This window comes from Drosophila teissieri, chromosome 3L (genome assembly GCF_016746235.2).
Source record: "Drosophila teissieri strain GT53w chromosome 3L, Prin_Dtei_1.1, whole genome shotgun sequence".
In the NCBI taxonomy this organism is placed as follows: Eukaryota; Metazoa; Arthropoda; class Insecta; order Diptera; family Drosophilidae; genus Drosophila; species Drosophila teissieri.
Genome location: NC_053031.1, coordinates 19,400,296 through 19,456,234, shown reverse-complemented (window position 1 = coordinate 19,456,234; position 55,939 = coordinate 19,400,296). Strand labels below are relative to the sequence as shown.

The 55,939-nt window shown below is 40.3% G+C and overlaps 1 protein-coding gene and 1 long non-coding RNA gene across 3 annotated transcripts; one reads left to right on the top strand and one right to left on the bottom strand.

Annotated features, from left to right (window-relative positions):
* Window positions 1–2,413: 2,413 nt before the first annotated feature.
* On the bottom strand, window positions 2,414–3,099 carry LOC122616826. The gene is made up of 3 exons (XM_043792396.1): window positions 3,025–3,099; window positions 2,653–2,970; window positions 2,414–2,590 (listed from the first exon to the last, which is right to left on the bottom strand). Exons 1-3 carry the CDS (start codon window positions 3,097–3,099, stop codon window positions 2,414–2,416), a joined length of 570 nt encoding a protein of 189 aa, XP_043648331.1.
* A 1,149-nt stretch (window positions 3,100–4,248) lies between these two features.
* On the top strand, window positions 4,249–54,958 carry LOC122616135. 2 transcript variants are annotated; one of them, XR_006325895.1, is made up of 6 exons: window positions 4,249–4,561; window positions 6,919–7,161; window positions 28,417–28,461; window positions 39,365–39,412; window positions 53,156–53,203; window positions 54,243–54,958. It is a non-coding gene; the product is annotated as an uncharacterized LOC122616135 (long non-coding RNA). The 2 variants fall into 2 exon arrangements; XR_006325894.1 differs by having other exon boundaries at window positions 54,238–54,958.
* The last annotated feature ends 981 nt before the right edge of the window (window positions 54,959–55,939 follow it).

Sequence of the window (55,939 nt, the reverse complement as noted above, 5' to 3'; positions counted from 1 at the left end):
CGCCTCATAAAATTGGCGAATTGAGTGCCGCCCCCGTTGCGAATCAGACAGATATAGTGAACTCGTACCCCGGGCCGATCCATAGCTCTCAAACTAATTGCCCAGCACGCGTGCCATAATTTCTGGACGGTGTTTTTTGGGCTCGCAGGTAAACAACTGCTCTCGTCGACCATCTCTTGTTGTGGCCATAAAGTATCGCTCGGAAAAACAGCGTTCTTGGGGCCCTGGCTCCTCGGAGACCTCTTAGACATTCAGTTTTTCCGAAAAACCCACCTCCCACCAGCCATAATAAAATTTCTAATTGCAACGAAAACACATTTCGAATTTCAATGCACTGCAGGTGTCCGAAAACAAGCCACCACACCAAGTGTGTATCAATGGAATTAATTGTTATGAAAATATTGTGTTGGTGCCGATTGATCAATTGCGTGGGCGGGAAAAGTGGGAGGTCGGTCTGCATAGCGTAAATAATTTTTGGGGGTATGAGGCACCGATTTAGTTGGACTTATGCTGTGAGGAAAGAAAAATGTGTAGGGGAAGAACATTATATAATTATATAATAAATAATATCATTTTTTTTAGCTTGTTAGCATTATATTTTTATATGTAGTTTTCACGGGTTTCAAAATTAAGTGATAATTTGCTTCTGAATACTTATATAATAGTAATGATTTGCATTGGACAACATTTATAATTTCCCTTCTTATAGGTTTGGTTTTGGATATGAGTGTTTCGTGAACTCTCTGTACTTTTTGGCTTGTATTTTTTTTTTTTTGGCGATTTCCTTTATTATTCCCTTGCTTACAATAAATCATTTATTAGTTTTTGCTGCCTTAAATATAAGATACATTTCTTGTTTAACTTGTGGTTTTAATAACCTGGTATTTCAGTACATTTGCCCATTCAGTTATGCTAAGCTTCTTACATTCATGACTCCTTTAATTAATATATTGGTCTCTTATCACTGTTTATTAGTTTAATGGCTATTTATTTGAGCTACTTGTCTCTATTTTTCTATCTTTGCGTATCATTTTATGCTTTGACCTTTATCGGTTTATCTTTAATTGAATTTATTTTATATCAATACTGTGGGTAAACACCGCACTTTATATGAAGACTCCATTCCCCTTCAAATCCAAGCTCCCACAAACCTTGCGGGGTGCTAAACCCAAAATACTCCCCAACATTTGTCATTGCAACTGCAACAACACACAATACAATAGAAACATATATAGCAATAATTCGACCCATCAGGTAACTCCTCCATTTGGCCACTTCGGCTTCTGGCCTGACCGCATTCAGTTGGCGGAGACACCGGCCGGCAGTTCTTGGCCCTGCTGCTGCCATTACCAATACAGCCATACAGCTCCCGACCCCCTCCCCTCTCGAGAACTAACCCCCTTTGGGCTGTTAGCCAGGCTTTTGTTTTTGTGTACTTGAGAGAGCCACATTTTGTGTGAGAGGGTCATGCGCGCTGCCTGTTTCATATCCATTATCCTGAAAGCAGGCTCATGTTCCACAGACTTATTTCGATTTCAAACACCATCGATTGTTTAGCGAAATATTAGGTTATCGTAATTTTTGATATTTTCGTTAAGCTTGGGATTAACCATTTGTTTTACATTTATAACAATGTCTTTTTAGCAAATATTTAAAGATTAATATTAAAAATATGATTTAAGGAACTTAAATATTATTGTGGCACAATAAAACTAATCTGGCAACTAATCTTGCTGTTTGGATTTCAACTAAAGTTTGGGGTTCCCAATTATAAATTGTAAATCGCCAGGCACATTTGTGTTTACACAAAGTAATCGTTAGCATAGATGATATATAATATAATTATAAATTGTTCGAAAGATAAATACTAAAAATATAGCATTTTATTAAATAGTATGGAAACCAATTATTAAAAGCTCTAATTCAAAATATAAATGGAGTAATAATCATTCCGTTACTTTTAATTTTCTTTTAGTTTTTTACCTTTGCAGAGTGTATATGGATTTCCTTCAGAAGTTTCCAACGAATGAGAACAAAGTATATATAGTATAATCTTGTCCAGTATGAACAGCGAAGAGGATATAGCTATGTCCGTCTGTCCTTTTGTCCGTCCGTTCGTTTTCACGCTAACTAGTCTCTTAGTTTTAAAGGTTTTAGAGAAGCCTTTTGTCTATTGTAGGTAGTATATAAGTCGGAATAGGTTTCGAACACAATTTATGAGTTATGTTTAGCTTTAATTGGTTAAATGTTCTTTAAGTTGCAGTAGTTGGCGATGTTAACAAAGACTTACGATAATCTATTTTTTGTAAATAACTTATTCCTAATTTGAATTATCTATAGGACTTGCTAGACTTTCTGAGACTCGTTTTATTTTTCAATTTGATTTACAGGTTTGGTTAATAAAGTTAATCTGTTAGGCTTTATTATATTTTCGCTGAAGTCTGGTAGAAAAGCGACCCTCAATAAGAAACCGAAATGCTTTGCGATTCTTAATGTTTAGATGAACATCCGAAATGAAGTTCGTTTCTGGCATATAACTAGGTATAAATTTTGAATTAATCGTAAATTCCTTTACATAATACCGCGTATTCTAAAACACAATTTTCAAATAGGTATTAATGCATTTTATACAATTTGTACCAGTATACTTACCATTTTCAACGGACACTGCAGCGGAAAATTGGACATTTGGCGAAGTTGAGTAGTAACCATCTTAGGTATAAAATGGTTTTCCACACTAGACAGTATCTGACAATAGTCTACATTCATAGTAGTAAAGTTTGTCCCGTGTGACCCTCTTTTAAGTGTCAAAATGAAAACGCCCTTCAAGTTCTCAACATCTTGGGTCAATATGAACTCTGCATCTATGGAACCAGTGCGGTGGGAAGTTTGATTTAAATTGCAGCTTACGTTTCTCACTAGTTCTGGCATATAATTTCGGCATTCCATTTTCGTCAAAAAAACGTCTTTCTATACGTGTAGATAAGTTAATGTATTAAATGTAAATGTTTCTATACTACTGACCTCTCCACGAACACTGCCCAAGATTACAGCCCCCAGAATCAGATCAACCAAAGTTAAAAGCTTTTCGACGTTCATACTAGCGGGTAACTTATTGAAGACTAAAGACTAATCATGCTTACCATGCATGTATGCGTGTATATTGCTAAATAAATGGTGTTTTAATGTGGTCAATTAAGGTATTATCTAATTTGTAATCGCTTATTTTTGTTGATAGAACATCAATATTTGTAGTTTATTTGAATATTTCAAGTTGGAGATGCGCAAACTGGTAATCGTAAAAAAATGGATCTGCTTAATATCAGCTTTCTAGACTTTATATCTCTCGGACAGACACACGGACAGACGGAGATCAAATCAAGTTGGCGATTTTCATAAAAAAATGTATATTTTATAAAATAAAAAGATTATTTCAAGTTATAATATTTGGTGTACTTAACAAGAAAAGAAACCGATTTAAAATGAGTGCAACATTTGTAACCATTTAGTTTTTATTTTACTTACCTATAGATCACTATCCAGCGCGATTGTATTTCTCTCAAAGTGCAAAGCCATTTTATCGTATAACTAGTGGTTGACCATATTTAATAGAGTGTTTTTGAAGTAAAGAAGTCTATAAAACACTCTGATTATATGCTATTATTTCGTTACCTATCAATAATTCTATAAATGTGCTATTCCCTACTACTAGTTTTCCCATTAAATAAATGCATTATTGGATCTTTTTAGTTTTTTTTGAACAATTATTTGGTTAGATGGATAGAAACCAAAAGAAATATATACAAGGGGTGCTACATTTTTTGTTTTGTTTTTGATTGTCAAATGTTATTACCTAGTTTTGTATTTAAAATAAATGCTGCATGTAATTTACATTGCGTACATCTACTTTATCAAATATAGGTTTTTAAATTATATCTATTTTACATACATACATAACACTTATTATTATTTTATCGAAACACGTTTCAAAAGTAACGTTTGGTGCCAACCTTACGTTACGTTATTCCGGGCAGATGTTACGTTTCACGTAGCTGTTTCGTTTACCAACTCGTTTCGCGAGCTTTTTGGACCGGCGCATAAGTAATTCCATCTCTCTCTTTTCTTGTATTCCTCCCCCGCATTTCCCAGTCACTCTCGCTCTCTCTGCGAATTTTGCAAAACAAAACGGCCGGCCGTTTGGAAAAGTCGGAAGAAAGTCAGTTAGCAAGTGGAAATCACCGGAAAAACTACCCAGCGCGGCAGAAGGAAAATCGTTAAAATCGTAGAAGTTTACACCGCAGACGGGAAATAAAAAAAGCCAAAAAGCAGCGCAGTCGACGCTGACAGAGCCGAGCGCAGATAACAATAGTTAATAACAATAACAAAGCGGAATAAAAACAAAAGAGGGAAGCACATGAAAAAATATTAAGTAAAACCGAAACAAACAAAAAATCGCGCGTTTAATTAACGGACATTCGACGGGAGCAGCGCGGTCGACGCCGCTGTCGCAGTTGGCGTCGCAGTCACCGTCGCGCATTGGTGTGTGTTTGTGTGAGTGTGCGTGAGTATCTGTGTGAGCTAAAGATATAAAACTGCAATTGATTGCAATTTCGGCGGCATTTGCAAAATAGCAAGCCGGCGAAGAACACAAAACCGAGAAATCAATAAACAAATAAAATATATACAAACCAATAATAATATAAATAAAAAACTTATACAAAAACACAACAATTATAAAATCAGCACAACAAAAATACAGGCAAACGGTAAAGCTAACTCATTTGTGTATCTAAAATAATAAAAAAACAATCGGAAAATGAAAAGAGTACTTCTTGCATTTGTGTGAGCGCAGCTGTTGATGAAAGTGAAGGAAAATCATTCACATTTTCTACGGGAAAATGGGAAAAACAACAACAGCAACTCACTCACACAGCTGCAAAGGAAAAAGAGCACAGAGAGCTAAAACTCAGACGACGCCAAGTTCTTTTTTTCCGCTTTTCCGTTGTTTGCATTTTATTTTTGTTTTCTGTTGTGTTTTTCGCACACAGGGAGGAAAACTCAGCCACCTATAAGCTAACATTTTAAATATACTCAGCAAGTCTACATTGTTTAAGAATATAAACAATTTACAAAATCATATGTAAATAACGCACAAAACTTATGTTGACTGAGCTTTAAGTCCCTAAGTATTTTTATATAGCTTCTATTAAAATTCCTTGGATTATGAAAATTATTCTATAAACTTAGATTAGAGTATTTTATTCTTCTTTCGAGCTCTAATTATAATTTAAGAACATACGACTCTGATTAATTTTCACTTTCCATCGAAAGGATATATTGTTTTCATTTTCATAGTTTGTTATGTAGTTTGCTTGTAATTTTAAGAAATTGCTATGATGATAATTAAAGGCAAATATTTGTGGAATAATGTTAATAAGCAATGACATAGTTTAAAAAAGGTTGACCATGTCTGTGGTTATCTATTACCTAGATTGATCTATTTTTCTCTGTGTACATTTACGAGTCGAGTTTACAAGCCAGACAGCGCTGTTGCTTTTGCTGCTGTTTTTGTGAGAGTATCTCATAGCTAGCTGCAAAAAGTATCTAGATACTTTTGGCGAGTTTCCTACACTTTTATCCGGCTGTCTGTTTATTGAGACGCCTCGTCAAGTTTTTTGTCCCTTCAACACTGCATTCTTTAATTCCATACATTTTAAATAGAAGCTATTTCAACTGTTTCGAAATATTTATATATTTTCTTTGCACTCGCATGTTGGCCGGCAGTCAAAGTAACACTCAACTTCAACTTCTGTCTGCGCTCTCTAATTGAGTTAGTCTGGCGTTTGAATGGGAGCAGCAAGCAAACGCATCACTTCTGGCCGAAAGGGGCGGAATGGTATTAGCAAGAAGGGGGCGGGGCCGAGCTCCAGACTCAGCGGGTGGGAAATCCGGGGGGTGGCTCTTGCAGGCGGTCACAGCCTAACCCGTGTGTTAAATTATGCAAAACGCTATGGGAATGCCCGAGCAGTAAGTGCAGAAATGTTTACATACTCTTGCCTACGAAGAATATTATTCATTTTTGCACGTGGGTTAGGAATTTAAATATTATTTAATTTATGTTTCTCCTTGAATTTTTGAAAGTAAAGAGTAGATGTATTTGTTAGGAGCGTCAATAATTAATTTTTCCAACCCAATCTTTTTATATTATTTCCTCCTTACCTTCTTCTGATTGAAAATATTGAATATTTCACTGAAAATATCTCTCTTTCATTAATGCAAATGGCTTTTGAACTATTCCGTACACCCCCTGGTATCTCATTTATATCTTCGCAAAGCACATTCATAAAAAAGGAACCTACAATTCCGCTCCAAACAACTTTTTTATCATATCCCAGCTTACACGTACAAACACATATATTTTTGGGTATTTTAAAGGGTTAACACACGCTTTACGACTGCCAAACTTTTCCACGTTGGCTTTTTGTGCTGGTCCTTTTATTTTGTGAAAATGTTTGGCATTTTTTGTATTAAATTGTCAGTGAAACGAGCGTTGGACCGTTTCCGTGGGGCATGGCAACAATTCAAAACGTGAACTGCCACTAAAACATGCCAAAAATCTGCGCATTTAAAATATTTGCCCCAGAGCCCATTGAGATCCAGCCAAGCGATGGATGGGTATGGATGGGTAAAAGGGGAAAAGAGGAAAACGCAGGCATTTTCCTGCGATTTGATTTAGTTGTTGTTGGCGGGCTTACACCTTTTCACTCACACCTGTCGGCTGTGTTGTTCTATTTTATTTTTTTTGCAAACAACACGTCTGCGTTTTGGTTGCCCCTCTGCCTGTCCTTTGTTTTCCATCTAATAGCTGTTTTCGCCACTTGCACGTGATGAACAATTAATTGGCAATATCTTTTCTAGGTTCGTCAAATCAAGCGGATCACTGCAGCCAAATAATCAGCAATCTGATGTAGCAAAAGCCATTATAATATACGAAAATGCAACCATTCCGTTCCGCGCCGTGCTAATGCAAACGTATACGATCCGAAACCGATAAATATAGAAATACATAAACCAAAGTGAAATTGCAATTTTACAGGCCACTAAAAACCAAATACACCAGTTACATTGTCCAAGAGAGCATCAAAGGAACTATTTTTTAAGGTAAGTTATTAAAAATGTCAATTCTAAGGAATTTAATATACATTTTATCTTAGTAATAGAGACTAGTAAATAAATTGGTTTGCACAGTGTTAAGTCCTAATAATACTACAAATATTATTGCATTATGATTACATTCTACTGTAATGAATAATAGACATATTCGCAAAAGCACTAGAGAAATGTACATCCGAAGAGCCTGAAAGATTGCAAATCTTATGAACGATAATGTTTTTCCACCCACACAAAACCGTACTTTCTCCATCAAGTATTTCGAGCACAACTCTGCTTCACAGCTGGGTGTTGTTATTTTCATATGTTGATTGCCTATAGCTTTTCCTGGACTTCTGTTTATCGACTTCAATTTGCTCTCAAACACCGGACCCAAAACTCAATTGGAAATGCAGGAAAAGGCCGGAAAATGGACTCGCACAGAGAGAGCGCGAGGGAAAAGCCTAGACGAAGGGGCCTGGGAAGTCGGGAGAGCAGGCGGAACAGGGCATAATCCAGGAAACACCATTCAAGGGCAACTTTCACCAGCTTGCTGTATGGTCGAGGGGCGAATGGGGAGGGGCGCGAGGTCAAACCACCCGGTGGCAACTGCCCATCCATCGCTTAACGTCCTCGTCTGCCATTTTCATTTCGACCAGGGAAAACTCTGCCGCAGTGGTCGGCCGCATTGGCAGTTTTTGGGTCTCCACAGACATCGGACATACATCACAAGCCCAAGTTCAAATTTCCTACTTCCTCTTTTCCGCCTCACCCCCTCCCCGATCAGGACCTTCTCCGCTCCGCCGTCATCTTCGCCACTTGCTTTTTTATGAGTGGCAAAATTGTTGTTATTTTTTTTCCCAGTTTTCCCCCAAAAAAAAGGAAATCGGGGAAAACGGCTAGGAGGTGTACTGAGGAAAAAAGTATATCTTAAGCGAATAAGTGAGATAGTAACGTGAATATGTATTGTAAAAGCTCTATGTCCGTTACCATTTCATTAAAATGTTAAAACCGCTAAATGAATAACTTATAAAAAATACTGATCCAGATTGGTACATTTACTGCAGTTAACATATTTTATATTTTTTTATATTTAAATTATTTAGTGCATTATTGTCTCTATATCAAGCCAAACATTTGTCTACACTGAACAATGACTAACTGGTTTAAGTGGCACGATTTCTAAAAAATTAAGATATTTTAGGTTTATAGAAACCGTATATTCCCGTGTAAGCGAAAAAAAGAAGGAAATTCTTAAAAAATGCCTGCCAGCAGAAGCAGCAGGAGCAGCAGCAGGCGAAGGAGCAGAAGACGGAGGCAAGGGCATGGAGTGAAAACAGTTGCCGCCGTCGTCTGTCGCCTGACGTCCTTCGTCTGTCGCAGTCGCACCTTCCATTCCATTCCACCCACCAACCACCCCCAAACGGCAAAGGCGGCATCCAAGTCCGTCGACCCGGGTTTTCCCACATAACGATGCAGCACCAACGGCTGCCCGAGAGGCGGGCGGCATTTTCAACAATTTCCACATTTTATCTAACCACCCCCAAAGTGTCGACTGCAGAATATACGTATATATAAAAAAGGGAAAATCCTGCGGGGAGAGCGCGTTGGCACAGAGAGCGCGTGCAGAGAGCTAAGAGAGACTCACGGAATTGGGGAAAGCCGGGGGAAAAGTGGGGAAAATCAGACAAAGCGAGCGTAGACGCTGCAGACTTTGTTCTAGTGCTCCGTTGTTGTTATTTGCCATAACCTTGGCAAAGGGGTAAGCCGCCTTGTTGTTATTTTGAATTGAGCTCAGAACAGAGGCTTTTATTCGGCACTATTCTGAACGAGTTTTGAAAACCTGGGTTGTTTAAGGGAATTATTGGAATAGTGGAATGTTTGAAAAGAAATGAAAGTTTATTCGGGTATCCAAACTGCAGCCTTATCTCAAGAAACTTCCTAGGAAAACTGACAATACCTCTGAAGTAAATTAACTAATACCCTCTATTTTGCAAAAATACATAAACATTGTATTCATGAAAGTTTAGTTGAAGGAGCCCAAAAGAATCGAGCCATTTTCTATTTAACTGTTCGTGCAAGATCCTCAGCACTTTCTGATTAAAATTCTCACCTTAGCCCCACCTGCAGCCTTCGCAACTTTTCCGCCAAAGAACATTTCAACTTTTTCCTCAACTTTTGTTTGTTAGTTTTTCTTTCTCCTGTTGCCATATTTCCTATTCTCTTCACCTTTGCACCTAGACAAATCACACAAACCGACACGAGTCAAAAATAAAGAACAGAGGAAAAACAATTCCGAAACGTGTTTAACATTTTCATCTTCATTTCGCATTTTAAACAATTTTTCTTGTGCGGAACTTTGGTCTCCAAAGATTTTCTAACCCTTACAATGGGGCGAAAAGAGAGGCGAAAGAAGAGAAAATTGTTTTTCTTTTTGCTTTAATTTCGGCAATTTTTCTTGTGCCAGAAGAAAAATCGAGTTGTCGTTTGAGGGGTTCCGGCTTGCGTTGGGTTTTTCCGGCGAAAGCCCCCCGCGTTCAAAATTGGTGGTTGCTTTTGCCGCTTTCTTTCTGGGTTTTCCTCCTTGCCTTTATTTTTTTGGTTAACTGCTACTGCCTTTTGCCGTTGTACTCTCCACTTTTGTTGTATGTTTATGCGCTACGCGTTTTTCCTAAGATTGACTTTGACATTAGCCCCACAAAATACGCACACTCACACACACTCACTCACACACGCACACTCACACACACATTTAGCTTTCGACACGCTTCGCTGTTGTTGTTGCTCGGGTTGTCCTGTCCGCCATGTTGTTTTATTTCAGCACATTTACGTCATAATGGCATTTCCTTCCGCTACTTTTCCATTCCTTCGGCTTTCCATTTCAGCCCGAGCCTTTGACTTTCCTCGTGTTGCTGTAATTTTCATCGTGTCTGCTTTGGAAAATTTATCTTAGGCCCTCGGCTGCCTTAAATTTTCGCCTCATCTCGAGGTCCTTTCTCCGCTTTTATCGTCTGTTTGTTGTTGCTGTAATTGCCCTGCTTTATTGTTGCCATTCGCATTCTATTTTCCTGTTTTTTCTGCTCTGGTTTGCCTTGTATTCTTTGTTGTTTAGCTGTTTATTTAATTTGATTTGATTTTGATTTTTATTAGTTTTCATGCGTTGGTGACCTATTTCTTGCGTTACTTTATTTAAGGGACTTTAATCCGCGGCGGCGGCAACATTCCCCTTTGTCTGCCAAGAACTAGTCAAATATTTGAGACTGTCAAGGCTCTCACTCTTTCTGCTATTCAAACACCCTTAATTTTACTTCGAGGCACTGCGAAAAAATGCTTAAAAAAAAAATAGTGTTCTATAGTATTCTATGAGAATGAACAAATATTTAAATATTGAAAAAATAAGAAGACGGTCTAAAATTGAAATAGAAGGATGTTTTTTCCTATCGCTTAAATGAATTGTAACAACATATGGTGTTGGTTTTTAAAATAATTTTAACAAGCAAATCCAAGGTATACTTTTTTCCGCTTGCAGACATTTACAGGACATTTCAATATTTTAAAATGTAAACGCTAGACTCTTCGCTATTTTATTCCAGTGCACCTATAGTGTTGCAAGTTTCCCCTGGGCATCTCATCTATCCCTCGATCCACCGATCCACCTATCCATCCATCCAACCATCCAACCCCTGTGGCTCGCAGGCCGCAGCATTGACAGGGCATTGACAATGATTGATTACCTACCCGAAAGTGGAAACTGTTTTGGGGCTAACCAACATTAAGCGTTACCGCCCATCACACACACCACCCCCTCCACACGCACACAGAGTAACGCCCACCGATACACACACGCATTCGCATTGAACCTGCCACGCACAAAAAATTATTTCATTATCTTCGTCCGAAAGCTTTTCCCCGATTTTTCTCCGATTTTTCCCCACCCAAGTTAATTGTAATTACACCTAGATAGTCGCACGATTAGATTCAATTTGTGGGACCACGCGCTTATCTCCTCTTTGGGTTCTCTTCAGTGACTAAGGTAATCTGATTCGCTTTTGTGTGCACTACAATTTAGTTTTCAGGTGATTTTGTAATTTCAGTTGTACACTAAATTAGAGACAATTAAGGGGTCACAACGCGGCTTGCTCTGATAAGTCTCGAAAAAGTGCCACGAAAGTTGGGCAAGAGTGATATGGGTAGTCGAGATTTATGAAGAGGCACTCATTGAATTGTGCCATAGAACGCGCTTGGGTGACAGTTAGTTGAGATTTACGATTGTGACGATGGAAACTCGGGATCTGAAATGCGAGTTGACAGAGGTTCTGGGCAATAGCAATGGCTGGATCCCAGCGATAGTGTGGCAACCCTGGTCGGACGACAGAACTGTCGATATTTCAATTTATTGTCCCCAATTTATGGGTTAGCATACTCTTATAGGAAGAGAGAATACTAATGTTTATGAGCCCCACTTGCATACAGTGCTTTATTTGCTTCATTAAGTAGTTCAAAAAGTAAAGAAACATTCATTCTGCCACCGAATTTTCATTACAACATATAAACTAACCATTTATTTTCCAAACTTTCTCTCAAAACAAGAAATTTTCCCTAAATAATATTTGACGCCTGACATGTTGGATCCAAAATTACCCCCATCATATCATATTTAATTTTCGAATATCTTCCTGCCTTTGCTTAACTACCACCCCAATCCGGCCCCCAAAAGTGACTTACACAAATGCAAGTGCCCTGCGATTGTGGGACCTCCTTGAGCACCGTAATTATTTCACTCCGATCCGCTCATTATCAACCCCAAAAAGCGAGGGAAGATTCCTGTTATGCGTGGTCCTACATCTGACACCCATCTGGGAGCTAGGGAACCCTTGTCAACCCAACCCATGACGTGTGAACGCCATTCGTTCCCGCCGAAGCAGTTCGGTTGACAATCTTTATTAATCAATTAAGCGGATGTAGGAGTAAATGTGTCTTCGCGTTGGCTCCTTTCGCAGCTCGGATGCTGTAAGTAATTAAATTAAAATGCGAGCATGTGTTTTTTCGTTCGCCTTCGTCTTCCTCGGTCTCCTCGGTTTGGGTATCGGTATCGGTATCGGTTTTCCGTTTTCGGTTTTTGTCTTCCTGGAGACTGTCATGGGGCATCCTGGATCCAGCTGCAAGCCCTGGGGGATTTACCCGCAGACGGTTGACAAAAGCGCTGACAGTTTTGCCGGAGGAGGAGAATCGCCCGGGAACGGTTGACAACGGCATTTAATCAATCAATTTTGAACGGTAATCAAGCGGGCAGCTTAAACTAAAGTAGGGGATGGACACAGGAATCCGAAGGCAGCACCCAAGGTCCAGAGAGCCGCTCTGTCGCCTTTGATTGATTGGATTTCCCTGGCCCAATGGATCACCGTATTTGTGCACTTCTCGCCCAAGTTTAATTTGAAATTATAAATATGTAGAAGCCCCGGAGGAGTGCCAAAAATAGGGGAGTTGAGATGGGCAAAAACATCTGGCGATTGAGAAAGTAATTAAGTGATTAGTATTGCCTCGCTTTTAGTTTAATTAATTTTAGTAATTTTTTTCGGTTGATGGATGAGTGGATTTGCAATCAATGGGAAGCTTATCAAGCTGAAATGATGGATAAGATAATCTAAGGAAAACGCGTAGCTCAGATTTGGATTTAATCGTAAAATTAATTAACTTGAGTTATCTGATGTATAACACAACCCCATTTTAAAATCCTAAAATATTAATGGATGATAAGCCCTCCATATTTGCATGAAAAGTAAGACTTTATTTAGTGGGAAATTTTAACTTGATTTATATAACAATCTAAAATAAGCCCTCCCTATTTGTATTAAATCTCTTAAGCAGTTGTTAAACGGATCCGAGACTCTTACGCCAAGACATTTACGTAAAACAAATTAAATGAAAATTAAAATGCAAATTCCAAAACGGCTGCTCTATAACTTCTCAGTAATTCCCATTTGCATACGAAACCTTAACCACATGAAGCTAGAAACCACAACCAACGATGTTTTAATGAAACGAATTCATTTCGTTGGCACCTTTTCAGTCTCGGGGCAATAAAAATACCAAATAGATAATTAATAATGGGCCACAAATAATAGCAATAAAAATTAATAAGCATTAATGTGAGTTATGAAATGCCTGATGGCAGTGGCAGCAGAAGCAGCAGCCGTGGCAGTGGCAGTAGCAGTGGCTCCTAGAAAACCCAAAAACTTTGGCGCATAAATTTTGATAACCTTTCGCGGGCAACAAATCAGTGTAACTGCAGTTGGGTAATTATTATTTATTTTATACCCTATGTGCGGTTCTTGTGTTCAGGTGCCAAGAGGCAACGAGGAGGAACTTTTGGGCCAAGTATTTATTGCCGCTCGCTCGGTGCTGCCAACTATTTTGCTTATCTTTCTGGCTTGGCGAAAAGTTTTCATGGAAACAAAATAGACACAAATTTTTACAGCGTCGTTGTCGGCATTTTCCCTTTGATAGCTGGAAACTTGATTGGAATTTCGCTGCCAGACGCAAAACAACAACAAAAAGCCTCGAATAAAAACCAAATTGGCGCTTGGAGATCAAAAAGGTGCCGCTGGTGAGTGTTAGACGACAAATAGACATTCGAGGGCTGCCCTTATTATTTATGCAAATGGGGCTGGTGACTTGCATAAGACACAAAGTCAGCGTTTGATGGCTCTTTAAACTGTTTTGATCGCTCTTTATCATCTTCAACTCCGGCCATTTGAATATTCCGAAGACTTCTTTCTGTTATCCAAGAAGCGTGAAGCGAATTTTTCAAAATTGTGTGACGAATTCGCCTTTTTAGCCGATGTGCAACGGATGCTGGGTATTTGTTTTATTGCCCTCTATTTGTCTCAGCCTCTGATTGATATTCACAATTAATAACAGCAGCTGGCTTGAAGTTCCCAAAAAAGAAGTGCAATCGAGGGGAAAGCATAAAGTACTCCGCTGACATAAGGCAAGTGTTACAAATTACGATACCCTTCGCAAGGGTATACAATTGTGGGCAGTAATCGTAGCCATACAAAATGCTATTTGAATGGAAGGGGTAGTGTCGTAGGAAGCGGCTTAGAATGAGCCAAAGTTTCACTGGCAATGCATATTTATTTGCTTAATAATTGCTTAGAATCTTGGATTCTTAGAATTTATTAAGAAATTGTTGTATATATTTATGTATATTATGTATACATCTTTTTTTTATAAAACTGCTTTAAGTGACTGGTACTTCGCCTGACTTGAAAACGAATAAATCTTCGAGCATTTGAAAATTCAACGTATGCCTTTTTAACTGGAGGCTCATAGGAGCAGTTGAGTAGCCGGCTGGTCTGTCAGCAGCCGTAATACAATTTCCCTTTTGGCCGAATAGAAGGCACAGTTGGTAGCAGCACAATATGAAGTAGCAACGTTGACATCTCGTTGAACACCGAACTCGGCACAGAAGGACCTCACTAACACCATCACCTTGGGGCCCGGGGAAGTGCAGGCTTTTGGCAGCTCCAAAAAAGAAAAAAAAAATCTGCAAAGAGGAAAATTCGCAGAGGAATATGCAGTTGGAGCTCGGAGTTGGTTTATTCGCTCTGCGGGGCGACACTTGCTGCCAAATTATTGCAATATTCAGTCGGAGGTTGCCATGTTGCCCCATGTGTGTGTTTGGCCGGGCCACGCCCCCTTTCCATCGCCGCCCCTCAGTTTTGGCGGCACCATCATCAACGTTATTGCCACAGAATGTCGCGCCGCAGTTGTTGTTTCAGCACGGCTAGTGTGCGACTCCTTTGGTTGTTTGGTTGTGTGGCGGCTGTTGCTGCTGCTCGGTTGTTGTCGCACTTCATTTAAAACTTCATTACACGACGCCATCACCATCTCCGTTTTGTACCCCTTAAAATGGGAGTTTTGGTTAGCTTTAAAGGCGGAATACTTGATTGACAAAACTAATCTGTTTCACATATATTGCTTACAAAGTTGATAGTTTAAGCGAGATTATATACAAATTTGTAATCATTTTTATTGATAATTTTGGTAGTCAACAATTACCACATGATTTATAATTTGTTGCACTTAAAGATAGTCGCACTTTTGTCAATCGTTTTATTTAAATTCAGTTTGCGTCAAAATAAGTTTCTTGCCATACATCTCAAGCATTTTGAGTCCCTAATTTTGTACACTTCATGTCTTTCGTTATAATTAATTTAAATAAGTGAATACTGCGGGTGTCAGAAAATTCCTCCTCAAAGGGTATTTCTGTATCATGAACATCGCTTTTAGTAACTCATTCTGGCTATCTCATACCGTATAAGTGCATGTGTCCGAAGTGGGGAGTGTTCCAACAGCCGTTGCCAAGTGGCCAAGTGGCAAACTAGTTGAAATATAAAGCGTTTGTCTCCTTTCGTAACTGCCTGCATAATTGAAAAATTATTTTATGGAAATTCCACTTACACACACGCACACACACTTCGAGGGGGAACTTTAAAATTTAATAAACTTTTTACGCACCATTTATAACATTGCAGCAGCGGCAACAAAAACGTACGGAAAATCAACCGCGAAACATCAAAAGTCAATTTGTGTATATTTTAAAACTTTTAATGTACGCACAACAGCAGTTGAGGATGGTGGAGAAGGGCGGGGTCGAGAGGAAGGACATTGCACGACATAAATGTGGCAATTTTACGCTTTTGCTGCGTTAAATTTTAATAACGGGCAATTTTGGTAACGAACCAGAGATACGAACAACCATGAGTATCTTGGGTACACGGGGACATTGGTTTTTACATCCCATCTCAAGTGGAGCCGAAAAGGATATAAAAACATTTTTTGAAGCATAAACAATTGTGTACCAAGTTTGCTAGCTTTATACTTTAGCTCCTTATCTTTCAGAATAATTTGAATTTTTTATTTTAAAGGGTAATTAATTGTGTTGGCAGCGATTCTAGAAACCACGTACTTCTTACGTACATTAAATGAACTTGTTAATAAATAAATTAGTTCTATTTTAAATTTCCGTGGGTTCATCAAGTGTAGTTTGGTTTGTCTTCACTTTTTTACATAAAGATGAAAATCGCGAATATTATTTTCGCAAAAACGTTTTCACGAGTGCCAGTGCGTCAGTTTGTCGATCAGTGTGCGAAGTTTGGTGGCAGGCTAATAGTTGTGTGGTTCAGCGATGGTTTTTTGGCCAATTATGAAAATGACAGCCATGTCTGTCAGCCGATAGAAACTCCCACCCTGCGTTGCGGTTACTAATGTGATTAGCATAATAGGCAATAGAAGCGACAGCAGCCGCCCAAATTAGTTTGATTAACAGGCCCTTAAACGGGCTTCGGGGCCGTTTGGCTTTATTCAGGGCTTAAAAGCCTGGCGATTTTTGTTGAAAGTGGTATTTGCGGAAAATATGCATAAATTTCACTTCGGTCGAGTGCATGTGACGGGCACATTGCTTGGGGCTTTATTTATTTATTATGTTGTTAAGAATCAAAAAGCGTTGGGCAAACAACAACAAATGCAATTAAAATTTAAAGGCAAAATATGAAAACAGAGAATACCCGGGCTTGAGTTTTTGGAAAAGCACGATGAAGGGCGTTGGAAATGTATTTGCACATGTAAAATAAGCAAAATGAGTTTTCCATTTTTCAAGTGGCCTGTCACTTAGACACTTGAGCTTGGTCAACGACAACAAAATGCAAATTTAATAAAAACAATAACAATATGTAATTAAAGATATTTCAAAACTTGTTCACAAGTGCCAGAGACTGGGAGGGAAATAAAGTGCAGATTGTTGGAGCAAGCTAGTAAGCTCCCGACAAACAATCTTATTTTATTTCTTTGTGTAAAGTGCTGGTTACAGCAATTAAATTGAAGTGCTTTGAGTAATATATAAAATATTATCAAATTATTTACGCAAGCTGTACTATGCAAGTCTGCCTGGTCTGGTACATATAAACGAATATATTGGGAGTCCTAATAGAAGATTATTTTATTGATAATAATAAATAATGAAGAAAACTTAGATTCTTACCTTTTTTTGGCTTATAATATTTATATATGTATATTTAAAAGTAATTTCTTTAATCCAAAATGCTTTAACACTTAAAAGCCATATTATGGTCAATTGTTCTTTGAATGTATTTCATAGTTACTGTCTGCTACGAGGCAATATTTCTTCACTCCACGACAAATTTATCTCCGTGATACCCACTCCACCATTCCACCATCCATCCATCTCAGAAACATCGATGCGGGAGACACACTTACAACTGGAAGTGTTTCCTTGGGCAAGTGGCGTGACCAAACGCAGAGCAAGTGGGTCATCAGCGCCAAAATAGTGGGCCAGTCCATCTCATTTGTCACCAGATCGTTTGCCACTTGCCACAGTTTGCACATTTGATTGCAGGCCGGCGATGGATTTGGGCAATTTTTGCAACTTGTTTGCTTTTTAATAGACCCGACACGTTCTGGCCAAAGTTGGGTGTGCAGTTGGCCGACTGGTTTTTTCAGCTTTTTGTGGCGTTCGCACCTAAACCGAAATTGGGGAAAATAAAGTCATTTACTTTGTGGCCGGCTGGAAAATTTAATTGAATCGAGAGGATGGTGTGGGCACATTTCAACAGCTTTGGCTTAATTATAAGCCCCGAACACGGCGACACTCGACTCGAGATCCCCTTTCTGACCAGAAAATTTGATTGGACAATTCAGAAACTGAAAGAGTCAACACAAATTGTGCTCTTCTGTTATTGTTGCGTTATTATTTTTACGCATTATGTACACACACCTTTCGGGCCGTGCTTACATTACCATGAGGCGGGGACTTTGCTTTTAAGCCCCAGCTCTGCGTACCGCTCACGTTTTTGTTTTGGCCAGGTGGGATGGAGCCATTCGGATGGGGCGAGGAGGTGACCTCGTCGTTCTACAATTTCAATTTCAACGCCTTCTCAACAGCGGTCTGCAGTTACAATGGCCTGAGTCTGCTCGGAAGGGGGGAGCGGGGGAAATACGGTGGGGATTTCACCGATTCGAGGCAGATCAATTGACAGCGGCTCAACTTTGTCATGCCTCGTTCGAAACTCTCATTTGCGTGGGCAAAATATTGTCGATAATTTCTTAAGAGGCTTTTTTCTCTCGATTCCATGGCGGAACGCAGTATTATTAACTTGAAATGGAAACGCTCTTTGGGTGTTTAAGGCAACGGGGGTCTTGTTATTATTAACGCCATAAAAAGAGTTGTCAAAGTAGGCGACGGAAATTATTGGAGCTCTTTGGGAGTTTATGAGGGGAATCGAATGCTGGGCTATTGAATTAATTTTAGAAATTCAAGGTTATGGGAACAAATAATTGGATTGAATTAAATTGATTTTTATAGCTAGATTTAATTTATAATTTAATAGATTTATTGTTTGGGGGTACATTTGACTTATTAAACTAGAAAATATTCGGCCTCCAGCTGACCAAATGATTTTATGAAACTATAAATGTGTTGTGTGCCAACTCCTTTCTTTAATATCTAAATATTTATAGGCCCAAAATGGCATTGTAACACAATCTTTTGAATAAATGATCACATAAAGCAGCTCAACTAAAGCCGTAATTTAACTACGGATACACTTCATTGGACATTGAAATCCTGAACCCATTTTCATCACTTAACATCGCACTAGATCTGAAATCCCAGGGATTAAGGTGACTTTGTTTGATTCACCTGCTCGGAGTGACCTACTTCGGAACTACTGCATTAGCATCAAAGCTCAAGATAATCGCAAACTAAAGCTGACACAGGGCAACTAGGATATAATTTCACATCCATTTCAGGTTTCCTTTGACAAAATTCAGCTTTTCGGGGTGTCAAGTCCCTCCCCCTGGCCGTGAAGGTCATTGGGGGCCATCTTGGGCATATCAGTGCCTCAGAATCGTCAGCCATTAAAGGCGCAGTATCCATTATAATACACAATAGTGTCATTGCCCAAACATCTATGGGGAGATGGAGAGATGGGGGCTTAGTTACATAATGGCGCCCAACAAAAAAGAAGGAAAAAAAACAGAAATGGTCACAAAAAATGTGAAATATTTAAGGCAAAGTGTCACATAAAAATGACTTATCTGCTTGTATCAAGTGGCGGGTTGGGAGGAAAACCACTTCGCCACGCGCTGGAAAATTGTCAAGCGAGGAAATCTGTGGGTGGGGAAAAGCGAGGGGCGCTTGATGGTTGTTGGCTGGGGATTGGAATATTGCCCTCGAGCAGCAGAAGCGGCAGTCGAGAGCTTCACTGCGCTGGTCGTCATTTTATCTTTATGCCAAATCCAGTTGGGATTAATTGGTGGAGGCGAAAGGGAGGGCTCCTTAAAAGAGAAAGAGAGCGCTGTATAATGCGCGAAAGAGATGGCTACAAGACACCAGATTCGTGAGTGTTTGTAATTTAATAATGTGAGGCAGGCCCAAATAAGATTGGCAAGACTTCGCCAGCCTTGAATCGATATCATTGCCATTGCGGCAGTAACTTGTGGTTTATGTAGGGTAAAGAGGATACTCCAGAATATTTATATTTTATGTGCCAATCATTCGTTATATCTATAGGGATATATCCCTAACGAGCTATAAAAAAGTAACCACATCCAAATTTAAACTAATTGTATTTAGGATTTGTAAGTGTTTCTATTTCATAGGGTATCAAAGAGCTCTAGTCGAAACTAAGAGCATATTGCTTTATTGTTCGGGAAGTCACCCATGCACTGGGTCCATCATTCATTCATTCATTCAAGTGGTTCGCTCAATTTGCGCTGCTCTTGCTTAAATCGCATTAAATTGGGCGCCTGCCTCAATGCTGTGTCAGCATACAATTTGCAAGAACTGTGCATAGATGTATACGCCAGATACACTGTACATACATACACACATATATAGTATAGATAGATATATCAAATTGTACTTGTATCCGCCTCTAAATTGAGTTTTAGTGCATGTTTACCCACGCAAATTGCTCGACTGACTTTGCCATAAATCCAACTAAGTGCGAGTACGAGGGGAGTGCGGGGGTGGGGCTCGGTTTTTGTACAAAAGAAGTGTTGGGGTGGAAGGGGCGGGGGGAGCGGTATCAGCAGCTCATATGCAATTTGAATTTTTTATTTCGCTTTTTATATGCAAAATAAATTATAAGTATTATGTACTTGACAATTTATTGCTGACTAGCAGACTTCAGATAGTCCAATGATTGATAATGGATCTGGGGGTGAATATTTATAAAGGGGAATGTATGTATTCCTATATATATGTACATCTAAGTATGTATATATGTTTGATCTGGAGCAACGGCAGTGCGACACAGTTTCGCCTTCTTGATTAACATTTATTGGCGCGTTGAGAGCAAATCAATCTCGTCGTCGATGGCGTCAGCTTTGACTAAATGGCATAGTCAGTGAGAATGTAATTAGTTTACAGGGAATGCATTATTTTCAAGTCGAATTCGGTATTCACTGCAAAGAGAAGTAACTACATCAAACTTATACAAATGTGCATTTATTTTAAGTGTTGCATATTCCTTCATAGGCAACTTTTATAACATATATATTGCGGAGCAGAAACTTCAATACTTTTACCAACATTTGATTCATTTACTATGATGCAACCAAGTCCATCAACCATTTTAGAGTATTTTAGACTCTATAAAGCCGTTCAAGCGGCTCAAGTTGTCCCGACTTGACTAATTAAAGCTGCTCAAACAAATAGTATTTTCTTTACAAACTGCTGCCCCGCCCCTTTCAGCCCTTGGCCGCCCACTCGAGATCTAAGCAAATGCAGTCGCTTTGGCCTATAAAAGGCAATGGGCTAATTAAAAGAATTTGCCGACTTGTTCAGCGCACTCACCCAGAACTATCTCTCTCTTTCACTCCTACTTGTGTCTGTCTCTTTCTTGTGGCTGGAACCTAACTAAGTGTGTTGTGTACTGATGAATCCGTTAAAAGAGAAATGCAAACGGATTTCTATGTCAATTGAAGAAATGGGAGAAAAGACTCACTTACAAAAATTAAGTTTCGCAATTTGAGACCGTAAATATTTATAAAGGTTTTACTCCAAGCATACATGTAGTGCAGGTCAAAATATAATTACTATTTGGAAGTTTTGGCGCATCACATCAAACTAATTTTATTTAGTGTTAAAAACAATGCACCCTTTGAAATAACAATATAGAGTGACCTACTTCGTGAGCGTTTTAGCTATGTGCATGACTTTTTATCAGGAAAGGGCCGTCTCGTCAATGCACTTGACTTTTTTTCTTCATCCCAGGCAGAATGTGAAATCGTTTACGACTATTTTGCATACAAATTGCTTTAGTCAAGAAGTGGATAACAAATATTCCTAAGATTGGACCAGAGTCGTATCTGTGTGCGTAAAATGTGTAAATGCGTTTAATATGTCATTGCCAGCGACAGACTTGCATCTCCATCATAGTCAGCAACAGAAGCTCAACGACAGCGCACACACGGCGTATGCTTAACGTGGGGGTGAAATCAATAGGCTCTTGTGCGCCAAATTCAATTTGAGTAATTTGGGTGGTGAAAATTTAAGTTGGGCAATTGCGGGCCACACTTTCGCACCACCCGCTGGTCAGCTCATAAATTACACCCAAGTCTACCCCAAAATGGAGATTGACTAAGATAATACCACCCCGGAAAATCAAATCAAGACCCGGGCAGAAGGCAAAGCGACGTGACTAAAAAAGAACTCCCATAGAATTTGCATGTAAGAGTAAAATAAAATTTAATTACGCTTGTCGCCTGTCAGTCCTCATTAAACGAAAAGCGCTAGACAAGGATAAGGAAAGGAAAGGAAAAGCGGAAAAGCGAAAAGCAGAGTTGCCGGACGAATTACACGAATTCAATTAAGGATCCGAAGGTGAATGAGTATTTGAGGGGGTTCTTAGGTGCGGGGACTTGGATTTAGTAAGCACGAAAGTGGAGCTCTTCCAATGATTTCAAATGGGCCATTGTACATGGTGATGGTCAAATAAAAAGGGAAAAGTCTGGCAATGGAAGTGGCAGGCACAAGGGCGTGGAAATTAAAGAACATTTTCTTGAAAGTTTGGCAGAAGCATTGGAGGAATATTGGCTTGTACCACAAACTTTTTAATATAACTTAAATTAAATTTCATGTATTGTTTTGAATTGTGAAACACCTTCTTAAATGCTTAAATATTTTTTAATTTTTAATGTACGCTACTCCTAAATTTTTCGATATTCCATGAATGCCAATATTCAGTTAAATAATTTATTTCATATTTATTAATTTCATCAATTTGCGCTCGCACTCTGCTTTTAACATAACACGAAATCATAATATAAAATGTGCAAAATCCTTTTGCCAACCAGGACATTCTAAAATGCAATAAGTAAATTATCCGGACGAAGTGCCCATCTACTCGAATGGTCCCCCAACGATAAGCAAATTGATAAATTATAGGGGGCATAAAAACAGTTGGCCACAGCCTGATCATAAAATAAAATTGCAAATTAGTTGCATATCAACTGGCCATTAGCATTTCGTTTTGGCATTTTAATTGAAATTTAATATGCCTATGGTGGCATTTTCCGAGTTTCGGAATGATGGCACAAAACTTTTCAAACTGTCAACGGAAAATTCAGATGGGATACGAGAAAGCTCTGCTCAGCTCGGCTCCGCTGCTTTGCATATCAATCTGAAAATCAATTAGAACTTGCCCGGCCACAGAGCCCCAGTTGTGGCAACTTTTTTCATTAAAAATAAGCGCCCGGATTGGTGGGCCAAAAAGTCGAACCTGGCAGCAGGAAGTTTGCAAAAATGTATAATTACTGGCGTTTACGAAGCGCTCTTCTATCCACCTCCTTGCCAACTCCACGCCATGTTGAATATCTGTTTTTTAAAAGCAAAACCCGCTCACAGTTTACATTTCAAAAACAACGCACTCATCCAGAGCACGCATGCTTTTTACACTGCAAGAAATTCAGCTTAATTTCAGATTTTGCCCAATTGTACTTGTCTAGTAAACAACTAGTTTTAAAGCAGTGCATATTGAACAAATCTTTTGGAATCTTTCAATTTATAGCAGTCACTATTATACCATTTTCGTTGCTCTCCGTATTATTTTCCACTGTGCAACAGCTTTGGTTGGTTTATAGAAAAAATTTGCATAAAGTGCGCATAAATTATGCCGTGAAAAAGTTATAATACCATACTTACAGGGTGGGGAAGATGTCGAGGGGAGCGGAAGGAAGACGCGATGTGCGCCAGATATTTGCTGAACGAGTATATCCTACCCTCGGCCCATCCTTCGCCAGGTCTCTCAGGTGTGTCCGGGTGACACAAACTGAGCAACTTTTGAACACAGGGAAGCAGAGAGGAGGAGAGTTACTTGTGCCCTCCGATTTTGCTTACATTTAAGCAAAACACTCGAACACAAATACAAACTCCATGGCTGGCAAGCGGGCAACAAATTTGTTTAACAAAATTTTCATAAAATAATGCAAAAGTTTGCTGTTGCTATAATTCATTTGAAGGAGCCAACAGGACTCTGTCGCAGCTGTTGTCCCTCACTTGAAGTTTATTTCAAGGGAAAAAGGGGGCGAAAATACTTCCCCATTTTTAATTCAGGGGAAAGCCCGGGAAATGGAAATGCCTCTGGGCAATCGGGAAAACTAATGATCTACTCGGGGCGAACATAGTTGGTTCATTCGGAGGCAAAGTTCGGGATTAGTTTCGAACAAGGATTAAATATGCACATCATCTCAACACTACAGCTGTCACCAAACTTTATGGCTTGAATAATTGTTATGTGATCATAGTTTGAGTGACATGGAATCTTTCGCTGGAGCAATACATTGGCTATCTACAGAACTTTAGATATTAGTTTAATAAAGTCGGGGTAAAATGTAGAAAGGAGTTACTTACAGTGATTAGTTTTAGTCACTTAGAGCAATTAAACAAATTAGTGTTTTCGTTTCTTACATGAATCGTTTGTTTTAATTACTGGATTCTTACAATACTTTACTGTGTAATTTTCCATAGTTTTGCAACAACCCCTAGGCAACTTTAAACTCTTTAAATCACACCACCTTTTACATAGTTAATGGCCCTGACAGTGGCTTTGCATCCTCGCCATATCTATTCCGTATTCCGTGTAAAAAAGGATAGCTCCACGCTTACCATATCTCACCCGATGCCTCCCCCTTTGGGATTCGCACCAGCTGCACTTTAACTAAACTCTAATGCAAAATTCATGGCCAGGCAGAAAAATAGCCAGAGTGGCTGCAGAAGTGGGAGAATACGGAAGACTTCTGCATTTGGTATGCAACCATGGTGGAGCTGGGTCTAGTCCACAAAATGACCATCCAGACACTACTAGTGACCACAACAACAACTGAACTGAACGGAACTGAACCAAAACCATCGGGGGACATAAAAAGCCCAGCACGAACTGAACTCAAATTGGAGTGACTTCGTTGGAGGCTTATATGGCTAGCCATTTTGAGCCCTCTGATTGATCGTTTGCAAAAGCAACTCATAAAACAGTCTCTAAACTAATGGTGTCATAACTCTAAGCATATGGGAAACCAAGGTACATATATGGTAGTTGTGCTTTAATAATATTACACTTTATAAGTATTCAAGAAATGATATCAAGCTAACACTAATTCAAAAGTCTCGCACTAATCAACACATTAATTTGGTTTATATTAATAAGTTATTGGATCATCAATAAATACATTAATTCCAAATACATTTAGCAGTAAAAATATATAATATTTTAAATATCTCTTAAGTTTAAAGTGATTGATTTAAATTGATACATTTTAGTGAAAAGTATATAATTAATTCTCTGGCTTTTATGTTAAAACCATCTTTGAGAGATTAGCAAAATGAATCACTTAAAAATGCAGAGAGCTTTTGCGACAACCATGAAGCGTTCCCTAACAAATGATCCCATAACTCAAAACTTGAGAGAACCCATTTTCCTTGTCTTTTGCATCCCTGTTGTATAGAAGCTGTGGGCAGCAAAAAAAACTAACCGCAAATTAGCTTATTTGGCATTTTTACAGTCATTTCATTTAATTTACACAAACAAATTTGCGCCTGGCCAGACAAACGGCCAAAGAGGCAGGCACCCAAACAGCCGAACAGCCAAGCAACCAAACACACAAACATTCAAACAACCAAGTTGGCTAACAGACAATGGCAGCCAACGAAGCGCGCCGTCAGCCCCATAAAAGTAATGAAGCTGTTTAGGCGTCTCTAAGTAGTCGTCGGAAGTTGGAAACGATGGCTCCTCCATGTCTTGTGTCAGCGGGAAAATGCCCCCGTGCTTAGTTTTCCTCTTTATTTTTTCGGTTTTTGCGGGAAGGCGGTGGGAAGACCTCTTCCTTTTTCCGGCATTAGTTTCTGCCCTCTACTTTCATTCAAAATTCATGAAGTTGGCGCCGTTTTTATATGCACGCCCTCACTCTTTCGCAAAGAGGTTTCCTCGGCGGTGAAAAGCCATTCGCATATAACGCTGTATTGCCCGTGGAAATTGGCCTAAACTGAAATGCCGCCAATTGTGTTTGGCTCGAACGTCTCATTACGTCTCATTTTTTCCAACACCTTTACGGCTGATGATGTTTCATGGACTTTGCTGGATTTATTTCCCCCTCCCATTAAAGCCAATTAACGAACGTCTCCAAGTCGTCTTATTTTAATGGAAATCTCTTTGTTCCCTGTCCTGGAGCTTGAGCCTCCGAGAACTGGAGAACGTCGAACTATTTTGCATTCACTTATTGCCTGTCGCCATGGCATCGTCACCTGTCCAAGGAGTAAAGGATAAAAATACCCCTTTGCAGCTAGTTGGGAATGGTAAAGGAAAAAAGGCTACTATACGGTGGAAAAATTAAAAATATATACTATATGAGGTGATATTTTATAGAGTTCTTAAATTATTTATTTGTTTGTTAGTGAAGAAATAACACATTCAGTGGATTTAAAAAGAGAAAGGCCCTTTCGGTAGTATAATATTTATTGGAGAAGAAAATGTTTCGTAGTTTATGTAGGATTTTTAGTAAATTCGATTTGCTTTGTATTAATATTTATTTAAATAACAATACTGTATATATTTTAATAAGAAAAGTTGATTTTTTCTATCTCCAAACACATATATTCAAATGACATCTAGCTAAGTCGCGTCAGCTCTGCTAGGCCACAGACAAGTCCTACTGGATAAATGTCTTTCACTTGCCATATTTCACTGCAGCCAACTTCTTTTTAATGAAATCCACTTTCATATGTAATTTTGCCATCAGGAGAAGCTTTGCTGCTCTGCAATACCGCTTCCTCGCCAGACGGGCAGGAGGAGTCCTTGTCGAGGATGATTTTCCTGCTGGATGCCGTACCGCCCAAGACAAAAGCCGCTCGACGTCGTTGACGACGCTTTTCGCTTTGTGTCTGGCCATAATTTCCCCCAAGAGCTGGCTGAATAAAACGAGGGGAAAAGGACATGGGATGAAGAGGAGGAACAGGAGGAAAAGGAGAAAAGGACGAGAACCAGGAGCTAGAGCAAAGTTAAGCAAAACTTTGTTATTTGTTTTAAGTGGCAGGTTGTGAGACGCACGCTAGCTACTTGCAGACTGCCTCCGAGGGTTGTTCTCCACCGAACTCTCCTCCTAGTTCCCGGCCTGGTTCCATTCAACAGTTCATAAAGTTAATTTTACCACAGAAATTATGTTAAAACGATATATGGCGAGGCAAGGATTTTTGGCAAATGTCTCCTCTCCGCCATCTTCTTCGACTTTTCCTTCACTGGCTGGGAACTGCAGCAGAAGTTATTGGAAATGGCATTAGGGCGCGCAGGGTTAAGGAACTTTTCCGACAACTTTTCCAACCCCTAAGACAGCGTTGCGTATGCGTAATTAGTAGCCCTGCGCCCCCAGGTAGCGAGTTTTTTGCTTGCGGGTTATTTATGGATATTAAATAGGAATTCCGCCTTATTGAACTGTCAACCTTAAGCCAAACAAATTGCGCTCGAGCTCTGGAGAAAATCGGAAAACTATCTTTCAGAAGTTGTGATTTTCCGGGGCTAGAGAAATCAAAGCAGCAGCCATCGCGCAGTCAGAACTTTTGATTATAACAAATGTTTTGCGGCTCCTGAGAGGGTGGGCGATGATTGCTGGTGGCCAAAAACATATAAATACAAGTATGTCTGTGGGTGTGTTGGCCTTCGACAATGACAGCCGATAATAAATCTCTCTTGGCCAGTCTGTGTATGTGCGCTATGCGCCATTAGAAATGTCAAGGGACTCGGCCAACAATATAGCCAAATAAGATACCAAAAGCGAAGTCGGACCAAATAAATGTTATTCCTGTTTGGCACGAACAACTTTTGCTAGTTACTGTCGGCTTCAAATGGTCATTTCAATTTGAGGGGTTTGCGGAAAGATCTGCAGATAGAGTACGATTGCCAAAAGATGAGCAATGTATAGGTAGAGTAACCGAACAGACAGTTTCATTCACACATGAAAAGTAGAAAAGTATGGAAAATATATAACATTAGATTAATGATTTATGGTTTAAATACTACGTTTAAATTTAAATTAAAACATGTATTTTATTATTCTTTATGCGAAGTTTCAAATATAAGGTTTATTTTAGGTTAATCATCAATAGATATTTATTATTTCCAAATAAGTTGACATTAAGAATGGCAGAATATTTATGTTGATATATGTAGTTATAAGGCTAGCATGGCATTTGATATATTTTGCAGAAAAGACTTAGACAAGAATGCCAACTTAAAATGATTTGTAGACATTTATGCGGTGTTTCCTCCCATTCCCGATCAGTTACTCTTATTTATTTCGATAAAAACGGAGACCAAAGTAACAGGCTGTCACAGCCCATAACTGGACAAGGCTTTTGGCTGCCTCTTACCACTTTCGGGTCTGGTCTATGGAAAAGTTTTCCATTTCCTCTAGTCAATGACAGACTCTTTTCATTAGGCAAAAGTCACTCGACGCAAAGTTGGTGGAACTTTTCCCTTGTTATAGCTGGTTCTTGGGATCTGGCCAGGTCTTTGGACTTGGACTTGGCCCTTGGCTGGTTGGTCAGTGGTCGGAACGCAAGTGACATGGGCAGACATTCCACAAGTCTGCACAAGTATGACCATGTAATGGCATGTGTTTTGTCGACTTTCAGGAGTCACTTCATCTCGAACTTTGGACTAACAAACCGCTTCTTTTTTTCTCTCCTTTCAGACATTTGCTGGAAAGCCTTTAAGCCACCTAAAAACAGGAACAACGGTAAGTGTCAAAAATGGTTAGTACTTCTTAGGCAACAGAAGGGTGGTCGATTCCTCCTTTGTGAGTGAGTGACATTTGCCAGAGCGCCTAATTGTAGGCAATTAATTTCTGGCACATCAAAGCGGCGGAAGGAAGTTTAACTGGCAGGAAGAGCAAACAAGGAAGACAGCAAAGCTAATGCAGCTGGTGTCCACTTTTCGGGGGTTGGTTTGGATGGCGTGCTCCAATGTTTTCCAGCCCGAGTTACTGCGACTCTCCGGCTAACCGCACCTTTTTAACCCTTTACCTCAGCGGTTGAGGGCTAAAAGCAGAACGACATCGAACCGGAAACTTTATGCAGCTCTAATGTGATGGCCAAACAGAGAGTGCTTGGCCGAGAAGCAATTTTGCTGCCATTGCCCAAGCGTTAAGTAATAATGAAGAACGGAGCGTAGAAATAGCCATATTAGATAGCCACGGTGGCGTATACGCAATATATATGCCTTGCTCTTTCCAGTACGACGAAACGTACAGTTCCGGTAACAAAAATAGGGAAGAATTTGGTGAATTCCCGAAAATAGCTAGAGTTTGAATTATTTTTACATGAATAAAGTTTTTATTTCAAGTTTAAGTATTTAAGCTTTATATGCTTTAAATGATTGTTGTATTTGCATTGATGGTTTTGCTTATTAACTTTTTGTTTTAACATGAATTATTAGGACCTACTATTCATTTTTTTAAAAAGATTATGAGACATTGTTTTTGGTCGTATATTGTATGTGGTATAGCATTTTTTTTGAGGACTTATGGCGCAGGTCAAAGGGTGCGATGGGCAAATAAAATATTTATGAATTGCCTAACCAACGGACGAACCGAAAATGTTGGGGAGCGATTTAATTGCATTACCCGAGATATCTCCCAGTCGATAAGACCCAGGAATCAGCCCCCATCCTCCCCAAGTTGCACGTGGGTGTGTGCGTGTGTGAGCAAGGGGTGGTTGGGAAAATTGTGGACTGAAATTGGAATTGGTTCGGCTTTTTGGGTAATTGTGGCTAGAGGCCAAAAGGCATTACAAGTGTAGACCAGTATTCTCGCCGCTTTTTGGGGGCGTTTTTGAGGTTCGGGGCTTGTTTCGCCTGCAGACTCTGTTGCGGCGAGAATTTGCGAAATCAATCGTGTGGAAATTGTACAGAATGGCTTTCCGAACACTAAATCAAAGGGAGGCGAAGTCGAGCCATGTGGCAATGAGCTTGACAAAGGATGGCCAGGAAAAATTCAAAAAGAAAGTGTAGAGAAATTATGTGTGATACAGAATTGGGTGGAATTTGGTAATCAAACAAAGGAAGGTTTGGATAATATTTTAGCTAGAACAGAATACAAATTAATCAAAAACCAGAGAATTATTAACTAAGTGTAGTTAGCTCGAACTCCATAAGTTAAAGCAGAAAAAGTATTATATTTTACATTGAATCAACAGGGTTATTACACTACTAAAATAAATAAATCGAAGGCTGTTTTATAAGATTTCTAATTAAGTTAGGTTACTACATTAAAGTGACATAAATGTATTTTATGTCAGTGACCATTTTATTTTTATTTTGAAACTGGCTCTTTTATGCCCTTTAATTTATTTGCTACTCACTTTTGTTTGCTGCTTTCGTCATCAAATTCTATTTCAACACATTCACATGCAAATAGCAGTAGTCTCTTCATTTCCTTCCCCGAGTTTCCATTTTCCCTCCCTATTTTCTTTGTATCTCTAAGCGTTAATGTGCTCAATTGTTTGTTTGCCTCGTGCGGCAGTCGCTGGATTTTCCTAGCCCTCTTCGTTTTTCCACCCATCGCTTTATTGTCAACGCAGCGTTGTGAAAATTAATCAAAAAAACTTTTGCCAAACAACATTTTCAATTGACAATTTAAACTTTTATCTCGGAAGACATTTTACATAAAAGTTTTGTGTTAAAAATTTGCCCAACTAAAAATGAAAAATGCCGACTGGCTTCCCGGCCTCCGCTTTTCTTAAAGGAAAACTGGAAGGCTCGAGCCGAAGGAAAGGGGCCAAGTCACTTGAGTAGGCAGCTCACAGGCTATCAAAACTTTTGACGCTTAACTTGGTAGCACCAGGAATCCGAGTTCAGGAGGGGGCTCTTCGTCCTGGCATTGTTGTTTTCCTTCCCTGATGATAGCTGCGTAAGCAACGTACAATGCTCTGAAAAGTGTGCTTTGGAATAGGTAAATGTTTGGGGGCGGGTCTGAGGGAAAACCCCTTTGGGTTGGCTTCCCATCAGCTAGGGTTTAAAAACAAGGCGTTGAAAGCAGACCTGGATGTATGTACACCACTCTCAACTTTTTCTCTACTCAACTCGTACGCACTTTTAAATCGTTTATGCAGTGAAAATATTCCTATATTATGGGGAAATTCAGTTTTGTTTCATTATTTGTACTTTAGTTAAAGGCTTTGGAAGCGAGCCGCACTTACATAAATAAATTGTTCACAGAAAATAATTAAAGATTACATTTGTATTTAGATAGTCTTTGAAAATGCCTCAAGTGTTTAATAAATAATCGCTTTTACTCATTGCTTCTGCACAGCCCTTTTAAATAGTCTAACTAACCAAACAAAAGTGATTTCCCCTTCGGTCGCGTCTCTGCGTATTTATTTACATTTTACAAGGCCCGACGTAGAACACACACATAAATGAGCCCAAGCATCCTGCAGAGGAGTCCTGAAACATGACAACAAGGCGCAAAATTATGCACAGAGTTGCCATGTGGCATCTCCCCCCATTCGCTTCGGGGCAAAACTCCCAGAAGCGTTAGTGATGTCAGCGATGATGTTGCTGTTGCTCCAGCAGATGATGCTGCTGTTGCTGTTTCTGATGCTGCTGCTGATGTGTGTGCGACAGGCAGCAACAAGGTGGGATGTAACCAAGAACAGCCGCAGCCACAGCCACAAACGCACATCCAAGGACCTCCGAATGGGTGGGTGTCATATAGGAAAATTCAATATGGCGACGGGGTGCCGCTCCAACTTCCATTTGCCAACTCCTGACGGATGACTGCCCCGGCGACTCCGCCGCAGAGAAAGGCAAGAAAAACCAACAGCATCCGGAAAAGCAGCAATCAAGTGGAAGCTGGTTTGCGGTGTCATGTGCTTGGCTTATTTGATAAATGTCTGTCGGGACTCAGGACGAGGTAATACCTTTCCTCGGGTTACCTGGTCAATTTTATTCTACAAGAGGAAACAACGAATCAATCGGGAAAATCACACTTTTTATTTAGCAAAACCATTTAATAGAATTCAAGGAAAACAGTAAACCCTACGAAACTAATAAATCTTCTATATACATAATCGTATATAGCCAGTGAAACTAGATGAAAATTAGTTTTAAAAATGTTTGAATAAAATTGTAATTTAATGAGTCGGTATGTCGGTATTACCCTTCTAAGAATAACCCTATTAAGAAGAATTGGAGGCAATCTGGTCTTGAAGATGAATCCCCTTCTTGTCACCACTCACATTTTATTGCGACCATCATTCTGAGAACCCGTGCTGATGTCGATTTTGTTTGATTTAGCTGCGGGCGACACACAAACAAAATGCTTGCGAAACTTTTCAGCGGGTAAAACTTTGAACATAAATTGCTTATCGCATTCTCAATTCTTCTCAGAGCACATATATACCGCTTCACGAGAAGGTCTGAACAATAATTTTCATTTATGCTGATAGGGAACGGGGGCGAAACTTTGGCTAGCTGGTCTGTAATCCAATTTACCTAACAACAATTACCGAAAAAGGCGAGCGCAAATTATGTATTATAATTTATGTTAATTACTCAATTACATTTGAGCCCCCAGAAGTGCGAGAGGCAGCAGCGACTCCCCAATTATAAATTCCGAACACAAATGCGCCACATTAATAAATATGAAACGTCAATGGGGGCGAACGACACTATCGCCGGCGGCAGGGAAGGTGTGGGCGTGCCACAAAGATTACGCAAGAAATCAATATTCAAGTGGTCCGAAAAAGGGGTTGAAGTACCAGGAGGCATTAAGGGGGAAAACCGAGTGTTACGCACTCCAAAACTCTTGACTCCTGAGCAGGGTCCTTAAATTTAAATAAATTGCACACGTTCGACTTTTTCAGTTTGACTAACATTTTGCTCCTTGCCCAATCTCCCAATCTAAGAACTCCCCACCCCCTTTTTGGGGGTTGACATACGAGGCAGCAATTTTTCAAGGGCAACTTTACGAACTCCATAAGGTAAAACAATAGCAGTGAGCACTATAAGAAATAAGGAGTACCTACTTTAATATAGCTTTATAAATTAGTTTGAAACAGCTTTCTCTACATGAATGACATCCAATACTTTCACGCTGCTTGGGAATAAAAATTTCTTTATTTGTTTGATAAACAGAACATGCATTTTTACAATAGGCCGGGAATTTTAATCGAAGTGTACGAAGGAAGGCAGCTATGGGTGTGTTTCTGGGGAGTCCCCCCATTAAGCAATTTCCTCGTATGTTTTTTTATCCTGCTCCATTTTCATGCCATAGCCAGGCTGGGAAAGATTAATGAGGTTTTTTGACAGCGAAAAATTAGGCAAAATGTGATTTAAGGGTTGTTCGGGCCCTGAGCCCACCTTTCAGCCATTTTCCCCATTTCACGTTGCTGGTGTGGCCAGAGATAAGCCGGGAAAATGGGGGAGATGTGAGTGAGAAGGAGCGGAAAAGCTCTGGGCAATTTATTTTATTTGCCAAATAGTTATATGGAGCACGGCAGTCAGGCAACACTATTTGATGATATATTTTTATTACGAGGGAATTTATTAGATCGAGTTTGTTTCGCTCCCGAAGTTTCTCCATCGAAAAGGAAAAACAGATGTTGGCCGAGCTTTTTGTTTCACTTAAGTGGGATAGGCCCGATTTGTATGAACTATTCGGTTTAGGGGCACTTATAAAGCGCATTCTTAGAGAAAATTCATTTAAAATTATAGCCTTTCTTATAACAATGTACCCTGAAGAAATATCTTCACAACGAGAATATATAAAGGTATATACGTTTGAGTTTAATGCTACAGTATGCGACGTAATTCATCACTTAATTTGAAATTAATTTAATTGTAAAGGCCTGACTCTCTTCTCATTGCGTTAAAATTTAAATATAAGTTTAAATACACAAATATTCTTCAAGAATTGATTCAAGTAAATGCTCTCCGTATTTAATGTTCGCTCCACTTTATCCAATCCCCGAACAAATTTCCACCCCGAGCTTAAATTACTTGCAAAAATAAAACCGGAAAAGAGGAAAATTGCTTAATAATGCATACTAAGTGAATGCCACAACGCAAATGATTCAACAACTGTTTCACGCCTTTCAATGATTCATCCCCTGTTTCCTTTAAAGCTGGCATGGAAAATCCATCAAAAGTACCTCGCTTCGGCTGCGAAATTTCCACGATGCACACTTCGTTGAGATGTTTTTCATGCCTTTTCAGACTTCCTGTTTCGGTTTCAGCCTCAGTTTTCCTCTTTTTTCTGACCTAGGCCATCTTCTTCCCTTCTGCTCATTTCCGTCTGAACAACCGCTGACAGCTTAATGGCCGCCTGCTCAAAAATTTAAAAATGAAGACGGGATGAGGGACGACAGAATGGCGGGGAAAGTCTCTTTTTCATTTGAATATGGAGGAAAGTGCTCTTTGTAATAATTTGATTCACAGACCGCCAACGCGTCGCCTTCATCATCTTTTTGTAACCATTTTCCACGCACACATTTTTCGCAATCTGCCAATGAAATTGTTTGTCAACGCATTAATTCTTCGCTGGCCAGTTTATAAATGATTTAATAAGCGATTTATTTATGCATTCATTTGGCGATTGATATGCTTTACATATCTCATGAATTCTTTCCGTAGATTGTACAATTAATCAAGAGCCAAAGCTGGGGAAAATTCAAAGCTAAATATTCGAAACTATGTTCTCTCCGTCAGCGCCTAAAAAAGATTTTCCCTTCACATATGCGGGCCCCAATTTATGGGAAATGGCTGAAATCGCTGAGTGCCTTTAGATCAAAGTGAAGGCAAACGAATCGCAATCAATTCCTTCGTTCCGTTGCTAATGAGCTAAAATTGATTTTATTAAGTTTTCTTTCAAAACTGTGCGATTGCCTGAAGCGTTTTTGGTTTTTGGTGTGGGTTTTGGTTAAAAGACGTCAAGGTATCCTGCGGAGATATGAAGACGTATTTTAAAGGTGAGGTCAGGAAAATGGCTGTTTTTAGCAGAGTTCTCTCGTGTAAAGGCTACAATTGTTTAACTATTCATTTAATGTTAAGTAGATATTATGCAAAATGATTTGCGTTCATTTTCCACATTACTCATTTATTTTTCAATCTGTAGGACCTTGTTCAGCGGTTTTCGTCCTTTGGCAAGGCCCTTTCTAATTTCATGCTGCCTTGCTTTGAACCCCTAGAGCAGAAAAATGAAAGCTTGTAAACATTTTGGTCCCCATCGGTGGTCCCTCCATTCACTTTCGAGGCTTGGGTGAAATTAATAAATTAACTTCCTTGTGTCATAAATCATTTCGCCTCTCGGTCTTCTTCACCAACTGCGAACATTTTGCGCCATTAAGCAGCAACGGCTTCCTCGTGCTGCGGTACTTTTCACTTACCCTTAACCAGAGCGAGGAACCCCTAAAGAAACCGCAGAGACCCCAAGAACCCAAGACCATTATCATCATCATCGTCCACATTCCCGGGATTTCATCATGAAGCTTGCATAATCAACGTGTTACAGCTGCTGCTCCACTTGGCTTAGGCCTAGTTGGAATGGAAGGATGACGTCGGGTGAAACAGCTACACAGGGAGAAAATCAATTCTTTTACTCGTGAGGTGATTGTAATTCACGCAACTAATTACAAATATCTCGGTGCTATCAAGTATAACAAATGATGTTCTTATTCACCCGACTAATTAAAAATATTTTATGTTATCATTGATTGGAAACTATGTCCTTATACTCAACTTACGAGTATAAAGAACAGAAAGTAAATTGAGTCATGCAAGAATAATAAGTAATTTTTTCAGATTTAGCGTATGACTTTGGACTTTTTATCATTATACCATATGTATTGGAACTACAGCTTTATTGTGAGATACCTCAAGTTACCGCCCCCCTTTAATCCTAATTTGGCAATTAACCTAAATGAGTGATTTTATTATTATGGTTTTTTTCTCTGCACAGCCCTGACCACCGACCAAATACTGTACCCCAGACCCACACCACCCAATCATAATTTGTGCTTTACATAAATTAATGACCCACCCCCTGAGTGGAGGTCTGTTTTTGATTCATTCCGAACAAAAAATGCTCGCACATAAATTTTGTGAGATTGCTTGTGGTTGGGGAAAAACGCGGGCCAAAAACAGATTCTTAAAGGTGTCCAACGGATTTTGCCCCCACTAGATTTCTACTACTTCCTCTTCGGGGGCTCGATGCTCCTGGGGCTTCCTCATCCTGCAGCTCCTTCTGTTATTTACACACTTCTTCATGTGTTTTATGGCATGTTTCCTTGGATTTCGCAAGAAAGGGGAGTCGGAGTCCCTTGCAAAGATTTATGAGTTTGTCCTCGGTTTGTTTTTCTGGGTGGCGGGGTTGTTTGGTGTGTGTGCTAGTCATATTGCCCCATACTGCCTCGAAAATTAAATATTAGTTACAGAATGTCTCTATAGCCTTAACGATATCTATTCTAGTTCGTCCTCAACTGCTCGGCCCCGAATTGAGCTGTTGCCCTGGGTCGAATCAATATTAACGACATGTTCGAGATTTGTTTGCCTTTCGTCAGTTTAATTGCCCCACTCCCATCCCTTCCCTCAGGTCTCTCACCCTCACTCGCTGTAATTGTCATAAACTTTCCCCAGTAAAAATTAACGATCATAAAGTAGAGCCATGAAAATTATACCAGCCTTAACAGCAAACGCTAAGGAAAGGCAACAAAAGGAGCTGAAATCATAATAAAAACGCATTCATAAACATGAAATACGATGTGAGGCAGGGGTGATGTTCTAAGCGCGAGTCTATTAAAAGCGCATAAAAATAACTTCCCGATTTTACGAGGTCTAGGCATAACCCCTCCGAAATAGAGCTTGGGAAAGGGAACGAGACAGTGATACCCTCATCGCCATCGCCATCGCAATCATCATGTGGTCGCCGTGTGCGGCAGGGGTTAAGCGGACCCCTCTGCTGCACTGGCGGGTTAATTAAATGACGCCAGTTTAGTTTTCGTGCCGCACACGTGTTGGCAATTGTGGGTGTGCGGGAAAATGCATTTTCCCCTCGATTGCCCTCCATTTTCCCCGCCTTCGTTTCCCCGCTGATCGCCTTGTAATGGCTGCCATTGAATTAGTAAAAGTCTCGTAAATGGATTAGTAAAACTGTTTTATGACGGGAAATCTATCTTACAACATCTTTATTTGGATGGATACACTTGAGATGGTTTTTATGGTTTCCAAAGCTTGCCGCGATAGCAAATAATTTATGGGAATTTGGGGATACAATTCTTAGTTCACTTTTGAATGTTTTCTTTTGTAGTCTGTCGAACTAAAAAAGGTATATAAAATTGAAGGTACGGAAATCGTCATTAGTATTTGCAGTCTGCAATATTTGCCTTTGTATACGGATAGTGCATAATGATGTTAAAAAATTTTGCGTATCCCTTCGTCGGGATATTTTTAGTGTGATTTATTGAAAACCCCTTCCCTGCTTAAGATTCTGAATTTCCTAATTAAAAAGTGCCCCCTTTAATTTAAGCGCTGTTCGTGCATTTCTGGCTGCGCTATCCGAGTCCACTTTGGTTTCTGGACTGGACAGATGTCAATCTGGGCTGGAGGCCCAGCCCACGGCTCCCCCGCCCCTTTGTGATCCCAGTCCAAAGGCTGAAAGGTTCAACTACAGGCAGTGTGCGGTGTTGTCCACATAGCCAGCCGTCATAATTGATGAATTTATGGCATTTCTTGGAAACGAAACGAGCCAGAAGTCTGGGCCCCCGCCATCAATATGAAACGCTACTCGAATTATTTCTGTATTCTGTATTCCGTATTCCGTATACCGGGCTGTTCAATCTCCTTGTTTTACTTTGTTTTGAGTGAGGCAAACGTGTGAATTGCTCAATTCCTCAATTCCTGGCAGCTCAATTCTTGCCACGCATGAAAATCTTGCGCGGCGGCTTTTCATTGACCGCAGCCGAAGTGCAGAACAAGAAATGTGGAAATATGTGAGTGTAAAACCGACAAAACTCATTTTCAAATTGCTCGGCGACTACGTGACTTCCGCGAGAAATAATCTGGAGTGTGTGTGTGGAACCCTTTGATGACTACGAGTGCATTGGAAACGGAGTGTGGGCACCGCATTACCACTAATAAGGAAAACGGTTGACAGACTCTGTACATTTTTAGAGTTCCAAAGTCAGCTAGAACACTTTTACACACCACTTGATAGGATACAACTGATAGAACTTTCATACAATTTCCATTGTTATTAAACTGGCACGGCTGTTCTCCCTGAGTATCGCAACTATTTTCTGTGTAAACTTATATATTTTTTGCCAGCCCCCGAGAAGAGGTCATAAATTTCATATATCAAATTCAGACATCACACATCAGACATGAGTTAATTGCATTTCATAATTTCCCATCTCGCCCCCATCGTCAATTAAATGGGACACAAATCATTTGTGATCGGCATGATGATCAGAGCATTTATATGTCAATTATTTATGGGAATTTAAGCATTCAAATCGAATTGTGTTTTTTCTTACTGGCAAGTAAAATATCCATAAGAAATCGGAACGAATTAAAAACAAGGCGAATTAAAGACGCCTTTAATTAAAAACGAGTTCTTCGTTACGGTTTTGATGTCTCCTTGATTGGCGCTTGTTTTGTGTATGGTCAAGAAAGAAAAAGTCCCATTTTTTGTTGGTGGGGGTAGGAAAAAGAAGAAGGTGGCCAGACGGCTGCAAAGTTGTCAAGTTAAATAAGAGCAGACTGGCTGAAAAGAAGTGCCAGTTGATCTGGAAGTTTTTCCTTTTCACTATTTCCGGCTGCTTAGTGTTGCCGTTGCCAAAAACACGTGCTGTGTGGGAAAAAGTCCGCATTAAATTCCATAGCAAAGCGGAAAAGCAGGGCTTTTCTCTCCTCCAGAAATATCCTAAAAACCCGAAACTTTTTCATTCACTTGTTAAGCGCAGAGCAACTTTACGGCCTCTCTGGTTTCGTCTCATTTTCAAGTGGAGCGGCCATAAATCTTATGTTAATTTATGCTAAAACTAAAGACCAAAACAAATTTCTGTTGTTACCACACACAAACTTATACACACGCGTATAATACAAATATTTTGTTACCAGTTTTTATGCCTTTTGTCGTCGTTTGCTGTGGCTGTTGATGACTCTTTGGACCGGCTCTTTGGAGGAGCTCCTCCACTTTGGCCCGCACCACTCCACACCACACCACTCCAGCCAGCCAGCCGAACTTGCTTTTGCTTTTGCTGTTGGCCCGACTCGCTTGTCATAAAGAAATTTTAATAATGTGCGGCGCCAAAAAAGTTTTTTTCGTTGGTTGCTGTTGTTTTTATGAGCCGGCGACGTTTGGGAGTTTCATATAAAAGTGTTAAATTCAAATGAGTTCAGCATGGGCCAAAATCCGAAGCGGCAGGGCAAATGGATTTTCCAGCTGGGCCAACAGGGCGTATGCGTATGCGAGACTTGTCAAACCATCAATAAAGCATTTCAGTTTGATTGTATAATAATTTTTCGTTTATGGAGGTGCTGGAAATAACTTGCATCATTATACCCTGTATATGTGTTAGCATAATTATAATCATAAAGATATTGTTTGCTTTGCTAATGAACTTTCTGTTGGTTTATCGTTACAGGTACTTCTTCATCGATTTTACATCTGAATTGCATCGGAACCTTTGTTTGTATGTATGCATTTGATTAAAAATCTAAAATGTACAAAATTAAACACCTTGCATAGTAGAATTAAGCTGTTATTGTGGGATATTTAAAATAAAATTACAAACGCATTAATCTGGTCTTTACCCATGCATTGAAATTCCCATCGAATCGAATATCTTCTCCATAAATCGCCAAGCATTTGTGGCTCTTTATTGAGATATTTGCCCAATTTGACTTAGACCATCGCTCTTTCTCTTGGTCCCCGTCATTCCCTGCTCGAAGTGACCCACAAATCAAGGGGCATTAAGCTGTCTATCTGTCAATCCCCCGAAAAGCATTCAACTATCTTGGGCATTTATCGCTTCGCTATGCGGCACATTTACATCAAAAGTAAATATCTGGAGATGTCTGAGGCAAATCCCATTCTGAGCCGACTTGGCAGTTGGCTGCATTTCCTACTCATTTTAATGATGCGCATAAAATCCACAAAATCATTTACACAAATTAAAAGTTAACTCGGGCATAAAATTACCAACTTAACACCCGCTGAAACCGGAGGAGGGTCCATAATATCTCCCGGGCCAAGAGCCCACCTGACTGGGCCACTTTCGGAGGTTGGTTTCAGCTGGTTTGTAGGCCCCTCCTCTTGCTTTTCGCATTTTCCTTTCATTACATTGCCCGCTGCTCACCTTTGTTTTTCTTGCTATTTTTCCCAGAGCTTATCTATGTCCGTGTAATTTGCAAATTTTCTAATTGTTGTTTGAAACTCAAGCCTTTGGCCAACACTTTGTTGGCCGAGTGCAGAGCAGAGTGACGTCCGCCCCGGAAGCGGCTCTACGTCTATCCGGATGTCAGGGTGTCCGGAGGTGTTGTCCGGGTGTGCGGCCCTCCGGTTCTGAGACTAGGTGTGTTTTGTGTGCTGAAAAGTAGGTCGGTGGCCAACGCAGAACTCAATTAAATTGAAGGTGTTCATTTCGCTCGCATTGCGTTCGTCCGCTTTGCGCCTTTCCTTTGGCACTCAGCTTTAATTGCAATTAAGTTTCAGTTTCAGTTTCAATTTTATAACTATTTTTTTGCTCAGTTTTCCAACTTAATTGAGCACAAGGCCTTGGGCCGTGCAAGAAAATCCAATTTATGCATGTAGCCTCTACACTCTCATGTTGCTTTTTTAACGGTCTTTCTGGTTTTAAACGACATGTGTGGAAATTGGTATCGCAGTTTTCGATATCTAATTATGGATACCCTGTTATTGGGTTGTAAATTGGTTGTTTATCACAACTGTTGATAATAGGTTGCAGCTGGCAGAAATTGTTACTCCCTATTTAATGATTTTTATAGTATTAAAGTATATAGGGTCATCATATTATTTGACAACCTAAAAGTTATGATTATGATAAAAAAGTCAAATTTGAAAGTATCTACGAATAAAGAAGCTATTGATTCATCCCGAATCACAATTTATCCCACAGTGTTCAGCACGTTTTCAAAAAAGAGAGAATCCACTGTTTGTTTTATATATACCCCTTTTCATCCTTGTAATTTATTTATCTGGATGACATTTTTTCCTGCGCTTTCTGCCATAAATAATTCACAATTCATTGACATATTTTTATGAATATAACTTCCGATCGTTAAACAAGACTCATAAAAAGCGTAGGGGCAGCGACCAACTGACTATCGCATCTGTCCACCCCCGCCAGACCCCTTGGAAAAAAAGCCCCAGAACCCCCGACTGAATGGGGAGGCCCATTAAAACAACATGAACGCATAATTTAATTTATATTTTTTCAAGCGTGTTCCCTACTCGGCGCGACACTTCATTGTTGCCGGGCAAACAGACGGGGGAGTGGCTGTGGAGGCTGTGGAGCCCGCCCCACATCTATCGTATGCCCCAATACAGGCTCATCGTCAACCTTTTTGAAAATATAATCACAGCATAAAAATCAATTCCAAACGCGTGTGCAAAGAGCAAACAGACAGTCCTGAGTCGCTGGCAACGGGGGATACGCACACATGGCATCTGCCTCAAGCCCCCCACAACATGGCCCCCAAATACCCCTGTCCCCCGTCCCTACTCTCTCCCAATCGCTTCCATGCCACCGCACAAAAATGTCACACATTTGTACAACATTCGCGAGTCTGCAACGGGTTGACTCCGCCTCCCTGCCGCACTCCCTTTCACCTAAATGAAAAAATCCTCTTGGTCTGCGAATCAGCATCAGCTAAGCAAACAACATTGCACTGCCGAACTGCGGACGGGAAAATCAGCATGCAAATAAAATAAAATAAGCAAGTAAGGAAAACAATCAAATAAATGTGGCAAAACTTTCTATAACAGAAGCAGAAATTACCCTGTACACGTAATGGTTTTTGCTACAAAAAAAATAAAAATTATATTATTACTTACTTGTATATATGTACATTTATATGTTAGTAAATAGGTGCGATTATTTGCCAATCTTTATCGAAAAGTCTGATCTTATCAAGCACTGAGCTTATTTAGCTCATATAAAATTATACAATAGTGTGGATAAAAAATGCCATACCACAGTTCTATATTTTTCGATTTATTTCAGTCCATTATACCCAATAGTCCTCATAGGGTATTCAGCTAAGCGAAAAAATTGTCGCGGGGAAATCATAAATAGCTGGAAAACGAAGTTACCGACTGGCAGGAGCCATGCAAGGAGTCGAGTCGCTGTTGCTCCAGCTTTTCCTTTGGCTTCTGCTGCCGGATTTTCCTGCTGACGACGAGGCGCAAATAGCACGTCAGCCACATACCAAAATTTCCCCAAAAACACCTCCCCTTTGACCCACCAGGCACAGATGTGTGTAGGCGCATTAATGTGCCGGCAAAAAAATATATATGGGATAGGAAAATGGAAAATACTTTTTTGTGATTTATGGGAATGTGTGGAGGAGCCCCGGAGATTTGCTGTAAATGCGTCCCCCCTCCCTACAGCCCCCTCGCCCAGCACCTTCTCAATGTCACACACAAAAATGTTTTACAAGCAATTTTCCAGCTGGTTTTTATGTGTGTTTGTGCATTCGTTTAACTATTTGGGCATAAAATATGACAACGATCCCCCGCACTTTTTCCGCCCAATCTATAAGCTAAATTGTTTTTGCCTGTCGCCAGTTTATGGCCACGTGTTGGTGTCCTTCTGGCCTCTCACAACGTCCTCCTCCTTCGCTCTTTTCCACACTTGTTCGTTATTTTTTCAAGTGGAGTTGAGTATGGAATATTTTTATAGCCAGTTGGCAATTTTTTGAGCTCAAGGCAAACGCCCGGCGTCAATTTGCCATAAGCAAAAGAAAACAGTGGATATTGCCTTTTATTTACTGTTACCGCACGAGTTTCGGAATATGATTCCACACTAAATAAATAAATAAATATTTATTTATTGTAACTTATAATTGTAACTTAAGTCCCACTAAAAGGATTTTCTCAACAATTTTGACTCAACCTTTTCTTTCTGCCATAAAACTTTCTTAACTTTTTTTTTTTTCTTAAATGATGCGACCTAATGTTTTTGCAGATCTCACTGGAATAGCTTTTTGAATATTTTGTATTTTATTACGATGCTTCACTTGAACCATAAAGTTTTTATTTTACTATCTGTTCCTTAACGTTAAGTTATTAAGTTACAACTTTTTAGCATTTTTAAACAAAATGTTAAATATTGTAGATAAATACAGTACTAAGCAGGCACCGGCTAGGTGCTTCCCCATGAAGTTGTAACATTTTTAAGTTGTTGCTGGCGCTTTCGAGTGGCATAAATCTTCAAGCCATCAACTTCAACAATGTATCGTTGTCTCTTGAGACTGCCACAGAGTCTCCCCATCTCGCTGTCTTTCTCCAAACCGTCAAGTTCAAGAGGCACTTGTCGCGGATTTTAACAACTTTATAGACACAATGGGCAGAAGAAATCCGCGAGCGAAGAGGCTGCCACAGCCACAGCCGCAGCCACAGCCACAAAAACTTTGCGTGTGCCACTTGTAAGCAATTCGAACTGTCAATAGCTTCGAAATCCGAATATTAACGAACATAAACAAATGAGCGAAACAGAAAAACTGCTTAGGTTGACACCCAACCGAGTCAAATGGCTCAAAGCAGCCGGCCTGGCGATGGAAACTTGTTTCTTGCCCCGGGCACTTCCCGCACCAAATATGGCATGTGGTATCGGTATTGGCAAGCCCATTTTGCTGATTTCGCAAGAGCAAAGTGTGGCGGAAAAAGTATCTGCATGATTTGTATCTCGCAGATACAAAAAGGCGCCAAGCGGTGCCGTTCATCCATCAGCAACTGTGACAAATGTCCGTTTCACAACCTTCGGGTAGCCTCTTCAAATCAATTTGCCCGGGTTACTTTCCATACACCCAACAGCCATAACTAAATCATAATTTATAGGCCCTAACCCCAGCTGGCCGGATTCCATCCTTGCCATTGCCCATCGCCCATTGCCCGCAAATAATTTCATTTTTTCACCGCTCTCCGGCAAAAGGAAACATTTTCAACAGTGGGTGGAGCTGTGAATATTGGCCATTAAATTTATGCCCAGAGATAATAACACAAGCGGCAAGTCGTTATAAGTACAGGGGCAAAACGCAGGATGGATATGGATGGTGGCAGGGACAGAGCCAAAGGAGCCAAAAGAGCGCGGAGCGGAGGATGCGACGACTAAAAATAAAATTATTGCTTGGCAAACTCGTCTCGAGATGCAAAGGCAGCGATAGAGAGACTGACTGGGACTCGTACCCGATCTCCCCAGTCCCATGGTTCAGCTCCAGGTGGCAACTGCAGTGGATTGTGGCCAGGAGTCGGCGGGGAGCGCTGTGGAGCTGGGATTGAAACCCTGCCGAGAGCTGGACCTGGGCACCTTGGCCAATTACCCAGAGCCCCGCCATTCGCTTTCCGTCGGTTACCCTCGGAATGGTCTCCTAACCACAGAACCGTGGTGCAAGTCGTTAGGAAATATGTACATTTTAATGTGCTTAAATATACGCACTCTTAATGTTTTAAGAACAGGAATATTCATAGATGTATAAAATAATCTTAAGAAGCTTAACATTTTTGAAAGCTGCCATAGGCTTACAGCAAGCAACAGCATGGGTCTATCAAAAATTTCTTTCACATTTCAAGTCACATTTCCCTATGTTTCAATCTACCTGGAACCACTGTGCAGTCCTGCGACTCGTTTTGTATCTGGTTGCAACAATATTTGGTTGCCAGCTTGGCCAATGTATCAACAGCATTTAGGCTGCTGCCTTCTGGAGCTCCTCGTTCTTCTGCTTCTTCCGATTCTCCCGATTCCGCTCCTGTTAGTCCAAGTTGTGGTTCGTATTGGATCGGTTGGCTTGGGCCCGTGTTTGTGTTTGCATTTGGGCTCGGGCCTCACTTTTGGTAAATATGTGTGGACACGGGGAGCTAGGGGCCCTTGGCTAGCAGACTCCCTTCTTGTAGGCAGCGACTAACAGCCAAGGCACACATCGACATTCACATCCACATCCACATCCTCGTTTCGTCCCTTTGCTTAGTTAACTATGCAGTCAGCCTTTGGTGTGTTTTGCCCACTCCCTGGTACTTGGGCTCATATCTGATATTGCCAGAAGCTTACCTTCCTCCCCGGCGTTTTGCCCCTTTTGTGTTGCTGTTGTTATTGGCCAACATCGGATCCACAAAGTCATCAGCATCAGCACCAGGACCAGCACCAGCACCAGCTTCAGTATCATCCTCGCAGTGTGCAGATGCTATGGCCCAGTGGAGAGCTGTTTAACTGTTTGGCTCAACCACCCGGTGGCAGTCTATTTGGCCTGCTAATATGCAAACAGAGCTGCCAACTTAATGAAATTGAAATGAGCAAATTAGACAACGTTTGTGCAATGGGCAATAGGGGATTTGGCTGCGACGACAGGGCCCAGAAAATATTTCCCATGCTGCATTGGAGGCGCAGATGAACGTCCTAATGGCCGGGAAAATCTGACATTGAATTAGTGACAATCGCAGAGGGAGGTCGTTTCTGCACAGCGAACTTGCTTTTATGAGATGCGCAGAGAAGGGCGCAAAAATCTATTTTTATATGTTGCTGCCAATCCAAGCAAGTTGTGAAAGAGGGGACCTACAAGAACTGAACCTAGGAGCCTAAAAGTAAATCTTCTTAAGAATCATAATCAGAATAATCATTTAATAGGCGTTTGCCATTTTCAACACTAAAGATATTCCTAAAGCCCCTTCAAAACAGTGCGTCCCATTTGCATTTATCCAAGAAAAAAGATAAAGGAAAGCCGATGAATCAAGCAGAATGGACTTCCCTTCTTGCCCAAAACGAAATCATTTCAGACATTTCTGCAGTAGCCAAAGCCCATAAATCTCTCATCTCAATTTCTCAACTTAGCAGCTGCTGCCACATGGAAAAACTAGTCTAGCCATTAGGACACTCTCCAATAAAAATGCAACTCCCACAAATCGCACAAAAAGAATCCTGGCGAGTGGAGGTGAAAGGAGAAATTGGAGATACAAACTCACATGTCATGGACTTTGCTGGGATGCAACTTCGATACCAAAACATACTGATAGATACAAACGACTTCATGACTGCACAAAAGAACCCTGACGATGATGATGATTTGCACAAAAAACAAGTGGAAAAGGAAATTTATTTTTTCAACTGTCTGCATCATTGAATTGGCCGGGCAAACGGACGAATTGATGAATTGCCCTGGCTCAAGTGGCAACAGTTTAGACCAAGGAGTACGGGAATAGATCAATAAATGCACGGGGCGGAGAATCGACTCATTAACTTGAAGTCCATCACTGCACTTCTTTTGTTTATTGAAGTTTAGCATGGGGCTGAGCTATGGTCTCATGGTCTCTCTCATAAAAATTTATGTTAATTTCTTTTAGAGCCCCGGCAGCAATCTGTGACTGCATGCGTAATGAGCTGTTCCAAGATAGGTAAACAACACAGGGAAATGAAAAAGAAAGAGCTCCCCTCCACTTGCAGCTCATTAAAACATCACGAACAAATCAAAAATTTAAATAATGATTAACGCCAGCCCGAATTGTTCCGATACATCCACCTACAACGGCAGAATGGCCCCTCTTCCTCGAAAACTTCATGCTACAATTGAGAATTTCTACGAAAGATGCTCGTTTTGTGAAAATGCAGTGTAAACATTTAAAGTAAACAAAATATCTCGACGCCGACGTGAGCTCAACAAATTAACTGCAGCCGTTTGCGAGGAGACAACGCGTCGTATGAGCAACCGTCGCAGCATTTGTGTGGATTTATTTGTATTTATTTTCCAGTCAATATAAACTATGTGAATTTGTACTGTACATAAAGGCAGTGCGAACAAAAAACGAGCGGGAACATATAGGAGCAGCCATAGTCGGGGCTAAGTAAATAAATCAAATGCAACAGCGCACGATCCAAATAGTTGAGATGACTTCAGTCGCATGGGCTTGAGTTTGGTTTTTTCTTCGTATTTTCGTGGAAGTGCAAGCCAAGCTGGCGGGACAAGAGTTTTGTAAATAAATAAAGCCGATAAACTTTGGAATAAATTCCGGAGTTGCAGTTGGTAATCTCTCTATTCAAAAAGCGGAAGATTTCTCTATTGATTAGTGGCGATGCCATAAACGATTGAATGCTTCTTTTGTTGGCAGCAATAGGATTATTTTGATTCTTTTAAATTTTATAAAATTACAATAAAATACATTTGCATTAGAAGTGATAGGGTAATAGTAAATGTAATCAAATTACTACTATTATTTTTTACAACAATTTACTTTTGCTCATTTTAAATAGACTAGCTCAATATACTTTTGATTCACGTTTAAGGTATTCATTTTAGAAACAGTATAAACATTATAAGGTTTCCATCGTATCTCTTACGGGTTTTGCTTGGCTGGTATACTTTAAATATAAATTGCTACTTGCATTAATCTCTCGCCCTAGCCAAAAATTCCTTCGCTTTTATCCGAAAAACCGCTATGAAATAGTTTTTGTTGTGCATTAAAATTCCTCGAGTGTAATCTACTAGAAACGTTACGCTTGCAACCTGCCAAACTTTAGCCCGCCACACACAGCCATCTAAATGTACATTTACCCCAGGGTTCAGGACCTAATCTCAAAACCCAGGCAACGGGAGAAGCAGCAAGACAGAGAATCCTGGGGATTCCCCATTTCGAGTCAAAGTCATTTGCCAAAAACTGGGCAACAACAACAGCTCATCAACACCTTTAGTCAGCCATTTTTCAACATGGCGATAATATGGCCACACAAGGCACAAGTGGGGAAGTGTACACTGAGAAAATTGTACCACATTTGAAGATGTAAATTGGGTTGTGAGGCATTTAGACAAATTGAGCAAATACTTGGAAAGGAACTTATCTTGTCTTAAAAAACATGGAAATAAGAAAAGTTTCTAGTGTGTGGTATACTATTAAAACGTTCAGCTAAAAGCTAAATAAAACGACGAAAGAATATCACACTGTTTTTTTTTGCGTGTAGAAGGGACCCGGAATAGCGAGGCAAATACGCAAAAACCCGGCGCACACTAAATCCACTTAAATTAATTGCAAAAGGTGATTACGTTGCTGTTTTGCCTGTGGAGTGCGGACTTTTTGCCTGGCAGCAAACAGACAGCGAGCAGACAGCTGAGAAATGAGACCGCCCCTCCTGGATTTGCCACGCAGGATATCAAGGAGCTGCAGTAGGGACTTAGGACCTGCGACCGGGCAAACGTCGCCATTTCTCTAATGCCAGCGGGCAATGGCAAACACCCGACGACAGGCTGCGAAGCTGTAGCTGCAGGAAGATATGCTGCAGGTCCTTCGTTCTGGCATCAGGACCTTTCGCATCCATACTTCCGCCCCCGCTAATGGCCTTGCATGGCTGCACTGAGGGAAAATATATCTTGTGTGCATGTACATGCTGATAAAACCATACTTTCGGAAGCTAATTTGTCAATATCAATGACTTTTTATTTTTGGTCATCACTTTATGCTGATTTATTTTAAATTAAAAGTGAAATAGTCTGCACTAGACCACATTTTTTCCGAGCTTAAAATGTTGCAGGTGGCTGTCTCTTCAACTTTGCAAAGTAATTTGCAAAGAGGCGCGGCGGGTAAAACAGAAGGCAAGTGCCGCCAAAATGCAGTCAAGGATAAAGCGGCAGCGGCACGGGATGCCAGGATACCAATAACAGCAGATGAAGGCATCCTGTTTCGCTCAAGGCTGCTCATCTCCTCTCTTTTCTTGCCGTCCTCTTACGCGCTCGTTGGGCGACAAGGTGTTAAGGTGTCTCGATGTCGTTAACTGTCATCTGCGCTCGCAATTTCCGTTCATGCGGGCTTATAAATTGTGAAAAGAAAATGGAAAAGATATCAAAGCTCATAGACATATTGAAAACTTCCAGAATCTTTCATACAAAATATATCGACGAAGAACAGATTTAAGCGTACCTTTAATAAATTAAGTAGAATTGAAAAGCTGAAGGAAACTGGGGCTATGGTAGCCTAGTAAAGTTAATATGTAATACATTATTTAGAATATAACTAACCGCTTACTCTGAGCTTCTAATATTACTACTTTTCACATTAATCTTCTACTTGTTTTACGTACATATGTATTTTGATTTTATTTTTTTTGCAATAGAATATGTATTGAAATAATAATACTAACTACCACGATGTCATCGTGTGAACGTTGTTTTCAGGGTGAATTCCCGCCCCAACTCCCATTTTTTTGCATACGTGCGTGTTCGTGAGCTTAAAATGTCATTAAAGCACGGAAAGGGCGTGACTGCGAGGACTTTTTCAGGACGAGACCTGAACAGGGAAGTCTAAGCGCAAGACCCCGCCAAAAAGCAGAAACCAGAGACCAGAAGCCAATCGAGCTGCGTAAAGGAGCAAATATTTGGCGAATATTCCCCACTCGACAGCTCATAAAGACCATCGAGATGTCTTCAAGTCGCAGATAAAAGCCAAAAACATTCTTAATCAGCGCCGAGAGGTTTCCCCGCCTTCTCTTTGCTCCTGTGGGTGGGCGTGGCGTTGGGAAAATTTATTGATAATTGATTATAGCTTCGTTAGGTCGCGTTTAAGGCGGCGTTTTGTGGTTCTTTCTCGTGTTTGTTGCTGCAAATTGAAAATGCAAATTGCCCAGATGATTGCTCCTCCGATTCCCGTTCCGTTTTTCCCACTCCGGTTTTCCGCTTTCCCCGCGAATGCAGTGTTTTTGTTGTCTTCTCGTGCCTTTTGATGTTTCGGCGACTTCCTTTGGGGAAAGCAAATTTTCATAAATTTTTAAAACAAACACACGGGTTGACTGGACAAAAAAGCTAAGAAAAATCTGGGAACGGGAAGGAAAGCGAAAAGCTGAGTCTCGATTGGTGCTGAGCTTGGTGGCTTTTTAACGCCATTTTGTGGATACCTTGTACTCTGCGGGAATCTGTGTGCCGTGTTCATAAATGGTGGCGATATTTTAAAATATGTAATTCAATGAAAATTAAATATTTAATTTTAGTTTTATTTTCTTGATAACCTTTGTTATCCTAGTTCATTTATGAGCAACATTATTCCGAATTAGCGAGTTTTAATTTCTTCCCTTGCTTACTGCATAGGGTATCCCATTATTCATCAAACTCCGCCACAATGAGTACCATTTTTTACAGTCTTTGTTGGGCTGTTGTTGTTGTTGTTGGTGCTAGGACGTGCCTATGTGCATTGCTTTTGCTCACCTTTTGAGCTTTTAAATTATTTTCCAAGCACGTAGCTTCTGTCGGCTGTTTGCGTATTTAAACATGGCCATCATGTGCGTCGGGTGGGGGGCTTAGGGCGGTAGGGGTAGGGGGGTTCCGAAGAAGTGTAGGGGTTGGGGTGAAAAGCGCGTAGCGGCTTTGCTTTGCCGTTGCCTTTAAAAGGATTTGCGCAATTTGCGTTTTATTTTAGGGGTGCGAGGGTTCGAGGGGGGGTTTTCTTTTTTTGAAGGGGGTTCCTGGGGATCCAGGGTTTTGGGGGTGTGATGGGTTCGGGTTGTTGACAAACAAACAGCGGCGTTGAGTGACGCCGAAGACAGGCGAAGTGAAGCAAAGGACCTAGGATATGCTGAACAGGACAAGCGGCAAGCTTTGTGTTTGACAATGTCCTTGCTGATGTCGCGTTTCGCCCCCACAGGCGCCCCTTACCGTACGTGACTTGCATTTTATTTTCCCCAAAACCCAGCCAACAACCCACTCTCATCTCCCATCTCCCATCCGCCATCCGCCCAACGGAGAAACTCGTTAGTAATTTACGAAAGGGAAAAGGAAAGAGAGATCACGCCACAGATAGAAATGCGGAAAACCGGGGATTCAGCTAGCTGCATGTTTTCAAAGCAATCAAATGCTCGTCTATATTCATATGGGAATAGTTGCGCTGCACGGCCATCTAAAAATATAGACTCTACAGTTTTTGTGAAGTGCCCGCATGTCTGTACTTTTTTTTTCGTTGGCGTTCCTTAACTGCAAATAATTCCATCATCAGTTGAGCGAACAGAGCCGAAAAATTTTGGGAATTTAATAGAAACAGAAACCGGCAAGGGCAACGATTGATAGCCACTTGAAAAACGGCCTCTGGTTTGCCTTCAATATCAGGTGCACTGGCAAAAACTAGCAGTGCCATGGTCTGAAACAATCATTGACTGCTATATAGGCGTGGCCTAAACTATATATTAATTAAATTGCTTTTAATATGGTAATCTATTAAGGCGTTATCCTTCGTTAATTGTTTAAGTCATTCTTTTTATGGTAAAAATTCACGACTGTTGAAATTTGTATTGGGATACAAATCGAATTTGTAGATGCAACTCAGTAAAGGTCCTCAAAGAGAGCTAAATATTTTTGTTCAATGTATATGCTGACATTGCCCAGTGCACTCTGAACCGAATTCGTTGGGTGCGCTTTTGGCACAGTGGGACACAATGAGAAGTGCCCACGCCCACAAACTACTTCTGGAATTGGGGCTCCAGATCGCAGCATGTGCAGTGGAGAACATTTGTGGGTTCCGGGTGGTTTTGGGGGCTATTCAATCCTTAATGGCCTCAGTCGCAGCGTCGAGAATTATTGAAAATGTTTTATTTTGTGCATTTGATTGCTGTAAGTGTTGAGGTCCTCCACGAGCTCGGCCTGGTGTCTAACTTATAAATATTTCAATAACATTTGAAGTGCGCCTTCCTGCTGGATGCCCAACCCACGCCTCCCCCTTCCGAAATGTAAATGCACTTTCCATTGTGCGCTGGTGTCTAGTGCTTTTGGCACTCCATATTTAGATCGCAGCCATGGCACTTGCCATATTTGGATTACCAATCCCAAATTCAAAACATATCCATTGCCATGGGAGAGTAGAAAAGTTTTAGTTTAGTTTAGTTAGTTTAGAGTAATTAAGTTACGTTATATTTATATTTATTTATAGTAAGTAAAAGGGCTTAGAGTGTAGAATATGTTACTTACAGTTCGTACATCGCTTAAATATTAAAGCTTAGAAAAATTTATTTACTATGTCAATAAAATTGTATATATTCAACTTAACTTACTTAAACCTTAAATCAAAATACTGTATATATTATAATTATTTATTAATGCCATAAATGCCACTGATAATGCTTCATACATTTAGCTTGTTTTACAAATTTCCATTTGCGAAACATCTCGATTTAGTGCACCGCATAAACGCTCCTTCTGACCATGTTTGAACGGGCCTGTGGGATATGTAAGCCAGCATTTGTTGGCTCGCTAGATGAATTCTATGGCACGTCCGATATGGTTCGATATGCACACACATAGACGGCAAACACTTTCAATTGGAGGGGTGTATTTGTGCTTTAAAACTTTCCACAGCCGGGCCAAAAGAGTTTCGAACCATCGACTGATGCAATCGTGGCTCACTCCATTTTCCTATTTTCCTACCGGCACGAAAAAAGACGTCGAAGCCTTTCGGTCTGGCCTAGAAAAGTTTAACTCAATTACGGGCCCAGTCGGCACACGTGACTAACTGGGATTCTGTATCAGATGAGGTAAGGTTAGGCGAGGTTATTCGAGTATGGTCGCAATGGAGAGGAGTGAGCCCAAAAGCTGGCCAAGCATTAAGCAGGTCGACTCGGGCCACCTACAAATCCCCTTTTCAAAACTCATTAGCACAAATTCGTGCCTTTCAATACAAGTTAGGAGGCGAATCTGCGGAGGGCAGTCGGGTTCCTTAGATTATTGTGGGAGTCTGCTGGGCTAATTTGGGCTGGCTGACAAAATTTATGCTGATTGTGGGGCAATTTACGAAAATTCCTACCGTCTACTGTTGGAACATTTGCGGGTTGCCTGCGAGCCATGAGTTTGGAAATCTTTGGCCCGAAAATAAAAAATGTTCTCATTCTGTTTTCCATAACTAGTACGAGGCACTCAGCCTTGAAACAATGGAAATAAAATAAGAGAAACCTTTTCTTCTTCCTGTCTTAGTTACCCTTTGAGGATTGGTAATAATTGTTAGGTGGGGTCAGTACTTTTAAGACTTTGGGGAAAGAAAACGGAAATAATTGGAAAATATCCCAAAGAGTTCTGTCTGCTCTAAATTATTCTTGAAACAAACGGTCTTGGAGTGTATATTTTTAAAGATTACATAAAATATATACACTTAGGAAAGTTACTTGTGTTTAACTGCAAACCAAATCTAAAACGTTTTAGCTTCCATGCATTTTTAATCTAATTTTAAACTACTTTGCTTTCTTTTTCAGATCCAGCCAGACTTTTGTCTAATTTATTGAGTGCAGCCGCCGAACAAGGTAAGCAAAAGAGTTCAACCGTTTTGTAGTACCCCAATCTATATATGCAAAGTAGAGTTAAATGAATCAGAGCTTGCGGAGTTGGGTGAAGAGGTCCTAGTCGAATCCTGCGACTTCTGCATATATAAATTGTATAAGAACCAGAGTTCTTTCGGTCGTCGCTTGGTTTCCGTTTCCGCTTTTGGCTTTCGCTTTTTCATTTCCGCCTAATAAACTACATAATTAAACTGGCAGGCAATGGGATTAAAGGATTCAGCGGCGGAAAGCCCCGAAGGAGTCCAACTCACACACACTCACTTGAGCATCCGAGTTGGTTTCTGGCCTCAGCCAAAGTTTCGTTCACGAATTAAGCTAAATTAATTTTTGTTCCTTGCCGCCGTTGTTGCCAATGCTACTTAAGTCCTTTGACTTTTGCCTCGTTTGATGATGGAGCTCTGGCCGTTAGTAGTCCTCTCATCTAATATATGTGCTTGTCTCGTAGCATCGCCTTAAATTAATGATGTGTTTTATGCGCTCCTCTTGTTGGTCATGCCGATGAAAAAAGTATATTAGGGAACAGTACGGAAAAAATCACAGCAAATGCTATTTAGACGTCGAAAGCGCAGCATTAGCAGTAAATAAAATAGGATAATGCGACAAGTCGACCGCATGGCAGAAGCTAACTACAGGTTCCTAAATTAGGGGTAATATAAAAGAGCGGTTCGTGGAGGAAATTTTAACTTAGAGAGGCCACTGGAAAATTAGCTACTTCCGTAGATAATTATTAACAAGGTCATAAGAGATTGAATATATGTCTTCCTTACTCATTTTTTCTTCAGAACTGTTCTGTGCGTAAGCAGAAGTTTAAGTAATACCTTTTATTTGTAATTTAAAGTTTTTAATTTTTATTTTTAGAGTAAAACATTTTGTTCCATTATTTTGTTAACTAACATTTATTTGTTAACTATACACTTCTTTATACATATTTTTATAAATTTTGTATTGTCGAAAATTGCTCGTTGCAAAAAAGGGATATTAATGTGTCCCTTAATTAGCTTAGATGAAGAGCCCCAACGAAATCCCCTCCAGATTGAATTAACCCAGTTGAGACGATTTATTGCCCAAAAGAGTATCGCAAACAGGACAGATGCTGCAATGCAGAAGCCAAGGGATACGGAACGCTTGGCTTTGACAGGCTAAAGGATTATGTGTCCTTAGCCAGCGCTCTCTTGTTGTCTATCCAGCTATCTGGTTCCCGTAAGCCAGCAATTTTTCATAGAAAAAGAGACCGCAGGAAGCAGGGGCCTTACACCTGGCCTCCAGAATAAACCACAAGACCGTATAAACTCTTTCCCGACCGAATGACTTAATACAATCTGACTGCTGGCATCGATGAAGACAAACAGAATCGGGTGTGTAAACAATATTTCGGGGTACAAATCGGTCCCGCAAGCCGGAATCAGAAATCTGTTTAGCTCAGAATGTGGATTGCTCCGAGTTCTTACACAAATATTTTGACAAAACGCCTGCTGTTTTCCACATAAATATTTATATTTGCCCCGAATGCACCACACACACACACACCAAATACCCATTCTCCTGGCAACCGAAACCCGAAGGATCCAGAGTATCTTATCGTGGCATCTCTACCTGCCGCAGACTTCGAACATGGACCAGCATCATTGTATCTGTATCTGTATCTGTATCTCCGAATCTGTATCTTCAGGCATCACACGGGCGCATTAATCTGTCGTGCGTACACAAATTCCCGGCCCCCTTTCCTGGTCCTCGGAAATCGAATCCACAATCCACAAAAATGCAGTTAAATAAATTACAAACGCTCTGTCACCCAGCGGTCGAGGAGTTTTTTGGAGACGCATGTCGCGGGTTTATCGTTCGCCGGGCATCGCCTGGCTTTTCTTATTCGAAATTTACTCTTTAATGAATTTCTCGGTTCTGGCTCAACTTCTCCACTTCTCCTTTTATCCTGTCCCCAATCTGCGTGCTAATGAAATAAATGCCCGGACAGCGGAGTCGTTCTCGAATGGGTTCTCAAGTTACCCGCTGCATTGGAACACGAACATGAGCAATCTGTGACATTGCCCACATATGGAAAACGCTAGCGGCCGATGAAAAAAGTAAAAAATACTAAGGGGACTCGAAAATACGATACTGAACAAAACGCATATAGGAATTATGAGACAGTCATGGCACATAAATTCCTCAATGTGTGTGGGATTCTACACAGAACTGCTGGGGAGTGTTTCTTTCGAGCTTGGAAAAGGGTAATCTCGGAGAAATCTTGCTGGGGAGTTCGGCTTGTTGAACAAGTTTATTAGATTGATTTATTCCCGGGAATATTTGTTTGTCTCCATCGTAATTTCATTATTTGTTTGATATTTAAATCGTGCCGCCAATTAATATGTTGTATGATTTATCATTTAAGGAGTGTTTAATGTGCACTTGTAATTAGTATTTCATAGTATTCATAGTTATATTGAAATAGTTTTTAACATATAAGAATGATTTATTTAAGCGCTAATTAAAGTGCTCTATATGATTAACACAAAAAGCTTAATAAAATATATGACATATATTTTAAGGTTACTTGTATGGTCTTTAACCAAGTGAATATAGGTTGTGTATAGACTTTCCTTAGATTGTGTTGAGGCAATCCATCCCCCGAAAAATAATCACACTTCGTACACAAACCAATTGACATTGGCCATAAATATTCCTCAGCTAACTCCTTGCAGT

What these genes read in the sequence shown, in the direction of transcription:
- LOC122616826 (XM_043792396.1), bottom strand. Translation starts at nt 3,099, where the DNA reads ATGAACGTCGAAAAGCTTTTAACTTTGGTTGATCTGATTCTGGGGGCT. An exon ending in TGGGCAGTGTTCGTGGAGAG is followed by an intron (nt 2,971 to 3,024) that starts GTCAGTAGTATA and finishes CTACACGTATAG; the next exon opens with AAAGACGTTTTTTTGACGAA. An exon ending in TGCAGTGTCCGTTGAAAATG is followed by an intron (nt 2,591 to 2,652) that starts GTAAGTATACTG and finishes ATTGTGTTTTAG; the next exon opens with AATACGCGGTATTATGTAAA.